At 35.0% G+C, this 54,311-nt stretch overlaps 4 protein-coding genes across 8 annotated transcripts; all 4 read left to right on the plus strand.

The window, feature by feature from the left end:
• The first annotated feature begins 1,517 nt into the window (after positions 1 to 1,517).
• On the plus strand, positions 1,518 to 6,998 carry LOC140861468 (TATA box-binding protein-associated factor RNA polymerase I subunit B-like). Of its 5 annotated transcripts, none has more exons than XM_073264490.1 (8): positions 1,518 to 1,876; positions 1,964 to 2,040; positions 2,290 to 2,365; positions 2,939 to 3,024; positions 3,645 to 4,199; positions 4,711 to 5,526; positions 5,645 to 5,778; positions 6,211 to 6,998. In XM_073264490.1, exons 5-8 carry the CDS (start codon positions 3,650 to 3,652, stop codon positions 6,646 to 6,648), a joined length of 1,938 nt encoding a protein of 645 aa, XP_073120591.1. In that variant the 5' UTR covers positions 1,518 to 1,876; positions 1,964 to 2,040; positions 2,290 to 2,365; positions 2,939 to 3,024; positions 3,645 to 3,649; the 3' UTR covers positions 6,649 to 6,998. The 5 variants fall into 5 exon arrangements, with proteins under 5 accessions (XP_073120591.1, XP_073120593.1, XP_073120592.1 ...); XM_073264492.1 differs by having other exon boundaries at positions 1,964 to 2,016; XM_073264491.1 differs by lacking the exon at positions 2,290 to 2,365.
• A 589-nt stretch (positions 6,999 to 7,587) lies between these two features.
• Positions 7,588 to 13,488, plus strand: LOC140863702 (conserved oligomeric Golgi complex subunit 2). Its single transcript, XM_073267305.1, has 12 exons — positions 7,588 to 8,129; positions 8,677 to 8,883; positions 9,069 to 9,405; positions 9,757 to 9,918; positions 10,010 to 10,109; positions 10,236 to 10,451; positions 10,552 to 10,660; positions 11,410 to 11,610; positions 11,745 to 11,849; positions 12,113 to 12,238; positions 12,786 to 12,920; positions 13,017 to 13,488. Exons 1-12 carry the CDS (start codon positions 7,665 to 7,667, stop codon positions 13,128 to 13,130), a joined length of 2,277 nt encoding a protein of 758 aa, XP_073123406.1. The 5' UTR covers positions 7,588 to 7,664; the 3' UTR covers positions 13,131 to 13,488.
• Positions 13,489 to 14,726: 1,238 nt separating this feature from the next.
• Positions 14,727 to 18,719, plus strand: LOC140865519 (adenylate kinase 4). Its single transcript, XM_073270186.1, has 6 exons — positions 14,727 to 14,925; positions 16,809 to 16,954; positions 17,022 to 17,141; positions 17,220 to 17,387; positions 17,507 to 17,596; positions 18,373 to 18,719. The coding sequence occupies exons 1-6, from the start codon at positions 14,826 to 14,828 to the stop codon at positions 18,469 to 18,471; spliced, it is 723 nt and encodes a 240-aa protein (XP_073126287.1). The 5' UTR covers positions 14,727 to 14,825; the 3' UTR covers positions 18,472 to 18,719.
• A 2,784-nt stretch (positions 18,720 to 21,503) lies between these two features.
• On the plus strand, positions 21,504 to 25,720 carry LOC140863498 (4-coumarate--CoA ligase-like 9). Its single transcript, XM_073266962.1, has 6 exons — positions 21,504 to 22,587; positions 23,921 to 24,110; positions 24,182 to 24,327; positions 24,411 to 24,478; positions 24,937 to 25,039; positions 25,363 to 25,720. Exons 1-6 carry the CDS (start codon positions 21,532 to 21,534, stop codon positions 25,486 to 25,488), a joined length of 1,689 nt encoding a protein of 562 aa, XP_073123063.1. The 5' UTR covers positions 21,504 to 21,531; the 3' UTR covers positions 25,489 to 25,720.
• The last annotated feature ends 28,591 nt before the right edge of the window (positions 25,721 to 54,311 follow it).

Genomic DNA, 54,311 nt, shown 5'->3' on the forward strand with positions numbered 1-54,311 from the left:
GCAGTGGATTGTGTTTCATGTGAAACAATTTATCCACCATATTTTATGTTATATTCATTTCATAATCGGAATATTTAAGATCAAATCCATCGACATTGAATTGAAGATACTCGACCTCGGGTGATATGATGCTCTTTTCCTTTCCTTTTCCTTTGTCACCCCTACGACTTGATCCCGCTCTGGACATTTGTAATTGTATAAATATGAAAATAAATCAACAATTGACAATAAACCAATAATCGAAACTTGATATTTTTGATAATTCAAAAAATTAAAAGAAATTGAGAATAGAGAGAATGAAGAGAGAATTGTGTAAACAAAATGAAAGGAGGTTGGAGGTATTTATAGATAAAAAAGTAGGTTCGGCCACAAAATCGTGGTCGTTGATCTCAACGGCCACGAAATCGTGGCCGTTGAGAGAAGATCATCTGGGCGCCCCGATGGGCGCCACGTGTCCAACCCGCCGGGTTGGACGGTTCCAACCCGGCGGGTCCACGGTTTTCCTAAGGGAAAATCGGGACCGGACCGCCTAGTGGCCGATCCGGTCCCGTTTCGGGTTGGACCCGTTGACCTGGCTAACCGGCCCGTTGACCACGGGCCGGTTCCGGGCCCAACCCGGCCCTTGGCCAGGTCTAACTATAACCTGGGTAATCCAAATTTTAATATGTAATTTTTGGTCAAAAATTATATGTCCGAACAGAAAAGGCCCAATCAGAAAATAAATAACCAGCCCACGATTAATACCCAAAATTGATTTCTTGGTATCGATCGCTCGCTCTCTCTTCGACTCTTCCTAGGGAACGGATCCCCCACTATGAGACAAAGCAGGGGATGCTGTGAGGGTAAAACAACTTCGTTTTACTCCCACAGGCCACTATCAACTTTTTGCTCTTTTTTTTTTTTAATTTTTTTTTCAATTTTTTTTCATATATATATATATATATATATATATATATATTCCAATTATTTTATTTTTCTATTGTTTGATTTTCTTTTGTTCATTTTTCTTCCTTGTCCTCCATTCATTTAAAAAAATATTTACCATAGGAGAGAGAAATGTTCTAATATATAAGGTTCGAATTTCTTGATTTTTCACTTATTTATTTTTTATATTTTTATTTAGTTTTTTTTAAAAAAATCATTTTTTAATAATTCATACATCTTCATTTTAATAGGTGGAAAAAATACAATTTGATAAATAAATTTATTATTTACTATTTTTTTAAAAAATATCGTTTATTACTAAAAAACTAAGCTTTCAAATTTATTTTGTCATTTTAAAATAATTAAAATATTAATTTATCTAACATTTAATATATATTATTTCATGTGCTTGGAAACAAAAAGCTTTCAAATTTATTTCGTCATTTTAAAATAATTAAAATATTAATTTATCTAACATTTAATATATATTATTTCATGTGCTTGGAAACAAAAAAAAAAAACACTCTAAAAACTAAGTAATAATATAAAAAATTAAAAAATGTACAAAATAAAGAAAATCGAGCCTTCTATATTTGAATATTCCCAAAGTAATGAATGACGGTTTTCCTTCTCACCAAAGCCACCAAGTATTCGGCCGCCTCCGGTAGCCGAAACTCGAAAATAAATATACGGTTCGAAAGCCCTTGACGAGAGCTATCTATTGATACCCATTTTGCAAGTTTTTAGCGCGACCCGACGAAACCCGCCGCCCCTTAGCCGCCGTTTTCCGCCACTGTACGTTGCCGGAAACGTGAAATTGATTGTGGGGTTTTGTTCCTCGTGTAGTAAGCATCGTTTTGATATCAAAACATCGTGCCGCCATCTGCACTTGAATTTTTAAGGCATTGGAGTTTGAACCAACAGCCTAGCTCGAGATTTAGGGACTGTTGGAGTATGAATTCAGTTTTAGTCCGATTTGTGCAATTTTTAGTTCGATTTCGATTCAAATAATTAATAATGAGTTGTATTCTTGATGTAGGTACAACGTTGGATTGATTCGAAGTATCGACTGAATTTTCAGGCTAATCTTGGGTATTTTTCGAAAATTCAGATTAGGTAGTTGGAACAATTGTGAATTGTCGAGTTGAATTATGTGCAAATAATTGATTTAGGAATTTAAAGTGTCCAAATAGCTGAAACTGGATTTTAGATAAATTTAAATGGTTATTATATTTTTATATGATTATAAGACTGTTTAAATAAATATTCTGGTGATTTGTCTGGGTTGACACTTTCATTTTAGAATAAATTTAAATGTTTATTATATTTTTATATGATTATAAGACTGTTTAAATAAATATTCAGGTGATTTGTCTGAGTTGACACTTTCATGCATTTCCTGACAATTTATATTATTGGTATTGGTATATGCTTGGTTAAGGTACGTTATATCAGTTATTTCCACGATATGAGAAATCTGATGATCCTATGTATGATTTATGTGCTCTTTGTTTATTTATGTTATATTATATGTTCACTCGTATATTATCAGTTCATATTATCACATGGTAATTAATGTGCAAAATAAAATAAACTATTTCTTTTGCACACGGTTGGATTTAGTTAGACAACAATACCACTGAACATATCATATGAAGCCTTTCTGTTATTGAGATCCAATATATTTTGGGTGAGATCCGTTATATATGATATAAGATGATATTGTCTCGTGAAGATTTTTGGGCACCTTTACCGGTCCGGCTTAGGTAGTTGCTCGCTTCGAGAGTGAAGCCATATATTTAGACACGGTTCACTGAGGCATGGACCAGCTCGTGTATATTATGTATGATTTTGATATCGGCATTTGCCTCCTGATATCTTGCACATATCCATGCATTGCATTCATGTATGGTATCATTGCATTTTTATGTCATATGTTGTGGTTTCTTGATGTCTCGTGCTGAGGTTCTTACCTCCGTGAGGGGGCTTTGTCTTTTCTGTGTGGATATGGCAGGTGGTACAGGCGGTCCGATTTTTGGTGTTCAAGGAGAAGCATCAGGCAGTACCAGAGCTCCTTGAGAACGAGCTCAGTTGTTTTAGGTACTTTGTCGTTTTTTCAGTTTCCTGATAGTCTATGTATATTCTGGAGTTATATTTTTACCGGGGAATGCCTCGAATAGTTGTATGTTGTATTTAGCGTGTTTTAGAGATTGTATTATTGTAGTATCGAGCCTTGCCAGCTCTATGATATTTTTGGTTTGTTTCTATTGTGATTGTGTTTGGCCTGCACTCGTGTATATATGTTATGTTTGTTGACGATGATATTGAGTTATTTTGAGTATTTGATATTCCAAGTATGTCCTGGTTACGGAAAGGTCATGCTGAAATATTTGTAGACCCAAACGAAAATTTTTAATTCACTTTTCCGTTGTTTATTGACTAATTATAATTGCATGTTAATTATTCTTGATTTGGATAACGGGCCCTCACAGTTTGTGTGTTGTTTCAAAGATCGTGAGACTCATAGTTTAATTAATTTATTTCCCGGATTTCACTTTGTTTCTTGTGTTTGTGTAATCAGCCCTGTATGTTCTTTCCATGGAAAAGACCATTTGTTTGCTGTAAAGCTTGTTTCTTTACACTATGTGACAAAATAAGTTGTTCTTCTTCTTGTTCAAAAAGCTGTCATACATACATCCAATTTCTTTATATTCGCATAGATGCAATGGCAGAAAGATTGCGACAGACGTGCCAAGTGTGTGGCAGCCATGTTGGCTTTATGATATCCGATGATGGATTTTTCTATTGTGGCTACTGTAACTCGCAAGCAGAAGATATAGTTGATACAGGAGTCGATGAAGAACAAATTATCAACCATTACTCGGCCACACACAGCCGAGCTCGTCCAGTCAAAGTCATTGCTGCTGAGCCTATCTCCCAGGTAAAATACACGCCGTCTCAGTTTTTGGATAATCCATATATCATGGAGGAAGATGTGGATGATGAATTTGGCCCAACAGAGCCTACCAACATTGGATCGTGTCAAAACAATTTTAGCTATGACGACTACTATTCCACCATTAGGGCGAGATACTTGACAGGTCTACAGGTGATGATCCAATTGCAATGCCAGACTTTGGTTGAGAAGTTTAAAGCAAGCCCATTAATTGTTGGTCTTGTTGGGCCAGTGTGGTTAAGGTTTTTGGCTTCCACTAGGATTATGGCTGATGAATGGGCTGACCAGGTCGTTCATGAATCCGAGGTTCAGACACAAGGTATAGCCCATCCTTTATTGTTTAGATGGTTAAAATGGCTGTACTTCAGTATGAACAAGCTTTGGTTAAATTATACTTTTAATTTTTCTTAAAAAAAAATTGGCCATTCCCTTAGTGGAGAATATTTAGACCATGGGTACTGGGATCACAACTAAGCAAGCATGTCGATGGTCACTCTTGGGAGGAAAGGTGGTTCAATTCGAGAGAAGTACAATGGTACATCTTGTATAGTTTGGGTATGTATTGAAAGGATAAACTTTGTTAACTGTCCCACATTGTGTCCTACAAGGAACATAAGTCAATTAAATTAAATTTTCTTATTAATTGTTAAATTAAATGGTATTTTAATGATATGCGGTGGTGATCAGATATTCATGAATATGTACATCTGAGCCAGCTGGTGATGTTGAGTACGACATGCTAAAAGAAACACTTTCCTCTATTGTTTTCGACATGAATTGTAATTTTTTTTTTAAATTTTCACTCTGTGCTCTTAATATTGAAAATGCAGGGGAAGCAGAAGAATTTCAGCCTAGTTATAAATATCGTGTTGAGCCTGTTAATATCCTCGGGAGGCGTGTGGTTATGATATGGTATAAATCTCTCCGAAGCACAATACCGATCTCTTATTCATTAGCCATCTCTTTCCTTGTTTGTCATGTGGCTAGAGAGGCAATTACGCCATCTGACATATTGACGTGGACCCTGGAAGGAAAGCTTCCTTATTTTTCTGCTTTCTGTGAAATTGAAAAGCATATTGGATCACATTCCAAGGCATGCCCCATCAGTGTCAGTCGTATGTTCAGGCCCGTCCAAGCTGTCTCATCACAGAAGTTGGAGTCAATGGCAGCTGATATTGCATTGAAAATTGGTCTTGAGTTGCCTCCAGTGAACTTTCATGCTCTTGCTTCCCGTTATTGCCGTCAGTTATCTCTGCCACCAGGAGAAATACTTTCTCTGGCTTGTCGCATATACGAATGGTCTACTCCTACGGAGTTGTATCTGTCGGTTAATGAGTTAAGGATTCCAACTCGCGTTTGTGTCATGTCTATTCTCATTGTGGCAGTAAGGATCCTTTCTGACATAAATGGATATGGAGTGTGGGAATCAAGTTTGTCCAACCCCACTACAACATCTCAAGATGAAAAAAATAAAGAAGTCGAATCTCAGTTCGATTGTGATATGACGGATAATGCTGCTGAGCCATCATCTTCGAACAATTCAGAATCCCATTTTACCAAATCTCTTATTCCAGATTCTGGATTGAACGGGATAGAGCTTCTACGAATTCTTGAAACAAAATACAGTGAACTAAACGATGAATATGGTAATTGTATTTAACAATATCTCACATATTCTTCTTGGATGAAAATTCTATGTTATGGTTTTTAGTTTCTTTGTGCATGAGAAATATAGCTTGTTGAACTACTTCTTTTCTTTGACAGCATATTGCCGTGACTTGTCGTCGTACCTCCAGTATTGCAAAGATGTAGTTTTTTCTGGATTACAACCATCATTTGAGGATCTGGAAGAAGAAAAGTTGTTGGAAGAGTTCTGGGATCTTTATCAAAATAACAAGGTACATCCGTACAAGAGTTATGCTTTTTTTGAATTTAAAAAATAATTCAACTTTTCAATCTTTGGCTTTATCTGGTGGCTCTGGAATATAATTTTCTATATCATAGACCAATCCTTGTCATTAAGAATGTTAAAAGTAACAAGCACAATTGTGGCTATTTTCATATCACCGTCTTTGCATCCACAAATTCACAGCATATTTCGATTTGAATAGTTGGTGAAATTTCAAAGTTATGATTTACTGTTCGCCTCCACTGTGCCAATTATCACCCCCTTGAATATTTTTTCCCCTTAGATTAATTTAAAAATATATTCGGGTGGTTGTACTGATTTGTTAAATCCAAATTGACCTATATAACCCCAGAATTTTTTAGTTGACATTTTATATTCTTAAAAAGGCATTTATCTTCAATTTCAGAACCTTTGTCTGCAGGGGCATGTAGAATTAGGCACCCAGGATGATCCATTGTGCAATGATAAAAGTTCTGGACATGCTAGTCGACCTACGACAGACTCCAATATAGATGCACGAATAAGACGACTGAAGTTGGACATGGAAGAACATAAATTTCGTTATGTTCCTCCGCAGGATTTGGTGAAGAGGAAAGGCTATGTACACTATACTAGGAAAAAGAAGGAAGTGTTTATTTATGCTGTTCATGCTGATTATTATATCTTACTTCGGTCATGCGCTAAGGTTGCCCAAGTCGAAACCAGGATCATGCATCAGGCAACCTTGAATTTGGAGCGGAGATTGGAATGGCTTGAAAATAGGATTATTTATTCGATAAATCTGAAACAGAATCTTGATGATTATTGTGACTTCTGTCGCGACGACCACAAACAAAACGATGATGATTCTAAGGAGTAGAAACATTTGATAAACTATTCCACTTTCTCTTGGCAATGAATGCCATCATCCTGGGTTGGTCTTGGTTCTGAACAACTGAGCAACTACCTCGTTTTTTTGTGTCCGAGCTCCAGCTGCAGCCTCCGTGTATGGACGAGTCCACGACTCACAGCATGCCTCAACAGGACTCGGACAGGTTCATGTGGTTATCAGGTGGTGCCAACCCATTTAACATGGCCAAATGATTATTAATACTGTAAATCAGGTGGTAGTTTCAACATTATTGTTGTTTGTAAAGTAAGCTGGGTAAATTGTAAAAACATATTTGTGCTTTATTAAATTAAAGTTGTTAATTATTAATGCGCTAAAAACTCTCGATATTTGGGAATTTGTTGGGTTAAAATTTCGTCTTATTATTGAATGGCTGGCCAAAACCATCTACCGATAATGTTTTTAAAATATGTGGTTTTTTGAGTGATTTAATTTATATATTAATGACATAGAAGATGGAGTTTTATTTGCAATTTCTTTTCGTCCAAAGGAGAATGACTCGATTGGATCATACAAGCAAGAAATTTTAAATTTACTTAGAATATCAGATTGATCTCTATAATTAAAGAGAACCTTCCATTTTCATTCAGCAGTTATTCACATTGATCTAATTTCATTAAATTTAATATAATAACTGTGGTTAATTACATGAATTTTAAATGATCCCATTTGGATTAATAGTTTTTATTTCGTTTTTATCTTTTTCTCGCCAACAAATTCTCCACATCATTATAATTTTCTCAGAAATAACTAGAAAACATAACTTAAATTAATATTATTTCTAAACATTATTTCTTATAAGGTTTTCTAAAAAAAAAAATAATAATAAATAAAAACACAATTCGTTTGAAAAAAGTCGCATTGCACAGTCAAAATATTTCATATCTCAAAAGTCGCATTTTAGAAAGTAGCTGCCGCGAGCGGTTCGTTCTGTCTACCTGAAGACTTGTGAAATCCGTCACAGAAGCAGAAACCACCGGTCTCCAATGGCGACAGATCTACTGCACTCCCCACTGCCAAAATCCGCGACGGATTTGTTCGGTGATCCGATTGAGGATTCGCATCCGTTATGGCTGAATCCATCCAAGTTCTCCGACCAAGAATTCGATCCGGAATCCTACATCTCGGATCTCCGCACATTTGTCCCCTTCGATACGCTTCGCTCGGAGCTGAGATCGCATTTGGGCGCCCTAAAGCATGAGCTCGTCGAGCTCATCAATCGAGACTACTCGGATTTTGTGAGCCTCAGCACTAAGCTCGTCGACGTGGACGCTGCAGTGGTGAGGATGAGGGCTCCGCTGCTCGAGATCAAGGAGAAGATTTTGTCTTTCCGGGGATCGGTCGAGGGCTCGTTGATGGCGCTGCAAAGCCGGCTCAAGCAGAGAGCACAAGCCAACGAGGCGAGGGAAGTGTTGGAGTTGTTGCTGGACACGTTTCATGTTGTTTCTAAGGTATTTTCTGAAGTATATTTTCGGGTTGGAATTTACATGCTAAATCAATGCTGTTGCACCGGATTTGCTGCAGTTTGTTACCGTGCATCTTTGCAAAGGGATGAACTGTTTTAGCCTGCTGCTTTTTTATGCCTGGGCTGAAGCCGTAGTTCACACCTTGACCCAGCCAATTGCGAGAAATGACCTTTGTTTTTCGTTATAATTTCAATATCGTTGATAATGCCTTGTGAAACACTCTTGTTGATGCTGGTAACAACAGTAGCATGTAGTGTTGAACACGTACATGTTTGTATCCTGCAGTTCAAGCTGTATTTTAGTTGCTCAGTCCATAGCATCTGTTTGAGATTGCCTTTTGGTAGACCAGACTTACGTGATTAATTTCTGTTTGGTTGTATCATAGATTGATTGTGGTAGAGAAAAGTGTTTAGAACTTACATGCGTCCTTTCCAAATTTCACCAACAGTTTATGCGCCATTGAAGCAGTTGAACAGTTTTGTCCCTAGTTTTTGTTATTTATGTTTGATCAATTCAAATTATACTTGTTCAGGTTGAAAAGTTGATAAAGGAGCTGCCGAGTGTTCCTGCTGATTGGTTCAGTGGAACTTTGAATTCTGCCGAGAAGGGTCAATTAAGCAATGGCATATCCTCTCAACAAATAGAAAATGGAATGAACCTCAGGGAGACACAAAGCATGCTTCTGGAGAGAATTGCAAGTGAAATGAATCGTCTGAAGTTTTATATTGGTCATGCACAGGTCTATCTTGCTCCTTCCTTCAATAGTTTCTTCCACACCTTATTCTCCTTCTTCTGAAAAGCAACGGATAATGATAGACATCAAGTTTCATGCTTCACCATTTTTAGCCTTGATTTCCATTAATAGCACCCAATCTGGGCTTGTAAATTACTTATCCTGATTCCTTCCATGTGATGGCGGTACAGAATATGCCCTTCATTGAGAATATGGAGAAGAGGATACATAATGCTAGCTTGTTACTGGATACCAGCTTGGGACACTGTTTTGTAGATGGACTTGAGAACAAGGATGCAAATGCAGTGTACAATTGTTTACGTGCATATGCTGCTATTGATAATACGAATAGCCCTGAAGAAATTTATCGCTCCACGGTTGTTGCTCCATTCATACAGATAGTTATCCCTCACAGATCATCTCAAGCAGCTGGCGTGTCAACTACAGATGAGCTTGAACAAAACTATGGAAGGATCAAGCAGTACATTAGAGATGATTGCAAATTTTTATTAGATATATCATTTACAGGTATGCTTCGTCCGCTAAAAAGAAACCATCTTCCAATGCTATTGTCCAGAAACTCTATGGCTGAAAAGAGCCATTTATGTTCAAGTTCTAGATTTCTTGGTTCAGGGTGTGCTAGCATCACGTCGTCATGTCCTCATAATGAGTAGCTTTGAGTCACTAGATTTTATTCTGGCTAAATGCTTTCCATCTAAATTTTTTTCTTATGTGTTTGCATAGGATTTTCCCTACTGTTTGTGTACATTGAACTCTACCATTTTTTCTTATGAGCTATTTATTTCTGTCGGCGCGACATTGAAATTTTCTTCTCCCTCAGGAGTCGGGCTGATCGTTTATTTGTTTGAACATATGCAGAAAATTCAGGTCTACATGTATTTAGCTTTCTGGCAAATTCCATTCTCAAAGAGGTTTTATCTGCCATCCAAACAGGAAAACCAGGGGCTTTCTCTCCAGGAAGGCCTACACAGTTTCTCCAAAATTACAAGTCAAGCCTAGATTTTTTGGCTTATCTAGAAGGTATTTGAGAAGCACTTTATAAATTATGTACTTTAATATGCTACATTATGTTGTTGTTGGTAATTCATCATGCTTTTTGTTGTTGTGCAAGGTTACTGTCCCACTAGGTCTGCAGTTGTTAAACTTCGGGCAGAGGCAGTCTACATAGAGTTTATGAAGCAATGGAACACCGGGGTTTATTTCTCATTGAGGTATGAAACAAATTTATATATTTCCTTTTTCCGATTGGTCTAGGGACTTCTGTTTCTACAGAAGGTGAGGAATAATGTCAAAAGGAAAATGCAACTCAATATGGAGTATCTGATTCATTTTCTCAGGTTTCAGGAAATAGCTGGTGCTTTGGATTCTGAACTTATGATTACTTCACTTGTGCCCTCTCAGAAATCTACCTCAAACCAGCAAAATTCTCAAAAATTGTTATTGAAGCAGAGTATTTCTCTTATGGAGTGCTTGAGGTCGTGCTGGGCGGATGATGTTCTTGTTCTTTCTTGTTCAGACAAATTTTTACGTTTATTTTTGCAACTTCTTTCAAGGTCTGTGCGCTTTTATTTAGTAGGACTAGAACTTTCATGTTTACAATTATATCTGAAATTAACTCGACATTTGGAAAATTCAACATTGTTATGGATGTAGATACTCGAGCTGGTTGTCCGCTGGACTAAATGCTCGCAGAGGCAGGAACACGAGCCCTAACACTGGATCTGAATGGGCTGTTTCTGCAGCCCCAGATGATCTCCTCTATGTATGTATCTCATTGTTACAATTCAATTCTTCCGTGCAAAAAATTAGTTTTTTCTTTGAACCTATTTCTCACTCAGACAACATAGGGTTTTAAAAACATATTTTATGACCTTTTAGACCTAGAAAGTCAAAATTATTAGATATTGGATAGTTATGAAGACCATTTTTAGTGGTGTTTGGCTGAATTTTTCTTATTGAAGAGTTCACTATCATTTAAGCCTCCGCGTACCACCATGGGAAGACCCAAGACTATGTTCTCATATATTCTTCCAATCAGTGAAAATCAATACTGCAAATTCCGTACATTTTACATTTGTAAAAATGTGATCATTTGTCCTTTATTCCTAGTTAAGAAGATTGTTGGATGCCAAGCCTTGTAAATATATCCCCGAATCCCCGTGGGATAGCATGATAAAGAAAAAATAGAGAACTTACTAAGCACTGAATCCTGCAAGTCCAGTGGCCACTTTATTTTGATATGTCACATGGCATGCATTTACATAAATATGAATTTGGTTCTAACCTTGCAGGGTGGTTAACAACTACTAATTAGGTAGCCTTGTAGAAAACTGACGTATTTATTTCTTCTTGGTGCCATTTTGTTATTTAATCATAAAATATTTTTCCCCTAGGTTCCCTTTTCTTGTTGACAGTTCATGATAGCACCTATACAACTGCTAGTGTTAAATTGATGAATGTCTTATAGTATGCAAAAGATTATTATTTCAATTTCTTTGATATTTTTTACAGATAATTCATGATTTAAAATACTTGGTGGAGGAAGTTTGTGGTGACTATCTAGGGCATGTTCTTGAACTTCTCAAGTCGTGTCCTGCTGAATTACTTGACCTTGTGAAGCAGAGTATTTTACATGGTGGAAATTCTCTCAGAGTTCTTCAGCCTCTCGTAATAAATTTGATTGTAGAAACTCTAGTTGAGAAGTCTGTGGAGGTGAGCCGGCTGCACAAATTTTATTTTCTTATTGATTTTGTTATGTTATCTGTGCTTATAGCGTATAGGTTATATGGCTATAAACTTAAGTAGGATAGGAATTACTCTGACAAGTTTTAGAACAAATTGCGTAGGACTTGCGACAATTGAAGGGAATAACTGCCACATATAGGATGACCAACAAGCCTCTACCTGTTAGACATTCACCTTACGTATCTGGTGTATTGCGCCCTCTAAAGGTACGGCTGTTTTTTAAAAACTCCAGAATCTTATATAATAGAAAATTTTGATTTCAGATTTTTTTAATTGCTAATATTAAAAAAAAGACATGGAACTTCTGTTAATAATATGGATGAATGAGGAATTGATCCCCAAGCATAACTGATGCTCTCTCAACCTTTATCTCTTGCACTCCTGTCTCCTGCTGGCCTGTTGCGTCAATTTTTTATGCTTCTGACGGAAAACCTTAAACCTTCTATTATGACTTTCCTATCTTTTGCAGGCTTTTCTGGATGGAGAGCGAGCTGCTACATATCTAACCAGCGATGTTCGTAAGGAACTTTTACACGGAGCTGCAAATGAGATCACTCGTCGATATTATGAATTGGCTGCTGAGCTCATCAATATGGTATGCTGATTATTTGGTGTTCTGCAGTCCTCATTTTTCCACGACTAGTTTTTGTCATCATTTTTTGAAATAAATACTATCTAGATACTCGTGCCAGTATCACAATTGTGGGTCTGAGGAACGGATGTGTTTCGTGATCCCAATGAACAAGATATTACTTCTTTTAAAAGTCAGCACGTGATATAACACTAATTGGATCTCCTATTTTGCAGACAAAATAAAGTATAAATTTAATGTCTATTTGAAGGTAGTTGAGTAGTATTGGGGAAAGAGATGAGAAGAACTATAATTGAAGATACTTCTTTGTTACACGTGCACACGTCAAGCATTTTCTTTATGTTGCTAAAAATGACTAGGTTTGTTAAAGTTATCCTGAATAACCCTGCCGAGGTTCAACACAACATCATTGGACACATTCTTGTTGGGTAGCTGGCTTACATATGATGGGGCTTTCACTGAGTAGAAACTTTCCTACCTTAGTTTAATTTTAGTGGAGGATTGGATATGCTTTCGTCTAAATAACATTGCCCGATTAAACTCGTGACAGGCCCGAAAAACAGAGTCCTCGCTGCAAAAAATACGTTTAGGTGCACAAAGACGAGCTGGGGCAAGTTCAGATGTCTCAGATCATAATGTATCTGATACAGACAAGATATGTATGCAGTTATTTCTTGATATTCAGGTGGCATCTCTCACCTCAAATGAACTTTCCAGCATCCCTGATTATTGAATTGGTTGTGCTTCTACTAACTCGTTGTGCACTTTCTTTGATGCTCAGGAGTATGGACGGAACCTCGCGTCACTTGGTATTGATGCCACTAATATTCCAACATATTGTTCCTTGTGGCAGTGTACAGCCCCTTCAGACAAGCAAAACACAATTAGCTTCTAGTTCCTAATTTGGCTACCACCATTTGCAATGAGACAAATGACTCGAATTCGTACATATGTTCCCAAATGCTATGGTGATCTTCTAAGGGAAGCAGAAGCGTTGAAGAAATCACATATAGATCTCCGGAAAGAATCCTTTCTTATACATAGTAGGGTGGTGTATTTTGGGATGTATTTGTTTTTCTTGTATCCTTTCTGATCTTTTTGTGTTATTTTACATGGCTTTACTCCTGTTAGCCACAGAGGAATTTCCAGCATAGGACACCTCAAAATCAACCCCAAAATTTTGCCCATTTGTATTGCTGAAGCCGTAGATTAAGAATATTTTGAAAATAGAAACATATTTCCTTTTTCATGTCTAATTATATTTATTATTACTATTACTATTAATTTCGTACACAGGATTCAATTTAATTGAAGATTTTATTTTGCATGTTATGTGGAAGATTAAAAGTGGGTCAAAAGTCATCAATATTTGGTCAAAGTTGATCATCATCATCATCATCATCATCTTCTTATTATTATTATTATTATTATTATTATTATGATCATCATCATCATCATCCTCCTCCTTATTATTATTATTATTATTATTATTATTATTATTATTATTATTATTATTATTATTATTATTAATTTTTTTATTTTTTTATTATTATTATTTTTTTATTTTTTAGGATACTCAAAGTTGAAGATCTTCTGATATTCCTAAAAATTTGTGATATTAAATGTTGATTTAATTATATTTCGACAGCGTTAAAATTGGGGGAAAAATACAAGTAAATAAAATCTTTATCATTACAAGGATGTATGAGCCGTAGATTTCAATTGTTCATAATTGAACATTATAAATATTTATAGACATGATTGAACTCACAAATTTACGGGGAAGAATGCTCTTGAAATATTTACAATACTGAAATATTTGCAAATTATATATAGCTAAACAAGGACTAAATTGATTTAATTATAGTAAAAGTAAAACTATATAGAAGAAAATATATATTCATAGTTTCTTCACAAAAAATCCATATCATAACTTTGCATTTCAAACTAACGACCGAAATTATTTTTGTTTTCTACGCAAGTTTTGAAATCAATGAATAATCTAGCACCATTAGGTGATTATTATTATTTTTTTTTGTCACCATGATATTTATTATTTCTAATGCCTATATTAATATTCCATACTAGCTGATTCGGTGCATAAACATAGATCGAATGCACTAGATATAAACTTTGAGTTTGAACATTTTTTTTCAGAGAAACATAAAACAAAATTTTTTCAAAATTGAAGTTTGTTGTCAATGATGACCATCATCTCAAATTTGAGATAAGATATCGAGTTCGAGACCAACTATAATAAACTCGTGTCGAATTAAAGAGAAGTTTGAAATTGAACACATGGTTTTAGTTTTAATATATAAGGTAATTATAAATAGGGAAAAAATGTATTATTATATATTATTATATTATAAATAAAATTAATTATTATATTTCCCAAAAATATTATTTATTATGAAAATCAAATAATCACCTTGATGATACAGTAGGGGCAAAATCGTCTGATTAAAGACAACATCAAAACCTCCGAAAGTCGGAGAACACAAGCAAAGAATACATTCAGTCATCCAGAAGTTCCTCTTGCGTATTTTCTCACCCACCATCATCCGCAACGAGGGAGGAGAGAAGAAAAATGGCCAATCTGGAAGATGTACCGTCGGTGGATCTCATGACGGAGCTTCTCCGCCGTATGAAGTGCTCCTCCAAGCCCGATAAACGCCTCATCCTCGTCGGTGCGTTCTTTTTTTGGTGAAGTTTGTTTCCCTCTTTCATTTAATGGGTTTTAGGTTTTCGAGCTGTTTTTCATTATTTCAGTTAAATCTGATTTATGTGATCGATGGACGCGCCAAAGTTCTAATTTTGTATTGACAATTTAACTTAGATTTAGTTTCAACACATGTATAATGCTCTGAAATGTGTTTATCTCGTGAAATTGTGTTGGTCAACAACAGTATATGCATGTGTGTTTGAGTGCATGATACGTTTTCTTGGCAAATGTGTTCGATTTAGTAGACGTGACAATTGTTTCAAGACCCAATGAAGCACATTAACCAGTTAACAAAAGCATTTAATTTATGAGGTTTGGTTGCTCGGAATAATTGATGAATGTGGATTACCTGAGTAGATCTGTGGGGAATCCCAGTACTTTTAGTTTAGTTTTTCTTCTTCTGGTTTTTTAGAGTAGCAGGTGACTTCTCGATGAAATATCCAGAAGCTCAGATCTGTGGGAGTTAATTTCTCTCCAGGATTTGCTCATAATTTGGAGTTTAATTTGGAGTTTCAGTTTATATGTGCATTCAGTACACTTGGTGCATTCAAGTATTCTGCTGCATCATTTTAAGGTTTTAGAATCTCTTGTTGTTGGCAATGAATACACCAATAAACCGATATATCATCAAACTACGAGAAGTTTTAGAACTCGTCAACCTAGTGGTGCGTGATCTCATGATTAGCTTGGCCAATGCTCGATCTCAAACTCAAATTTTAATGATGAGTACTCCAGAAATATGTTGAAAGGTTCCTGCATAAAATATCGAAACATTTTCCTTAGGATGTCTGCAATTTTACTCAAACATTACGTTATCAAACAATGATTCCGAAAGATATCTTGGTTTTATTTGGGAAATAGACCCAAGAATTATAATAATTGGAAATCGAATTTCTCCAAGGTTTTTTTATTGGACGTCACTCCTTTGAAAATCAAAATGATTAGTGTGGGCTAAGCACAAACCTTGATAAGTTTGCTTTTTTCAATAAGGACACAGGAGAAAACTCTCAAATTGGAGAAACTCAAGAGTGTTTGTTGATAATATGAATGATATTCTATAAAATAATTGTTTGCATATGATACATGCATGAAAACCCTTAGCTAAGAATACAAACCAGGTTGAAGATAAAATCCCTTGAAACGTGTCTAGAAAATAGTAGGAAAATTAATAAATGTAAACAAGCTTTTTTGGCCCATTCTAACGTAAATGTGCTGCTCTACTTAATTAAAATAAGTGGGCCTAGACATAACTAATTAAATGTAATCTTTTAACATTTTGGATTTCTTGAAATTGATTGAAAATTTGTTGTCATGGAACTTGAATGTGTCCAATTGTTGAGGATGAAAGACCTTTAATATCCCTCCGTTATTTTGTTCAGACGTCATGCCGTCATGGTATCACATCTTTCAACTTTCGAATTGTCATTGAGTAGTGAATACCCAAGCTCAGTAACTCTTTTTTTTTAATCATTCAAATATCATTTAAATTACTGTATTTCTTTAAATATTGATAATTTCAATTTTTTACTACTAAATTTGTAAAAGTTAAGAGGTATTATCATGATATGCCGTCAAGCGCAAGCTCGAGTGATGTGTGAGAAAGCTTGCAAGCTAAGTTGATTTTTGGGAAATTTTGTCCAGCTTGAGTCACTTGTCTTATTAATTGAGCTTAACAATTTATTTTTTGTAGTTGAGTTTGAGTATGATGTTACTCGACCTCGACTCGGCTTGGTTCATTTGCAACCCTACTTCAACCCCATCTTCCCCATCTTCAAGAACTGTAAGGCTTGATAAAGTTTTTTTTTATGAGTATTCTAATGCCTTGTACCTTTCACATGAACTTTGCAGGTCCACCAGGATCTGGAAAAGGTACTCAGTCACCAGTGATTAAGGATGAATTCTGCTTATGCCATCTGGCTACTGGTGATATGCTGAGAGCTGCTGTGGCTGCCAAGACTCCCCTTGGAGTTAAAGCCAAGGAAGCCATGGAGAAGGTACATTCCTTGCTTTATTACTCTTAACACCTTTAACAAAAGTTTATGTTTGTTTGTGATTTCTCAGGGGGAACTTGTTTCTGATGATTTGGTTGTGGGGATTATCGATGATGCATTGAAGAAGCCTTCCTGCCATAAAGGTTTTATTCTTGATGGATTTCCAAGGACAGTTGTCCAAGCACAAAAGGTCTGCTATTTTTCTTGGAATGATGTTTCTTGCTCAGTTTCCAACAGATGTGAATGAGTTATTGTTCCTTATATCCAGCTGGATGAGATGCTCGAGAAACATGGAACTAAGATTGACAAAGTTCTTAACTTTGCAATTGATGATGCTGTCTTGGAGGAGAGGATTACTGGCCGTTGGATCCATCCTTCTAGTGGTCGCTCCTACCACACGAAATTTGCACCTCCTAAAGTTCCTGGTGTCGATGATGTAACAACTGATCCTATGTCTATCAATGCTAACTTTCTTTAGGGTAGCCGTCAATAATTTTAGCAATAGCTATGAACTTCTCGATAAGGCCTAGAGGTGATTCTTGATTATTTGTGAAGGTAACTGGAGAGCCTTTAATTCAACGTAAGGACGATACTGCAGCTGTGCTAAAGTCGAGACTTGAGGCTTTCCATAAGCAGACTGAACCGGTATGATTTCATTTGATTTTCCTTTTTTCTGTTTCATTCTTTCAATGTCAATCCTTTGAAGCTTTTATCTCATGTTGTAGACATGCAGATGTGAAGTGTTTCAATGCTGAATGTTTTTATACCTTATTTTGGGTCCATGCTTTGGCATTTGTGTGTTATACGCTAAAAAATGTTTTTGAAAGAACGAAGTGATTGGATAGAGAAGCTTAAGCATCTGGTCAATTTCCTGCGGATTGGCAAAAAAAAAGTTAATAGCAGTACAAGTAGCACAGATGTATTGAAGGTTGTGGCCAGTATAATGGGGCACATCGCCTATAGATTGCAGTTGTATCTGTTAACATATGATTTTAAAAAGAACGAGCTTGGGAGCTCAGCTTTGGGCTAGAGAGGAAATTGGGTTATGATTTGATTCTAACTGGTGATTGCACATTTTATCCATTTCGAGGTCGTTTGGCATTTGCAAAGCCTCAGGCCTCAGGTTTGTAGGAGAAAACAATTTCAATTAGTACATAATTATAATTATTAAAAAAATTATATACAAGATGAACGTCTAGGCTGAACTGCTTCATCCGTTTAAAGAGCCTGCTAGTACGTGGCAGAGGCTTATTCTTATTCAACCACCTCAATGCATGGTTGTTGGGCACGATCTCCTTTTTATCAGTCAAGCTAGGATTTTTCTTCAAGTCAGATGATATCGATTGTTTTAAAATTTGAGGATCCTTAACTAGCTACTTTTGCCTCACATTCTGAACTGCTCTTGATATTCAAATGCATAGGTTATCGACTACTATAACAAGAAGGGCGTCGTTGCAAATCTCCCCGCTGAAAAAGCTCCACAAGAGGTCACTGCAGAGGTAAAGAAGGTACTCTCCTGATACTAAGGTAGCCATTTTTGTCCACTAAAACAATAAGACCTCCGGCTTTACATTCACTGTACTCTGATTTATTATTTGATGACCAATCGATCCGAGACCATTTATTTTTTGGCGAGTTGAGACGCGGATTGGTGTAGCTTTTGAAACTTCTTATAGAGAGTTACAGAATAATTTTCTCGAAACCATTGAGGACGTCTTAATGTATTTCATTGCTACTGCATCATCTTTAGTGCCCATGTGTTACTTCATTTATGGGCTTTATGTCTCCTCTCTGGCATGAACTCAAAAAAGGTGAAACATTGAATAATAAACCTTAGGAATTTGGTTTCTGGTGTGTTTCTTGCTCATCACATGTCTGTTATATATATTGTTGATATGAATGAGAAACGTGGAAAAGAAATTCACCTCTCACCAAATCGTGTCGAATGAGATTTAGGTAGTATTTGAAAGAGAATCTAAGAAGTTGAGAAGTGGAATCGAGAAGTGCTTCCTAAAAACTTTTCCAAACATCACTTTAATACTATATGGTTCGAGTTTAACAATAATTAAAATAAAAATATAGCTATTAATCCTTATTCTCACATCTTTAGTAGTTTCATTCCACGACCAAATCGGTAATTTAATATAATAATACTTTTTAATGAGATAAATGGACTATGATAATAATAATATTAGATAGGGTTTTGATGAAAAAACATTCAAGGTAAATGGACTGGAAATGAGTTTTTTTTCTTTTAAGAAATGAGTTTATGTTCGGTTTAAAAATTTTAATTTCGAATTTGTATAATAAAATTTAATTTAAAAAGAAGATAGTAAATTACCGACAAGTGATAATTGATGGACTGACGGGGTGGAAGGAGCTGTCCTTTAGGCTTTAGTCAACGTCAAAGATCGTATCAAAATTAATATTCGGGCCCTTATTGAATATTCAATCAAGCAAAAGTAATTCCTTACACAAATAATAATGCAAAGGAACTTGTATGTTACTATTGCAATTCAATATTCCACAAATAATTTTGAAGTTTTTTTTGAAGTTATTCACACATTCCACCTTTTTTATTGAATAAATTGTGTACATGAAGATGAGTTCTGTTAACAAAAAATATTAGGGTATAAATAGTATGGACTCTATTTTATGAATAAATATAGATAATAATATGAACACGATAAAAATGGTATATTTTTCAATATTCTCATACCTTTACCTAATAAAAAAATGACATTTATCGGGAGAGTGATTCAAAAATTCATCAGACTGTCATATTTGTACACTTAACTAATAAAAATAGTTCATAAATGGGTATACAGAGACAATTATTTATACCCAACTCACACCTAAATTTCAAATTTAGGTTAAGAATTTGGGTACATTTAACTAATAAACAGAGTCCATAAATGGGTATACAAAGCATTTATTTGTACCCAACTCACACCAGAAATATCAAATTTATTAATTTAGGACAAGGAATTGGGTTATGCCGAAAGGAAATATATCGTTCAGTAGTTAATTAATTTATTGGACTAATTGATAAAATTAAATTATGGTGATTTTAGTCAACAGTATTATGCCATTAGCGGCTTTTAAAAAACACGGCATACTTATCTTCTTCCCCATGTAAACTACTACTAGAGCATTGAAAGTTTCATTTATTTTTAAAAAATATACTGAATAAAATAATAAAATGGCACATCATTTTTTACTATATCATAACAGAAAAGTGCCGTAAAAACTAATTTCATCTCTAGCTAGCTATGTCTATTATTATAAAATTATAAATATAGCCTCTAATTTTAAATATGTTGGGTATATTTAATAAACTATTTCAAAAACTACCCATGCTAAAAGGTTTGTCTAATTAATGAACCAAATAGTTCTTAGTAGTAATCAATTAACTCTCATATTTTTTTTTGTTATTTTAACATTTCTCAAAGTAAAATTTACTCCATTTGGATTGATGGATTTGAAATATATGATTCTAATTATAGTTTATTGTTTTCTATTAAATCATGCAATAATAGATCAAATCTTAAATTTAAATTTTACTTATTTATATATTAGTAATACAAAGTGAAAAAAAAAAATTCAAATGATATTATTATTAAATGAACTTAAAAATACATCTTAATTAACATAAAATAATATATAAACATTGGTAAAAGTGAATTTGAAGTTTACGATCGAACTTTTCTACACAACAAAAATACATATAAATGTATTTGAATTTCATCAATTCAAACATAACTAAATAATAAAAAAATATTGCATTTTCTTATAATTTACACGGTAATTCCTTTTAATGAATCATTCTCGATGGCATATTGCACCGATTATATATTTATACATATTAGTTTTAAAATTTATATTAAAGTTTTCCTTGCATGTTTATACGGAATTGGTTGATGCTACCCCATCCGAGTAGTGCCCGGGTGGTGCATCAACGGTTCGAATATCTTTGCAGATCAATTGATTTGACATGCAAAATTAATCCGGTCCATTGATCTGCATCGACCTTTTCATTGATAAGATAAAATTCAATTGTGCGCACAATCAGTTCTTAAAATATTGTACAAAGTATAAAAAATAGTTGTTATGTGAGATCGTCTAACTGATATACGTATATAAATCGAGACGAATCTATATATATCATAAATTAAAAAATAATATATCTTCATGATTCAGCTGATTAGATATTTGTCGATTTGATTTTATAAAACTAAATTTAATTCTAAATCAACACTGCCCAATTCAGATATTTTGTTTATTATTTTCTATACGTATGTATATTGATATTGGGATTTATCTTCAATTATATCTTATTTTATTCTTTAATGTAAAAAAAAAAAAACTATTATTATTTTATTCATTGGAAAGAAGGAAAACCCGTATTTGGAGTTTGGAGTTTGGAGTATGATAATAAATTTTGCACTAAATTTTTATGGGAATTAAATGACTAATAAATCAACTATTTACCTTAAAACAAAACAAAAAAATAAAATAAAATAAATCAACTATTTAATGGCTTCATTAAGCTCACTTTTCACTCTCCCAAGCTCATTTTCATGGCGGAAACTCAGCCACTCTCCCACAACCACGACAATGGCTACTGCCCCCGAACCAACATTTACCGCAGCCTCCGCCCCGCCGTACCTCTGCCGCCGCTCTCGCAACCCCTCTCCATCGTCGATTACACCCTCTCCCTCCTCCATTCCCCCACCACTCCCACCTCCGGCGCCCTCTCCACCACCCACTTCCTCATAGACGCCGCCACCGGCCGCCGCCTCACCTACGCCGCCTTCCTCCGCCAAGTCAGTTCCCTCTCGTCCTTCCTGAAATCCCTTTACCCTTCTCTCTCCAAGAACGACGTTGCTTTCATCCTATCGCCGCCGTCCTTCCACGTTCCGGTCCTCTACTTCTCCCTCCTCTCCTTGGGAATCACCGTTTCGCCTTCCAGTCCGCTATCTTCTCCATCGGAGCTAGTTCACCAAATCGAACTCAGTAAACCCGCCATCTTCTTCGCCACCTCCGCCACCGCCCAGAAGCTTCCGCCGAATCTGCCCTTGATCCTCCTCGATTCCCAGAAATTTCTCTCCATGCTTGAGGCGAAATCTTCCGGCAGGGCAAACGACGTCGTCGTGAATCAATGGGACCACGCGGCGGTTCTCTACTCTTCCGGCACGACGGGTAAAGTGAAAGGCGTCGTTTTAACTCACCGTAACTTGATGGCAGTGATCGCCGGATTTTATTATGACAATTTATACTATAAAGAGAAATCCAAAGAGGAAGAAAATGGTGTTTATGTTCACCCAGTCTCGTTATTCACATTGCCGTTGTTTCACGTGTTTGGGTTTTTCATGCTTATAAGGGCGGCGTCGATGGGGGAGAGCCTCGTTCTGATGGAGAAATTCGATTTCTTGAAAATGTTAGAAGCTGTGGAAAAGTACAAGGTGACGTATATCCCGGTGGCGCCGCCGCTGGTGGTGGCTATGGTGAAGTCGGATTTGGTGGCGAAGTATGACTTAAGCTCCTTGCAGACAGTGGGCTCCGGCGGAGCTCCGCTGGGGAAGGAGGTTTCCGAGGAGTTCAAGGCTAAATTCCCTCACGTGGAGATTGTCCAGGTACAACAGTAACAGTATTGATATGGCACAAGCCCACACGCAATGATGCTAAAGTAATTGTCATTTTATGATATTAATTAGTTGTTAAAGTACATTTGCTTTTTCTATCCGTGGAATTTATCCAAACATTTCTTTATTTTTCATTGAAAGTTGATAGTTTAATGCCACAATGCGTCATCCTGTTTCAGTGATATAGTCAAGATTGGCTTTTTTTTTTCATTATTTTATGTGTCCAAGCAGCTATAATTGAACGCTTTCTGATTTCTTTAGTAAAAGATGTATTATAGGTGAATTTTAAATTTGTTGTAAAAAAACATATTTTAGGATAAGAGCTGGAGTTAGTTGCAAGTTGTGTTTAAAATAATACTTGATTTAAGGATGCTTTGTTTCTTGTCTTCAACTTGGACTTGTAAACGAATGCTGTTATGGTTCTTGAAATTTGGGATTTTGACTGATCCAAGGACGCCTCAATCTGATTAGCGAAAACAATATCATCGTGCTCACATTTGTTGCGTATGTGCTAAAACTTTTAGTCCTAAAAATTGGCTGAAGACTATGGTTGATGAATTGATTTATCCAATTTGAAATGCCCAAAAATCCCTCATCTAGGTGATTCTTGTCATAGTTGCTTGTAGACATGCCTCTATCCTTGAGGTCCAGCGAGGCTCATCCTTTTGCGCTTCGACACGAGCCAAGGCTCAAGCTTTTGCTAAAAAGTTGACTTGACCGTGAGACCCTTAACCCTCGTGCGTATAACAGGCTCAAGACATTTCACAAATGCGCTTTAAATTTTGACAGTAAGCCAAAGTGAAAAGCAGGATGATAGTAAATTATTTTTTTTAATAGACTAATTAGCATTTTTCTTATCAATGGCCAATAGATTGTAAAGTATATATTTGGTTTTTTGTGATTTAATCTTTTTACCATATTGCCCCATGCCTAACTTTAGCAAGGCATGCCTCGTCTTGCGCCTAGGCTCTACAGTACTCATGTGCCTTAGCACAGATTATGCTTCTGACAATTATAATTCTGATTTGAGATTGGAAATGGGTTATTGGTTATTGGTTATAGGCCTCATTTGTTGTTGAATAAATCTTATCAGTCGATATCGAAGGAGATCATATCTTAGAATATTTTAAAAAAAGCATCAACTTGTAGGTTACTGATTGATGTTCACGGTAGAAATATGTGTATTGAATTCTATTCAGTTGGTTGAATATGAATTATAGAAATGATTATTATCAATTGGAGCTGGATTTCTTTTATCATCGACTGAGGGAAATTATGGGATAGAACTGCAATTCTAGAGATAAGATGACACTGTTAATTTTAGGGCTATGGCATGACTGAGACTGCAGGAGCTGCAACACGAACCATAGGGCCTGAGGAGGCGAAACGTTATGGATCTGCAGGCCGTTTGGCTGAGAACTTGGAAGCCAAGATAGTCGATCCTGATTCTGGAGAGGCCTTACCTCCTGGAAAACAAGGAGAGTTATGGTTACGGGGTCCGGCAATCATGAAAGGTGATAAATTGATAAGACTTGATACTTGGTCTTTCATATCACCTAGTTTGACAGCAGGATCTTCTTGATAGGTTACGTGGGTAATCAAGAAGCTACCGCTGCCACCTTGGATTCCGAAGGCTGGCTAAAGACTGGAGACCTGTGCTATTTTGACTCCGATGGGTTTCTCTTTATTGTTGATAGGTTAAAAGAACTGATTAAATACAAGGCATATCAGGTGCTATTCGTGTTTTAAGAAATCTTTGACAGATTAAATTTGTCTGAATAATGTTATCTGACAAATAATGGGAGCTATTACAGGTTCCTCCAGCTGAGTTGGAACATTTGCTTCAATCGATTCCCGATGTCGCTGATGCAGCAGTGATTCCGTATGAATTTTGTATTTTGAGTTCAATTTCTTTAGTTTGTCTTGGTATTTTTAAAGTATATGGCAGTTATTGAGCAATTTATCAAAATCTGCCTCAAGTTTGCAACAAGGTATCGCTAATAAAAAAAGCGAAATATTTCAGAGTTGCCCGAGTCTGAAGTGAAATCGATTTTGAACGTAAAAAATAAACTTTACTTTCCCTCAACTCTTCCCATTAAACAAAAAGTATTTCTTCATTCTTCAATTCTCCAACAGAAGAGAATAAAAAATAAGTATGAAAATCTATTTTTTTTTTGTCAAATTTATTTGTGTTTCACTCGTACCATTTTAACATATGATGCTCTTGTGTTATTATAGCTGATCTTTTTAGTTATGTTACATCTCAAAGTTGTTGGTTGATCATCTCTACGGGCTACCATTCGTGTTTTGACCCTTTCTTTTATGTTTGAGATCGTGCAGCTATCCAGATGAAGAAGCTGGTCAGATTCCAATGGCATATATTGTGAGAAAACCTGACAGCACCATCTCTGCCGCTCAAATAATGGATTTCATTGCAACCCAGGTATGGAAAAAAATGTCTTTTAATGAGAAGTGTCTCTCGTGTATTCTCGTGTGCATGAAGAATGATTGTTTAAAACGGTTCTGTAGAGACGATCTTTGCTGTTAGCTTTGCCAAGAAAAACTGTTCTTTGACCACTTTCATTAGGTTTCATCCCATTTTCATGCTTCTAAATTATAATCCCGCAATGACTTAACATCTTTGGCTTATTTTGTTTATTTTTCTCCCTTTTACTTAAAACTGTGGGATCTGAAGGGTTTGGCAAACACTTCTGTTATTTTGCTTTCACTATATGAAACAATGGGTCGTTTCTTGCTGTCTTCCAGGTTTCTCCTTATAAGAAAATTCGCCGTGTTGCATTTATCAACTCGATCCCAAAATCTCCGGCAGGGAAGATCTTACGAAGGGAGTTGGTCAAGCATTCACTTTCGAACTCTTCATCTAAGCTATGACCGCGCGATTCTTCGGTAAAAACTTGTTGTATCTGTACATTGCAGTCTCATCTTGAACTTCCCACAAGCAATTGTAGAGAGCCTTGTGAGCAAAACATGAGCCTCACCAGGGTGTTTTTATTAACATATTTTGTACAAGTGAAATGAGGTGTTATTCTGAAGCACCAAACCACATTCTAAATTATATTTATAATTTTATATGACCTGAAAATAATAAATTTCTGTTCGAATATCTGCCCTCTCCTAAAATTTTATTTTATGCTTGTTTAGCTCTTTGTTTAAACATTTCTTCAATTGGTTTAATGTTTCAATCTCGAAAAAAAAAATAGAATCACTCTCTAGGTTTGACCATGTCCAATGTTTCTGTTCTTGAGTTCTTCAAACAGAAAGGTTTTAGTTATAATATTGTGAAGACGATCCTCCAAAATAACTAAAAAATAACTAAATAAATGCAATGATTAATGGACTCAATTCACATAAGGGTATCATAGAACCTGGCGAATCAAAACGAGTTGCGGGATGGGAGAGAACAAGTCGACCGGCAACTTGTCAAAATTACCATTTGACGGGATGGGTTGGGACTGGTGGTCATTTGAGCTAGTTGGAAATTTTCCAATAACTCCTATTTGATAGAAATTCATTAAAATTATATAGAAATTTATTAAAAAATTATCACTGAGACGCATAAATGAATTAAATAATGTTTGGAACCACTATGAATTTTTTTCACAAATTTGTTTAAAAAAATCCATAATCAATTTTTATATATTGCAAAACACTCCCCGAAATCTTGGTAAACTGCAAAAAGATCCTGTATTATTTTTAGATAAAATTTTTGAAAACCTAATGAAGAAAATCGATGGGTGAATAGTTTTTAAATTTTAAGATTCAAGTAAATGTGGCTGAAATTCCTACGAGGTGAAATAATTAACTAAAAGGCCCTTTTTAAGTTATAATAAAAATGTTTTGAACATTTGGAATAACAAAAACTAACAACATAAGAAGGAAACGTCATTTGTTTATTAAAATCGAAAAATCTATCATCAGAACTCAGAAGTATAATTCTACTATTTTAAATCATGTAACAACTCAAATCTCACATGTTAATATTACACTTCGAATATGGAATATTACTGTATTTATGTTATATATCAGGTTTATAAAAATGGAATTAATTATATATATCATACAAAAGTAATGCTTTTTAAAATTAAAATATTATGCACGCGAAATGCAAAGGCAAATAAATACCTAAAGACTTGCTAATTCTCTTGGGCCAAATCTAGCCCAAATAGTTGGACCTGTCCGTCCCGTCAAGAATCTATTGTAAACGCGGGAGATGCATTACGCCCATTCCTTCCATAGTGACACCTTGCCAATAGCAAGAAGACACGTGTCGAAAGCTATTTGTATATATATTTGGGATTATTCTATGCTACACTTGGAGTACTTCTCCCCCATGATGTGGTCAAATATCAACCATTGAATCATCAAGATATATGTCAATTTCCATAAAAATATATGGGTCTCACGTGATCTAATGGTATTGAAATAGGGGAGAAACACTCCCGGTGTAGCATAGACTAACCCATATATTTGGGAAGATTGCCGTGCATTTGAGGCCGTTACCATTTTGAATATGCGGTCTTCTTCGGCTTGATTTTAATGTAGTGTTTGAGAGAGCTTTTAAAAGCACTTTTCATTTTTTATTTTATAAAATTTTAAAATTTTGTTAAGAAAAAGTTGAGAAATGCTTGCTAGAAGCTATTTCAAACACTACCTGAATTTATCTGGTGTGTGATCTCACAATTTGATCTCTTAGCTTTGAACAATGATTTTCACGGATAAGGAAGTCGAGCTGGTGAACAATGGAATTCTCGAGAGTATACTAATAAGGTTCGATGCATCGGGTGGAATCCTGTACCAGGAGCCGATAGAGACCTCAGGGAGGGAGCAACATGACTCAACCCCCAGAGCATACCCCACAATATTTCAGCAGGGAAAACATCATCAACTATTGATGACGATACAAGTGATTGGGAATATGCTTCGTGAAGATTTAAATGCACAGATGTTTTTGAGGTATTGACATCTGATTTTTATCGTGGATCTGAAAGTATATTATTACGTATATTATGATTGAATATTGTAATGTTTTTTAAAAAAATTGAAGTACTCTATATTAACATTAGCTCGATGAGCTTCTCGAGCTCGGCTCTAAACTTCAGGAGTTTAGATATAAACATGAAATGTTCTAAATGCTCGTATTTTTACCTTTTTATGATTTTAAATGGCACGTTGATATCCAGCATCCTCTCAAACTTCCTTCAAATGTCTACTGAAATGCATCTGGCGTGTTGCTTGTGACTTGTGTGATGCCGAAAGCAACCTGGATATGGAAAAGACCCGAGGATTATATTCAAATCGAAGATACATCATTGTTGCCGACTGATGTAAATTATGTTAGAATGATCCGGTGGCATCCATCAATGGATATGTTGTATTTATTGGGCTATGACAACAATATCAAGGTAAGATAATGTAGCGAATATGGTTTTACCATATTATGAACATCAATCAATGAGACATCTAACCACTGCAGGTTTGGGTTTTGGACAATACTTATTGGGATTGCGTTCAAGCATTAGGTGAACGTGACAGGTAGACATCTCAATGCTTATATACATCCATTTCAGAATTAAATTAACACAAATTGTGAGTTTATTACCCATGTTTGCATGACACAATTCCATCTTTTGTACAATTTTAGTGGGCACATTGTGACATATGATGTCAAATATAGCAGGCCGCACAATATAACTTTATATGAAAAAAATATGAAAAATGCAAAACTCCCTCAATGACCGGCAAATAAATAGCCTTTAGATATATAATTTGTGCATGTAATGTTTTCGTTCTGCCTGCGCACTAATAATTATGTCTCTTCGTGATTTAGTAGTGTGGGGAAGGCATCTTCATCCCCTTCCTCACCTCGCCCCATTGCCATCATTAATATATCAATTGGTCATATTTTTATTAACAACATTTTATAACTGATTTTTTCCTTTTAGTGAACTCAACGATACATTTAAGGTCTTAGCTTTCAATGCAAGGGAAGACAAAATTGTTGTCTACATGTAATCATGATCTCTTGTATTTTCTTAACTTATATGTACAAGAGATATATGTTTCGATGGCAATATATAAGATTAACATAATCAAATTGATTTCACAGCGACGATCTCAACATTATGATATGGGGTGTTGACAGTGATATTACATATAATTTCACTTTCATAGATATCACCTCATTGTGTTCTTTGATTATCTTTATAAATCAATCAAGATATATTCTATCCAAATCTCTCCCCATTCCTTATAGCTCTCTAGTAATTTGTTTTATGTCAATAGATGGTGATTTTGTCTTTAATCTGTTGAGAATCAATTTAATAATTTTACCAAAATTTTTCTGTCTTCTTTGACCACCAACTTCTTGTTAGTTCTCCTTATTAAGGATTCTTATCTCAGAATTATCTTCGAATTCAACTTGGATTTTTTTTTAATTCGACTTCAACTTGGATTGGGGACCTTGATCACACAATCGATAACTAGTACAACAATATGTGCCAGTAGAAGTATGATGATTAAATTAGATTAGTTTATTCTGATGCCACTTAAAGTGAAATAAGGCACAAATATGAGAAAAAATAACCAACATTTCCAAACAAATTAATTAGTAGAGATTACTAAGTTTGGTATTTTGGTTCTTAAAATTAAAATAAAAAACAACTTGATTACGTATTTCTATACTTTATCAGGACACATCTATGCACCGTATCTGGTTATCACGACAAACAAATTCTTTTCCTACATCGGTCAAGGTAAGAATTTTTTTTATTTTTTATTCCACATTCATTTAAAGCATTTTTCTATAATTTTATGATTTGCCACTCACTTTGAGTGGTGAATGTTGCAGAAAGGAAAAAATTTGTGTTGGGGCGGTAGATGGCGCTATAATGTTTTTTTGTTGAGATTGAGGATCACTCGGTATAAGTTATTTAATGGCATACTCATTTGATTAATTCTATGCATTTCCTTTAGAATAACCACTACTTTATTTAAATTGAGGGCCAAGAAAATAATCACGTGTTCGATTAAAATCAACCTTAGAATCATAAACCATTTGAACATTGTAAAGTACATATATATAACTAGCATGCATCTCGACTTTAATTTCCTCTTTAATTAACTATTTTTTGTTTATATTTAATTATTTTTCTACCATTTTCGCTCAAAAGAACTATAAAAATTAGGTACATCGACCTCTTGTGCAGTGTTGCAGTTTTATGGAACCATGACGTCCATTAATGCTCTTATTTATTCATTCTTATACATTGAAATGCAGTAGGTTCTAGGGATATGTTGCAGCGAGCATTAATTCAAGGATCTAGGGTTTGCTTAACATATGGTTTCCTAGAGTCAACAGATAGATTCAAGGACATTTACCAAACACAACCGATATATAAATGAATGTTGAATAGCCTCCAAAGTTGTTCCTATCTCTGTGATTACATTAGTTTGAATTAAATTTCTTTTTTCGCAATGCCTATGTAGTTGCATTGATAAATGTGATTACATTAGTTGGACTTGTAATGTGACTACATGTGTTGCATGTATTCCTCTTTAATGCGTTCATGGATATTTTCTGAATATTATTACAGGTTGATGAACCCAAATATAGATTGCTACTGAAGCGAGAGGATGCTCATGATGGCAATGTGAATTCGGTACAATGGTCATCATTATATTTTATATGGATGTAATATGCCTTGATCTTCTGTATTTTAACCTCACATTTGTCCAATATTATGCAATAAAACAGGAAAATTGTTTCTGGCCTCTGCGAGTGATGATGGGACAGTCAAGGTATGATATCTTACGGTTCTTGATCACTTTGAAAATCATAGATCTACGGTTAGAAAATACAAATTTATATTGTGAGTTCTGTTGCCCTTATGTAGATATATAGCACGTTGGATAAAATTATTTTAGTCTTGCCGATACATCTATTGATTCTACAAACGAGCATATTTTCCTCGTTTCGTATATATGTGTGTAAATCGATTTTGATTTTGGAATTTGTCAACATAATAGACTTCACGTGTTCGAGTCTTGGGAATTAAACCCATATCCACGTCCCCATACCTGATGTAGAGATTAAAGAGGGGCGGGGATGGGGGGCGGATCCCTAAACTCGTGGGGATTAAATCACCGTCTCCGTCCCCGTTTGAGATATCCTATTTTCAATTCATCACATTTTTTTTTACATAAACTTCATTTTAGAGTAACATTCATAGAATAAGCTTGTTCACAACGGTGGTTATGTAATCGAACTATGCTCGCATTTCTTATCACGCTTCCTTCGTATTTGTTTAAGGTTATGTTTAATTTTTATTTTATTGTAATAAAATTTTTTTGTTAAGATATTTTTATTTAATTTTATATTTTGTTCTAATTTTTTTAAATATTTTCATATTATAATTTAATTCGACTGTTGATTTTGCCTTCGTACGTAGTTAACATGCAATTATCGTAATTAATTTCCTACAAATTATATTATTTGTTAATTTTGAGAACATCCCCGCCAGGGGCGGATTTATTGTAGGGCCAAGGGGGGCCACGACCCCCTCAAAAAATTTTGAAAATTTTTATTGTTATATAGTTTATTTTAATGTTTTGTATATATATTATTCGGCCGCATAAAATGTTAGTTGTTGGAATTTGGTCTAGTGGTTTGCCTTCCAAACTTATTCATGTGGCTCGGGTTCTATTCTTTTGCTATAATTTAATTTGACTGTTGATCTTGCCTTCGTACGCAGTTAACATGCAATTATCATAATTAATTTTCTACAAATTATATTATTTGTTAATTTTGAGAACATCCCCGCCAGGGACGGATTTATTGTATGGCCAAGGGGGGCCACGACCCACTCGAAAAATTTTGAAAATTTTTATTGTTATATAGTTTATTTTAATGTTTTGTATATATATTATTTGGCCGCATAAAATGTTAGTTGTTGGAATTTGGTCTAGTGGTTTGCCTTTCAAACTTATTCATGTGGCTCGGGTTCTATTCTTTTGCTATGCCATCTTTCACTTTTTATTTTTCTTTTTATTTTTTTATTATAGATTCCTCATTTCAGCACCTTTAATTTATAGACCTATCACCAATTTTTAATTTAAAAAGTCAACATTTTTTTATTTTTAGTACATGTCATTATTTTTAAACCAAGTTTGATAAATTTTCGATTTTTCTTAACATCAAAATTTGGTTCTTTTGTCATTTGGTTGTGCTATTTCCTTAATATATTTTGTTATGTTTTTTTTCTATGATTTGTTTTATTTCGTTATTTCATCTTAATTTTGAATCTTATTAAATTACTTGTAGCTGATCATGAGATAGTTTTTTTCTAATTGGAAAACCGACTCATCGATTTGGATAAAAAACAAAGTCATGTCCACTTGTTCTTGCAAAATAAAAAATAAAAAAAGCTTAATTCATTGAATGAATGATTACATATTATTTTTTATTGTAATTATTTTGCTAATATATAGAATGAAATTAACATCTTTGTGAATTGAGATTGTGACTCTCGCTTAATATATTTTTATTGGCTATAGATAAAAAAAACCAATTATAAAATATAAAAAGACAACAATATCTAATATGTAAAACGATAAATTTTGATATATAATCAATAATATCTTGTGAAAAACATTTGTCTTTCTTTTTTTGGGAAAAAATGATATTAATTTGAGGTATTATATATATTTAAAAAATTGTAATTATGTTATTGAAATTTATATAAACATAGAATAGTTATTCCCCCCTGAACATTGAGTCCTGGAACCGTCCTTGGTCCCCGCCCAACTTTCTTCACTTTATATATATTAGGACTTGTGTGAATACGTCTGATTCCTTGATCTCATTTTCTAAAGGTAAGTTGGCATGATTTTTTTTTGTGATACGTATGTTTAATTTTATTATATTGTTAATAAATTTATTTTAATGATGTGTTATATAATTGTATGTTGTTCTAATATTTTTTTTAAAAAATATTGTCAAATTATAAATTGAATTCGTTGATTTATCTCAACTTCACACGTGGTTAAAAAGTATTTAACGTAATTACTTCTATAGAAATTGTGTTATTGGTTGATTAATTTGCTCTGGATTCTGACTCCATTTTTACAAAAGGAAAAACTAGCTGGTTTCCATGTCCGGACCATGGGCAAAAAAGAATAATTTTTAAAGACGGGACACTTTGTCCCCGATTATACCACATTTATAAGTTTTTTAGATTGCTGTATTTTTATTTATTTATTTTATATTATTTAAAAAAACCGATATCTTTTGACAATAATAATAGTACTAGTAAAACTACTACTACTACTACAACAAGTAATAGTAGTTTATCTGTATTCTAAGAATGTTTGAATGCAAAAATGCATTTTGTGGATGTTGATATTATATACTTTTGTTGAAGAGAGAAATGGAAAGTTGTATATAAATTTGAAAAGCTTGCCGCGCACTTTAGGCAATTACTATTTTGGGTAGTTTTCTTCAGCTTCATTCCAAATCTCTCTGTTTGATTTGAATTCTTCTACTTCTTCTTAATCAATTTCTCACTTCTATACTTTGCACAATGAATTTCAAGGATAAGTGTGACGCCCGGGGCTGAAGAGGCAGGGAGTGATCGCCGTTGCCAAGAGGTTGCACGGACAATGAGCGGCTCCTGGTAGGCTTCTAGGCGGAGGGAGACATGAATGAACCGATCCCGTGCCGGAATGAGAGGGGATTCTGAGACTGTGTAGGTATGAGACTACATAGTTGAGGAGGGTTTAAAAGATTTCATATGTACTGCTCATATCAAGAAGGTGCATCTTCTTTTCGGAAGCTCATCACATAAGAACTCCAAAGTTAAGCGTGCTTGACTTGGGGCAATTATAGGATGGGTGACCCCCTGGAAAGTTTCTCAGGGTGCGTGTGAGTGAGGACATAAGCACGCTGAAAAGACCCGTCTTGATATAGTGGGTCGTTATAATAAGTCTATACGGCTGGTGAACGCTTAAACTCTCCGAGGGCATACTGATAAGGTTCAGTGCATCGCGTGGAATCCTGCGAATGGAGTCGGCGGTGTACCTGCCATGATTGCTTCATGTGGCTCGGACAAAACTATTTGAATTTGGGAAGATAATCATGAGACCAGAAGATTAAACTGCAAGGTAAATTTCATTTTGCGTGTGTGTATTCATTATAGGTTTTTTATGATGGCATCTAATCTTAAGATTCCGTGATTGTGAATGGCTTTAGTGTAGGGAAAATATATGTTCATCAGATTGTTTGATGACAAATTTCTGATTTTTGTGTGTTGACACTGCGAAGATTATGAAAATTGTTGGCATTAATTATATATATATATATATATATATATATATATATATATTTTGGTGTTAATATACCGCTTGTATATCAGCAAGAGTTAATGGCAACATCAACTGTGCAACAATGCTTTTGGTATGTTACTAGCAACTTATTAGCATCATCAACTATGATGATGATACAAGTGATTGAGAGTATGCTTCGGGAAAATTTAAATGAACATATGTGTTTGAGGTATTGGCACCTGATTTTTATCGTGGATATGAAAGTATATTATTACGTATATGATGATTGAATATTGTAATGTTTTAAAAAAATTGATGTACTATGTTTTAGCATTAGCTCGATGAGCTGCTCGAGCTCGGCTCTAAACTTCAGGAGTTTAGATATAAGCATGAAATATTCTAAATGCTCGTGTTTTTACGTTTTCATTATTATTTTAAATGGCACATTGATATCCAACATCCTCTCAAACTTCCTTTAAATGTATACTGGAATGCATCTGGCGTATTGCTTGTGACTTGTGTGATGCCGAAAGCAACTTAGACATGGAAATACCCGAGGATTATATTCAAATCGAAGATCCATCATTGTTGTTGACTGATGCAAAAGATGTTAGAATGATCCGGTGGCATCCACCAATAGATATGTTGTATTTACTGGGCTATGACAACACTATCAAGGTAAGAGAATATAGTGAATATGGTTTTACCATATTATAAACATCAATCAATGAGACATCTAACCGCTGCAGGTTTGGGTTTTGGAAAATACTAATTGGGATTGCGTTCAAACACTAGTTGAACGTGACAGGTAGATATCTCAATGTTTATATACATCTATTTCAGAATTAAATTCACACGAATTGTGAGTTTGTTGTCCATGTTTGCATGACACAATTAATTCCTTCTTTTGTACAATTTTAGTGGGCACACTGAGACATATGATGTCAAATATAGCACCAAACGTGCAATATCAGTTGATATGAATAAATATGAAAGATGCAGAACTCCCTCAATGATCGGCAAATACATAGTCTTTAGATATATACTTTGTGTCTGTAATGTTTCCGTACTACCTTTGCTTTAAGCAATATGTCTCTTTGTGATTGTCTTATTTGGGGAATGCATCCCCTTCCCCGTCCCCGTCCCCATCCCCGCCACGCCCCAATGTTATCACTAATATAACAGTTGGTCATATTTTTAGTAACAAAATTTTATAACTGACTTTGTCCTTTTAGTGAATTCAACCATAGATTTTAGGCCATATCTTTCAATGCAAGGAAAGACAAAATTGTTGCCTACATGTAAGCATAATCTCTGGTATTTTTTTAGCTTATATGTACAAGAGGCACATGTTTCGATGACAACATATAAGACTAACATAGTCATATTGATTTCGCAGCGAAGATTTCGACATTATGATATGGGGTGCTGATTACATACGGCGCCAATGATGATGGTTTATCAAACCGGGGCCCGGGTTGTCAGGGTAGTGAAGTGGGCCTGATGTGATGACCGAGCTAGTAGGTGTAAAATGTGGTTTGTCCTTCCTGGATCGAGGTGATCTGCTCACAAGGGAAAAGAATGAAAGCACGTTAGTGGGGCGCCGGAAGGTTTTCCGGCGGGGACACTCCGATGCTTAAGTCAGACTTAGAAATAGAGTGGGCTTTTAGGAAAAATGAGTATAGTGCTTTGGGATTTTAGATGAACATACCTCTACAAATGTCTGTGGCCAGGTATTTATAGGCCTTGGAGTGAGAGAGTCACTCCACATTTCTATGGTAGTGGCCACGATCTGGATCGTGGGTGCAGGAGTGACCCACGTTTACCTGTGACGCACGATGGAGCCGGAAGACTCGGGATTATGGCAGTCGTGGGGATCATGCCCTTGAGACATGAGCTTTGTCTAAGTCATGCAGATCTGGTCTCCCGGGATTCGATCTGAAGCTCCTAGCCTGCTTTAATACAGCCCTGACTCCCCTGGCCTTTTGTGGCCCTGCCACCCCTGGCTTACCAGGGTATCATATATATATATATATATATATATATATATATATATGTTTCACTTTCATAGATATCACCTCAATGTGTTATCTGATCATCTTGATAAATCAATCAAGATATATTCTATCCAAGTCTCTCCCCAATCCTCAGAGCTCTCTAAACATTTGTTTGATGTCAATAGTTGGTGATTTTGTTTTCAATCTGTTGAGAATCAATTTAAGAATTTAACTTAACTTGTTCTGTATATGAATCTTCTTTGACCACTAACTTCTTGTCAGTTCTCCTTATTTTGGAAACTTATATAAGAACTGGCTTCGAATTAAATTTGGCCAAATTCATTTTTTTAAATTCGACTTCAACTTGGATTGGGGACCTTAATCACGTAATCTATAACTAGTACGAAAATATGTGCCCGTAGAAGTATGATGATTAAATTTGTTTAGTTTATTTTGATGCCACTTTACATTAACCAAGGCACAAATATGAGAAACAAAACCAACATTTCCAAACACTTCAGTAGAGATTACTCGGTTTGATATTCTGGTTCTTAAAATTAAAATAAAAAACAACTTGATTATGTATGTTCTATATTTTTATTAGGACACATCTATGCACCCTATCTAGTTATCACGACAACAAATTCTTTCCCTGCATCGGCCAAGTTAAGAATACTTTTTTATTTTTTATTCCACGTTATTTTCAAGCATTTTTGTATAATTTTATGATCTGCCAACTCATTTTGAGTGGTGAATGTTGCAAAAAGGGAATAATTTGTGATGGGCCAGTAGATGGCGTTATAAATTGATTCTATGCATTTTCTTTAGCATAACCACTACTTTATTTAAATCAAGGGCCAAGAAAATAATCACGGGTTGGGTTAAAATCAACCTTAGTATCATAAACCATCTGAACATTGGAAAGTATATACATAGTAAATATATAGCATCTCTACTTTAATTGTAACACCCGGCATTTTAAATACGTAAATCCGCATGCATAATTAGGATATTTAATTATTTAAATTTGTGATTTATGAGTTAAATAATTATGTGAATTATTTGTGCATGATTTAATTTATTTTTTTAAGCATTTAACCCATAATTAGTGATTTTTATGATTTTTAGTATTTTAATTATTTTATCGCGTAGACGGGACCGTGGACGGACGAGATGACAACTTTCTAGCCAATTAATTTCATGAGCCTTTTTAGAACCCTAAAATATTATTTTGAGTTTTATTACCTCAAAATTTTTAGTATTTAATTTTATATAATTTTAGGAGTCCATTTTATTCAAAATAAGCCAAAATATTGACTTTTTAGTATCTTTAAAATTTCCTTAATTTAATATTTACGGGATTTTATTTTAGTATCAGATTTTTAAGTATTAGTTGGAGCTTTTAAGTTATATATTTTAGTATTAAAATCATTATTAATATTTTAATATCCTAAAACCTATTTTAATTAAGTTATAACCCTAAATTCTACCCAAAACCTATCCCTACCCCCACGTTAATTCCATCAGCCGTCACCCCACCCCATTGTTCATCTTCTTCCTCGATCAGCAAGCCCTAGGAGGTTCCATAGCTTGATTTTCTTAAAGCTTCGAAGGTGTGTTCGTCCCGTCGTTCCGAAATCGTCCCACGCACGTTTTTCTCTTCAATTTCGGTGAAAGGCATGATTTTCTTCCATTTTTTTTGTACCTATCAGATATCATATTGTGTGGATTGTGTTTGCATCAAAACTTTCAAGTTTTTTTTCAGAAAATGGTTCGGGTGTTCGGTTTATGCCCAAGGTTTCTTGTTGTCATGATTCATGTTCACGTTTTGATGCCATGGGTGCGTTCTATCTGCTGGCTAGGGTCCTTAGGGTGTCCTAGGTGTGTCTGGACTCGAGTGGCTCGAATGGCTTGAGCCAAACGAGCCCAGGGAAGCAACTGCTGCAGCACGGCCGAGGGGAGTCGCAGTCTAGGGTTTCGGGAAAAAGGGCTTCGGGTTCGGTGGTCCAGGCTGCATGGGTTAGGTTTAGGGGCCAGGTCCGAACCGCCCAGACGTGGGCTACGTCTGGGCGGCAGGGCTCCGGCCAGGGGTGGCCGGAGCAGGGCAGCAGCAGCCCTAGAAGGGCTGCTGCACGCGGCGGCCGAAAAGGGAAGGGGAGGGGGAGCTTCGGGTTTAGGGTTAGGGTGTGGTCCGGGTCGGGTCAGTAGGGTAGTGGGTCGGGTTTAGTTGGTTCGGGTCTGGGTTCGGTGGGCCGGGCTCGAGTCTTTTTATTTTTAAAGTATTTTATGAATTAATTGGTTTTTGGGCCAATTAATTAGAAATAAAATTATTTGGACTCCCAAATAATTTTATTTGGGCTTTTAAAATTTTAGTTAAGTTAGTCCATTGATTTTTTGGGCTTTTGAGCCCATAAAAGTTATTGGGCCAGTCTTTGGGTTCTTGGGCCCATTGGGCCAGTTTAAGTTGTTTTTGGGCCTAGAATGTTTTATGGGCTTTAAATTATTTTAATTGGGCTTAGGATAATTTTATTGGGCTTAAGTATGTTATTGGGCCAGATTTAAGTAAATGGGCTTGAGTGTTAGGGCCAGCAGTCCAGTACAATCAATGAGAAATTTGCATGTGTCCTGAATATATATTTAATTATTTTTATGCATTGAAGTTATTTTAATATTTATATGTTAGTATGAAATTAAATTAAATATATATGAAGGACACACATTTTATTTAAGTGCATGCATTCATGAAATAATTTTATGGCATGATTTAATGTTTAAGGTTGAGCAAAATAAAATATTTTATGTTGGAAGTTGAAGTAGTGTGACAATTTAAGGGGGATTCGTTCCCATATGTGAACTATTGAAGGGCAGTTTACTGCCAGTTTAAGAGGTGATTCGTCACCGCCACGTACGTTGGTTTTCACGCTGATCAGTATTTAATGTATGATTTAAGGTTACACTACGGATACAACCATGCGATGTTAGAAAATTACTTTGCTCAATAATGTTATGTATTATGTATGCCTATGATATTTAAGTTAATTTTTAAGTTATGTTATGTTATGATATTTTTAAGCATGCTCATTCATGTATATGTTATGTATTAATATTTAGTTGTTTTAAATTATTTTAAACCCTTGTTATGTTAGCATGTTGGGCCTATAGGCTCACTACACTGGTATGGTGCAGGTGAGTTCGTAGAGGAGGATGTAGCTCCTACCGGCGGCGAGGACATATGAGCGGACATGCAGTGACCCCGTGACCGTGATAGATATCTGAGTCACATTGCATGTTTTAATTATGTCAGCATGTTACACTTTTTAATTATTTTTCAGTGGTTGTGGTTTTGAATATTTACAGTGCATGCAAATTTTACATCATTTTTCTTATGCAGTATTTTTAATTAAATGTTTGACTCAGATATTTATTTTATTTAAAGAATGCAATTTTTATTTAAGTTATTTATTTTAAATCTTTTATTCTGTGCATGTATGTATGGGCATATATGTGCATATTTTATTTAGTAAGTTTTAAAAAAAAAAAATTTCCGCATATATATTTATTTATTTAATAATTATAGAGTTAGGGTCTTTTCAGTTGGTATCAAAGCCCGGTCCTTGGAGGGGTCATTACTGCTATGCGAGCTCAGAAATCCACGCTACCGGTCTGTAAGTTTTAAGTGTTTATAGCATGATTTAATTTTTAGAATTTAAGTTAGCATTAATTTTAAACAACTTAGTTATGCATGGCGATTTACTTAAAGAAATATGTGGTGGTGCAGAATGCCTCCTAGACCGATGAACAGACGTGGGGGATCTCCACCTACACCTCCACCTCCACCTCCACCTCCGCAAAACCCTCTAGCAGCATTGGAGCAGGCCAATGCGAATATGATGGCAGGGATTACTGCTCTGTTAGAGCAGCAGGCTACTCGTCCTAGGTTGTCCCATGAGGAGGACGTTGCTGAGAGGTTCCAGAAGAAGGGACCCAAGGAGTTTGTTGGTACCACCGACCCTTTGGTGGCTGAGGGATGGATTCGATCTCTGGAGTCCATCTTTGCTTATATGGGGATCACAGACACCGACAGGGTGAACTGTGCTACGTACATGCTGAGGGGTGACGCAGCGCTTTGGTGGGAGGGTGCTGCCAGGGGAGTTCACCTTCCTACACTGACATGGACAGAGTTTAGGCGTATCTTCTACGCCAAGTACTTCACTGAGGATGTGCGCAGTCGCATGATCCGTGAGTTTATGAGTCTCCATCAGGGGGACAAGACAGTGGTTGAGTATGTGAGACAGTTCGAGAGGGGCTGTCACTTTGTGCCTCTGATTTCAGATAGTCCACCAGAGAAGTTGAGGCAGTTTGTGGAGGGTTTGAGGGCGGATATCAAGCATGATGTTCGCATGGCAGACGTCTTTACTTATGAGTCTGCAGTCAGTAGAGCCTTGCATTCCGAGGAGGGTCGGAGAGAGATCCAGAGAGAGCAGCAGGGGAAGAGGCAGTTTCAGGCTGGGTATCAGCGACCATCTTCGCAGCCTCCTGCGAAGAAGCAGTTTACAGGGCCGGCTAAGGGCCCGAATCCATAGCAGAGGCCACAGCAGCAGAGGCCGCAGTAGCAGAGGGGCGGGGCCCCTAATGCCATAGGTTATCCTACTTGCCTGAAGTGTCAGAAGATGCATTCGAGACCTTGTCTTTTGGGAGCAGGAGTTTGCTACCACTGTAGGGAGCCAGAGCATCAGATAGCTAACTGCCCGAGGAAGAAGAACACTGCTGGTAGAGTGTTTGTGATGCAGGCCGAGGAGGTAGATCCAGACACCTCCTTGATCACCGATATATCTTACCCCTAGCATTTTAATAATTTTCCTTTGGTTAAAATTTCGTCTTTATTTTGGAATTGTTGTTAATTGGGTATTTAACTGCATGTTAGAATAGGAAGCATGTCTTACTTGTGATTAGAATTAAGAATTAGTAGTGACTCGTTGGGAAAAATTTGGTAGTGGTATGAAATTGTTGGGAATTTTCTGCGTGCAGAGAGAATTCTAGTTGGAGGCAACTCCACGTTTGCGTTGCTAGATTCAGGGGCTACGCATTCATTTATCTCCCTGGAGTTTATCAGGCGGGTAGGCATCACACCTGAGAGTATTGACAGTGGGTATGATGTTACTATGCCGTCAGGGCAGATTATTTCTACCTCGAAGGTCATTCGAGGACTGGAGTTGGAGCTGCAGGGACACTCCATTCGAGCAGATGTGGTGGTTTTGCCATTGAGTGGATTCGATTTGATTTTGGGTATGGACTGGTTGATAGTCAATGGAGCTTCGATTGATTTTCGTCGGAGATCAGTGTCAGTGAGACCTACAGTAGGCGACCCGTTCACTTTTCATGCATCTTAGAGCAGCGATATTCCTCAGGTGATATCTCATATTCAGGCAAGGAAGTTGTTGAGACGGGGTTGCCAGGGGTTTCTAGCGAGCATCATCACGACTTCAGAGCCATCTAGCAGATCATTATCAGAGATAGAGGTGGTTCGTGATTTTCCGGATGTCTTTTCGGAGGATGTTGCAGGAATTCCACCAGTGAGAGATGTGGAGTTCAACATCGACTTAGTACCAGACACCGTGCCTATTTCTAAGGCACCGTACAGACTTGCTCCTACCGAGATGAAAGAGTTGAAGGAGCAGATTCAGGAGTTGTTAGAGAAAGGCTTTGTTCGTCCTAGCTTTTCTTCGTGGGGAGCTCTGGTGTTATTTGTGAAGAAGAAGGATGGCAGTATGAGACTGTGCATCGATTACCGAGAGCTCAACAGGGTCACAGTGAAGAACAAGTATCCACTGCCGAGGATAGAGGATTTATTTGACCAGTTGCAGGGAGCTTCAGTGTTCTCCAAGATCGATCTGCGATCTGGTTATCATCAGTTGCGTGTTAGAGATGCAGATGTATCCAAGACTGCTTTCAGGACACGATATGGGCATTACGAGTTCTTAGTGATGCCATTTGGGATGACCAATGCTCCAGCGGTTTTCATGGATCTCATGAACCGAGTCTTTCAGCCGTATCTAGATCAGTTCATCATAGTTTTCATTGATGATATCTTGATCTATTCTAGGAGCATCGAGGAGCATAGACATCATCTTCAGACAGCCTTGCAGACTTTGAGGGAGCATCGTTTGTATGCAAAGTTTAGCAAGTGCGAGTTTTGGCTTGAGCAGGTGGCATTTCTTGGCCACATTATTTCGAGAGATGGGATTGCAGTTGATCAGTCGAAGGTTGAGGCAGTGCAGAATTGGGGTATTCCGAAGAATGCTTCGGAGATTCGCAGTTTCTTGGGTTTAGCAGGATATTATAGGAAGTTCATCAAGGGTTTTTCCTCTATTGCAGTACCCTTGACTTCCTTGACCAAGAAGAATGCGAAGTTTATCTGGAGTTCAGACTGTCAGAGGAGATTCGATCAGCTGAAGGAAGCACTCACTACTGCACCAGTGTTAGCAGTGACAGTACCACACGAGGAGTTAGTGGTGTACACCGATGCATCTAAACTGGGTTTAGGCGCAGTACTTATGCAGTGTGGTAAGGTTATTGCGTATGCGTCGAGGCAGCTGAAGATTCATGAGCAGAATTATCCGACGCATGACTTGGAGTTGGCAGCAGTGGTTTTCGCTTTGAAAATCTAGAGGCACTATCTATATGGAGAGAAGTGCAAGATTTTCACAGACTACAAGAGTCTCAAGTACTTCTTCACACAGAAGGAGTTGAACATGAGACAGCACAGATGGTTGGAGTTGGTGAAGGACTATGACTGTGACATTAGCTACCATCCGGGTAAAGCTAATGTAGTGGCCGATGCTTTGAGTCGGAAGTCGTCAGTGGTATCATGTTTGACCGTACAGTTACCACTACAGAGCGAGATTCAGAGATTTGACTTGGAGTGTTATCCGAGTGGTCATGCACCGAGCTTGTCAGTGTTGATGGTGCAGCCAGTTCTGCGAGATCGGATTAGGGATGGACAGTCTACTGATGAGGAGTTGCAGCGATGGAGACAGAGAGATGAGGATAGGGGTAACCTCTTGTATACAGTGGTGGATGGTATCGTTCAGTACCGTGGTAGGATGTGGGTACCGAACGTCGATCAGTTGAGAGCTGAGATCTTAGCAGAGGCTCACACATCTCCGTACTTCATTCACCCCGGAAGTACGAAGATGTACAAAGATTTGCAGCTATTGTATTGGTGGCCCGGAATGAAGAGTGACATCGGGAGAGTGGTGTCAGAGTGCTTGACTTGTCAGCAAGTCAAGGCAGAGCATCAGCGTCCAGCAGGACTTCTTAGACTTCTTCCAATTCCGGAATGGAAATGGGAGAATATTACGATGGACTTTGTGGTTGGCTTACCGAGAGTGCCAGAGGTTGCACAACGATTTGGGTGATTGTAGATAGACTCACCAAGTCAGCTCATTTCTTGCCGGTGAGGACTACTTATTCTTTGACACAGCATGCAGAGCTTTACATCAGAGAGATTGTTAGACTGCATGACATACCAGTGTCTATTGTGTCAGACAGAGATCCGAGATTCACATCTGCATTTTGGAAGAGTCTGCACACAGCTTTGGGGACTAGGCTTTTGTTCAGCACAGCATTCCATCCCCAGACAGATGGTCAGTCTGAGAGCTTGTGTCATTGATTTTCGGGGCTCTGGGAGACTAGACTGCCATTAGTGGAGTTTACCTATAACAACAGTTTTCAGTCGTCTATAGGTATGGCTCCTTATGCAGCATTGTATGGGAGGAGATGCAGATCTCCTGTGCATTGGGATGAGGTTGGTGAGCGGATTTTACTGGGTCCTGAGATTGTGCAGCAGACAGCTGACATAGTGACTCAGATTCGAGATCGGATGAGGACTGCTCAGAGTCGGCAGAAGAGTTATGCAGATGCCAGACGACGAGATTTGGAGTTCACTGTAGGTGATCACGTATTCCTGAAGGTGTAACCTATGAAGGGAGTAGTGCGTTTTGGCCGGAGAGGCAAGCTTAATCCGAGGTATATAGGGCCATTCGAGATCTTGGAGAGAGTTGGCACGTTGGCCTACCGTTTAGCTCTACCACCGGGGCTAGCGGCAGTGCACAACGTTTTCCATGTATCCATGCTTCGGAGATATGTCTCCAACCCGTCGCATGTGTTGGATTTCGAGCCCTTGCAGTTGCCACCAGATCTAGTGTATGAGGAGAGGCCAGTGCGGATCTTGGCAAGGGAGGAGCGGAGGCTTAGGACGCGGGTCATACCGATGGTCAGAGTCCAGTGGCTGAATCACTCAGAGGAGCAAGCTACTTGGGAGACCGAGGCAGACATGAGGACTCGCTACCCGGAGTTGTTCGGGTAAGTACTTTAAATTTCGAGGACAAAATTCAATTTAAGGGGGGGAGAATTGTAACACCCGATATTTTAAATACGTAAATCCGCATGCATAATTAGGATATTTAATTATTTAAATTTGTGATTTATGGGTTAAATAATTATGTGAATTATTTGTGCATGATTTAATTTATTTTTTTAAGCATTTAACCCATAATTAGTGATTTTTATGATTTTTAGTATTTTAATTATTTTATCGCGTAGACGGGACCGTGGACGGACGAGATGACAACTTTCTAGCCAATTAATTTCATGAGCCTTTTTAGAACCCTAAAATATTATTTTGAGTTTTATTACCTCAAAATTTTTAGTATTTAATTTTATATAATTTTAGGAGTCCATTTTATTCAAAATAAGCCAAAATATTGACTTTTTAGTATCTTTAAAATTCCCTTAATTTAATATTTCGGGATTTTATTTTAGTATCAGATTTTTAAGTATTAGTTGGAGCTTTTAAGTTATATATTTTAGTATTAAAATCATTATTAATATTTTAATATCCTAAAACCTATTTTAATTAAGTTATAACCCTAAATTCTACCCAAAACCTATCCCTACCCCCACGTTAATTCCATCAGCCGTCACCCCACCCCATTGTTCATCTTCTTCCTCGATCAGCAAGCCCTAGGAGGTTCCATAGCTCGATTTTCTTAAAGCTTCGAAGGTGTGTTCGTCCCGTCGTTCCGGAATCGTCCCACGCACGTTTTTCTCTTCAATTTCGGTGAAAGGCATGATTTTCTTCCATTTTTTTGTACCTATCAGATATCATATTGTGTGGATTGTGTTTGCATCAAAACTTTCAAGTTTTTTTTTCAGAAAATGGTTCGGGTGTTCGGTTTATGCCCAAGGTTTCTTGTTGTCATGATTCATGTTCACGTTTTGATGCCATGGGTGCGTTCTATCTGCTGGCTAGGGTCCTTAGGGTGTCCTAGGTGTGTCTGGACTCGAGTGGCTCGAATGGCTCGAGCCAAACGAGCCCAGGGAAGCAACTGCTGCAGCACGGCCGAGGGGAGTCGCAGTCTAGGGTTTCGGGAAAAAGGGCTTCGGGTTCGGTGGTCCAAGCTGCATGGGTTAGGTTTAGGGGCCAGGTCCGAACCGCCCAGACGTGGGCTACGTCTGGGCGGCGGGGCTCCGGCCAGGGGTGGCCGGAGCAGGGCGGAGGGCTGCTGCACGCGGCGGCCGAGAAGGGAAGGGGAGGGGGAGCTTCGGGTTTAGGGTTAGGGTGTGGTCCGGGTCGGGTCTGTGGGGTAGTGGGTCGGGTTTAGTTGGTTCGGGTCTGGGTTCGGTGGGCCGGGCTCGAGTCTTTTTATTTTTAAAGTATTTTATGAATTAATTGGTTTTTGGGCCAATTAATTAAAAATAAAATTATTTGGACTCCCAAATAATTTTATTTGGGCTTTTAAAATTTTAGTTAAGTTAGTCCATTGATTTTTTGGGCTTTTGAGCCCATAAAAGTTATTGGGCCAGTCTTTGGGTTCTTGGGCCCATTGGGCCAGTTTAAGTTGTTTTTGGGCCTAGAATGTTTTATGGGCTTTAAATTATTTTAATTGGGCTTAGGATAATTTTATTGGGCTTAAGTATGTTATTGTGCCAGATTTAAGTAAATGGGCTTGAGTGTTAGGGCCAGCAGTCCAGTGCAATCCATGAGAAATTTGCATGTGTCCTGAATATATATTTAATTATTTTTATGCATTGAAGTTATTTTAATATTTATATGTTAGTATGAAATTAAATTAAATATATATGAAGGACACACACATTTTATTTAAGTGCATGCATTCATGAAATAATTTTATGGCATGATTTAATGTTTAAGGTTGAGCAAAATAAAATATTTTATGTTGGAAGTTGAAGTAGTGTGACAATTTAAGGGGGATTCGTTCCCATATGTGAACTATTGAAGGGCAGTTTACTGCCAGTTTAAGAGGTGATTCGTCACCGCCACGTACGTTGGTTTCCACGCTGATCAGTATTTAATGTATGATTTAAGGTTACACTACGGATACAACCATGCGATGTTAGAAAATTACTTTGTTCAATAATGTTATGTATTATGTATGCCTATGATATTTAAGTTAATTTTTAAGTTATGTTATGTTATGATATTTTTAAGCATGCTCATTCATGTATATGTTATGTATTAATATTTAGTTGTTTTAAATTATTTTAAACCCTTGTTGTGTTAGCATGTTGGGCCTATAGGCTCACTACACTGGTATGGTGCAGGTGAGTTCGTAGAGGAGGATGTAGCTCCTACCGGCGGCGAGGACATATGAGCGGACATGCAGTGACCCGTGACCGTGATAGATGTCTGAGTCACATTGCATGTTTTAATTATGTCAGCATGTTACACTTTTTAATTATTTTTCAGTGGTTGTGGTTTTGAATATTTACAGTGCATGCAAATTTTACATCATTTTTCTTATGCAGTATTTTTAATTAAATGTTTGACTCAGATATTTATTTTATTTAAAGAATGCAATTTTTATTTAAGTTTTTTATTTATTTATTTTAAATCTTTTATTCTGTGCATGTATGTATGGGCATATATGTGCATATTTTATTTAGTAAGTTTTAAAAAAAAAAAAAATTTCCGCATATATATTTATTTATTTAATAATTATAGAGTTAGGGTCTTTTCATTAATATCCTCTTTAATTAACTAATTCTTTTTCCGTTTATATTTAATTATTTTTCTACCATCTCCGTTCAAAAGAACAATAAAAATTAAGTTCATCGACCTCTTTTGTAGTGCCATCATTTGTGGAACCATGACATCCATTAATCGTCTTATTTTATTCATTCTTATACATTGAAATGCAGTAGGCTCTAGGAATATGTTGTAGTGAGCATTAATTCAAGGATCTAGGGTTTGCTTAACATATGGTTTCCTAGGGTCAACTGATAAATTCAAGGACATTTACCAAACACAGCCGATATATAAATGAATGTTGAATAGTCTCCAAAGTTGTTCTTATTCCTTGCATAATGCGATTACATTAGTTTGAATTTTTTTTTGTTGCAATGTCTATATAGTTGCATTGATAAATGTGATTCCATTAGTTGGACTTGTAATGTAGCTATATTTGTTGCATGTATTCCTCTTCCATGCGTTCATGGATATTTTATGAATATTATTACAAGTTGATGAACCCAACTATAGATTGCTACTGAAGCAAGAGGATGCTCATGATGGCAATGTGAATTCGGTACAATGGTCATCATTATATTTTATCTGGATGTGATATGCCCTTGATCTTCTCTATTTTAACCTCACATTTGTCCAATATTATGCAACAAAACAGGAAAAATTGTTTCTGGCCTCTGCGAGTGATGATGGGATAGTCAAGGTATGACATCTTACGGTTCTTAATCACTTTGAAAATCGTAGATCTACGGTTAGAAAATCCAACTTTCTACTGTGAGTTCTGTTGCCCTTATGTAGATGCATAGCCCGTGAATACGATTATTTTAGTCTTGTATATACTTCTATTGATTCAACAAACGAGCAAATTTTCATCGTTCGTATGTGATTAAACAAATTTTGATTTTGGAATTTGACAACATAATAAACTTCATGTGGTATTCGATTTCGGGGATTAAACTCATATCCCCGTCCTCATACCTACTATAGAGATTAAAATAAGGGCGGGGACGGGGCGCAGATCCCTGAACCCTTGGGGATTAAATCCCCGTCTCCGTCCCCATTTGAAATATCCAATTTTCAATTCATTGTGTTTATTACATTAACTTCATTTTAGAGTAATATTCATAGAACAAGTTTGTTTACAATGTTGGTTATGTAATCAAACTCTGCTCACATTTCTTCTCATGCTTCCTTTGTATTTGTTAAAGGTAAGCATTTATGCCTATGTTTAATTTTTATTTTATTGTAATAACAATGTTTTGTTATTATGTTTTTACTTGTATATTTTGTTCTAATTTTTTTTAAAAAAATATTGTCAGATTATAATTTAATTTGACTGTTGATCTTGCCTTCGTTTCCTTCGTACGCAGTCAACATATAATTATCGTAATTACTTTCCTAAAAATTATATTATTTATTAATTTTGGGAACGTCCCTGGCCAAACTTTCTTCACTTAGTATATATTCGGACATGTGTTAATTCATACGATGTCTTGTTCTCATTTTCTAAAGGTAAGTTGACGCAAATTTTCTTTTTGTGATGCGTATATTTAATTTTATATATTGTTAATAAATTTATTTTTAATGATGTTTTTATATAATTGTATGTTGTTCTAATAATTTTTTAGAAAAATATTGTCAGATTATAAATTGAATTCGTCTATTTATCTCAACTTCACACGTGGTTAAAAAGTATTATCGTAATTACTTCTATAGAAATAGTATTATTGGTTGATTAATTTGCTATGGATTCCAAATCCATTTTTTAAAAGGAAAAACTAGCTGGTTTCCATGTCCGGACCATGGCCAAAAAAATAAAATTTTTAAATTCGGGACACTTTGTCCCCGATTAGTACTAAAAATGTTGATATTATGTATTCTTGTTGAATACAAAAATGGATGTTTTGGATGTTGATATTTTATTTTTGTTGAAGACAAAAATGGATAGTTGTATATAATTTTGGAAAGTTTGCCACACACTTCAGGCAGTTATTATTTTGAGTAGCCTTCTTCAGCTTCATTATGAATCTCTCTGATTGATTTGGATTATTTTACTTCTTCTTAATCAATTCTCATTTCTAAGCTTTTCACAATGAATTTTAAGGATAAGTCTATACGACTGGTGAACACTAAAATTCTCCGAGGGCATACTGATAATGTTCAGTGAATCGCGTGGGATCCTGCGACTGGAGTCGGCAGCGTACCTGCCATGATCGCTTCATGTGGATTGGACAAAACTATTTGAATATGGGAAGATAATCATGAGACCACAAGATTCAACTGCAAGGTAAATTTCATTTCGCGTGTGTGTATTCGTTATAAATTTTTGATGATGACATCTAATCTTAAGATTCCGTGATTGAGAATGACTTCAGTGTAGGGAAAATATATCTTCATCATAGTGTTTAATGACGAACTTCTGATTTTTTTGTGGTGACATTGCGAAGAATACGAAAATTGTGTGATTTAATTATATATATTTTATGGTGTTAATATGCTTATATATTCAACAAGAGTTAATGACAATATCAACTGTGCAACAATGCTTTTGTTATGTTACAAGCAACTTATTAGCATCATCAACTATTGATACGATACAACTGATTGGGAGTATGATTCGATTAAATGAACATATATGTTTGAGTTATTGGCACCTGATTTTTATCGTGGATCTGAAATTATATTATTACGTATATAATGATTTTTATCGTGGATCTGAAATTATATTATTACGTATATAATGATTGAATATTGTAATGTTTTAAAAAATTGATGTACTTTATTTTAGCATTAGTTCGATGAGCTGCTCGAGCTCGGCTCTAAACTTCAGGAGTTTAGATATCAGCATGAAATGTTCTAAGTGCTCGTATTATTGACGTTTTTATTATGATTTTAAATGGATTATCGATATCCATCATCGTCTCATACTTCTTTCAAATGTCTACTGAAATGCATCTGGTGTGTTGTTTGTGACTTGTGTGATGCCGAAAAAAACCTGGATATGTAAAATACCTGAGGATTCTATTCAAATCGAAAATCTGTCATTGTTGCTGACTGATGCAAAAGATGTTAAAATGATTCGGTGACATCCACCAATGGATATGATGTTTTTACAGGGCAATGACAACACAATCAAGGTAAGACAATGTGGCGAATATGGTTTTACGATATTATGATCATCAATCAATGAGACATCTAACCATTTTAGGTTTGGGTTTTGGACAATACTAATTGGGATTGTGTTCAAACATTAGATGAACGTGACAAGTAGACATCTCAATGTTTATATAAATCCATTTCAGAATTAAATTCACATGAATTGTGAGTTTATTGACCATGTTTGCACGACACAATTCCTTCTTTTGTATAATTTTAGTGGGCACATTGTGACATGATCGAGCAAATACTACCACGAAAAATCAACTCAAATATCTATCAAAAGCTCGAATAAATCTCAAGTGCACGAGTCAAGTAATAATATAGTGTACAGAGTACGAGTATTGTCCCACAGAGATTGATTTATGAAAAAATTACCTCAAGTATGATTCTTTAGTTAATTAAAACGACAGAGAAAATAGATCAATAATCTAGAATAAAAAGATTAAACAAAAGATAAATAAATAAATTAAGTTCAAAAAATAAATAAACGATTGTTAGGATCTCGGTTCACCTACCCATTTTCTTCTCTAATGATTGAATTTTAATTCTAAAGTCATGCTTTTGACGGAATTTCCTAATCTATCAATATACTATCTCGAGCTATATTAATCTAATTAACGAATTGTAATAACCAAGTCTCCTTGTGTTATTTAACAACTGCAATTGCATTAACGATTTGTGGAATCCTTTAGCTTTCAACCTGGTGGACTATGACTATCAACATGTATCCAACCTCATATCTCTATGCAAGTTGTAGATCCATGGATTATATTACCCTATCATGTCATAAAATCTCTTCTCGGTATCAATTATAACACATAAAATAAACAAGAAGTTGATCAATCTCCAAAATCTATTATATCTATAAAAGTGTCATTTTAGTTGTGAATTTACATTTTTATCCTCATTACAATTCATTTAATGATTAATTTTTTGTTATTTTCAAGACTTTTTGAGGTTTTTTATGTTATTCTATAGATTTATTCAATGCATATTTAATTTGTCACTATTTATTTATTTTAGATAAAATTAATTGTTAATATTTAATTCATGTCCTAAAATTAAAGTTTAGTTGTTAATTTACATTTTTATCATCATTTTAATTCATTTAATAATTAATTTTTTGTCATTTCCAAAACTTTTTGAGGTTTTTGAGGTCATTCTATAAATTTATTCAATGCGTATTTAATTTGCATGTCACTATTTATTTATTCTAATTCATGTCCTAAAAACTATGTCCTAAAATTAAAGTTTTATTAATTGAAAGCTATAATAATTTTTTTTTCTTTACATCAAAGAAATTTATTTATTTTGTGAAATTATTTTCAAAATTTATCTTCAACGCTATGCTTTTAGTCTTCATTTTTCTAACATAATATTTTGATTATTAAACTTTTAAACAAATAACAAATTAAATCAAATCATTAATTTTAATCATCTGATTCAAAAGAAGTAGAATCATATCATAATCATAAATCGATATTGTATTCTACTTATATAGGAAACGTATCTTATACCTTATTCAATCAATTCGTTTATTTTTTTGAAATTTGGTAATTTAACTAAAATTTCTTGTATTCCTGTTTTTAGGAAGAATAACTATAAAATTAACAATGATGCCTAACTAAGTAATATCTTAGAAAACTTTAAGGACCAAAAATATTTCAGTGATAAACTAAAATTGTAATCAACAAAATTTATACTTTTTATCGAATCGAAGGTAAAAGTAGCACTTTATTTATGGATTTAATAATTAGTTTTGTCATTTTTAAGGTTTTTGAAGTTTTTTATTCATTATATAGTTTTGTTCAATGAGTATTTAATTTGTATATATCTATGTATTATTGTAGATAAAATTAATATGATTAATTTTTTGTTATTTTATCCTGATTACAATTCATTTAATGATTAATTTTTTGTTATTTCCAAGACTTTTTGAGGTTTTTTATGCCATTCTATATATTTATTCAATGCATATTTAATTTGTCACTATTTATTTATTCTAGGTAAAATTGATTGTTAATATTTAATTCATGTCCTAAAATTAAAGTTTAGTTGTTAATTTACATTTTTATCATCATTTTAATCTATCTATTATTTATATATAAGTGTCACTTTAGTTGTGAATTTACATTTTTATCCTCATTACAATTCATTTAATGATTAATTTTTTGTTATTTCCAAAACTTTTTGAGGTTTTTTTATGTCATTCTATAGATTTATTCAATGCATATTTAATTTGTCACTATTTATTTATTCTAGGTAAAATTAATTGTTAATATTTAATTCATGTCCTAAAATTAAAGTTTAGTTGTTAATTTACATTTTTATCATCATTTTAATTCATTTAATAGTTATTTTTTTGTCATTTCGAAATCTTTTTGAGGTTTTTGAGGTCATTCTATAAATTTATTCAATGCGTATTTAATTTGCATGTCACTATTTATTTATTCTAATTCATGTCCTAAAAACTATGTCCTAAAATTAAAGTTTTATTAATTGAAAACTATATTAAATTTTTTTTTCTCTACATCAAAGAAATTTATTTATTTTGTGAAATTATTTTCAACATTTATCTTCAACGCTATGCTTTTAGTCTTCATTCTTCTAACATAATATTTTGATTATTAAACTTTTAAACAAATAATAAATTAAATCAAATCATTAATTTTAATCATCTAATTCAAAACAAGTAGAATCATATCATAATCATAAATCGATATTGTATTCTACTTATATAGGAAAAGTATCTCATACTTTATTCAATCAATTCGTTTATTTTTTTGGAATTTGGTAATTTAACTAAAATTTCTTGTATTCCTGTTTTTAGGAAGAATAACTATAAAATTAACAATGATGTCTAACTAAGTAATATCTTAGAAAACTTTAAGGACCAAAAATATTTCAGTGATAAACTAAAAGTGTAATCAACAACATTTATACTTTTTATCGAATCGAAGGTAAAAGTAGCACTTTATTTATGAATTTAATAATTAGTTTTGTCATTTTTAAGGTTTATGAAGTTTTTTATTCATTGTATAGTTTTGTTCAATGAGTATTTAATTTGTATATATCTATGTATTTATTGTAGATAAAATTAATCTCTAATATTTAATTCATGTTCGAAAAGAAAATTTTATCAATAGAAAGCAATATTTTTAATTTGTCTATAAATCTAAAAAATTTATTAATTTTTTTACCTTACTTTCAAGTTTTATCTTCATTGCTATGTTTTTAGTCTTTTAAATTTTTAACATAATTTAGTATTAAACTTTTAGAAAACAAAAATTTCAATCGAGTTATTAACTTTTATCGACTTGTTAAAAATAAATAAAATCATATCATAAATCGAGATTTTATTTCACTTGTATTAAAAATGTATTACCCTCTTTTATTCAATCAATTAGTTTATTTTTTGCATTTGGTAAGCTAACAAAAATATTTGGAATTCCATTTTTTAAAGAAAGGGGACTACAAAAATAATGGTGATAACTAACTATGTAATCCTTTAAAAAATTTTGGGATTAAAAATATTTTAGTGTTGAACTAAAAGTGTAATCAACACTGATATTTTTTTGTCCAAATTAAAAAATATATAATTATAACCAACTTTCTTGTTGATGTTTGAACTACATTATAATATAATATTTATTTATATAAAAGTGGTTATTTAGTTATGAATTTACAGTTTTGTATTTATTTTATTTCATTTAATGACTAACTTTTTGTCATTTTCAAGGTTATTTTATGCCATTTTGTAGCTTTTTAAATGAGTATTTAATTTATGTCTATTTATTTATTTATGTGAATTAATTATTTATATTTCATTCATGTTCTAAAGTTAAAGTTTTATTAATTGGAAGCTATTTTAATCTAAAAAATATATATTAATTTTAAAACTTACTTTCAACCTTTATCATCATCGCTATGTTTTAGTCTTCTAAACTTTTTAACATAATATTTCGGTCATTATAGTTTCGCGAAAAAAATGAATAGAATCATTAATTTAGTCATCTGGTTCAAGACAAGTAAATCATATCATAAATAATTGAGACTATATTTCACATATAAATGAAAGATATTCTCATATTTTATCCAATCAATTTGTTTTAATTCGTTTATTTTTTTTTTGAATTTAGTAATCTAACTAAAATTTTGGTATTCTAGATTGT

This window comes from Henckelia pumila, chromosome 4 (assembly GCF_033568475.1).
Source record: "Henckelia pumila isolate YLH828 chromosome 4, ASM3356847v2, whole genome shotgun sequence".
Lineage (NCBI taxonomy): Eukaryota > Viridiplantae > Streptophyta > Magnoliopsida > Lamiales > Gesneriaceae > Henckelia > Henckelia pumila.

What these genes read in the sequence shown, in the direction of transcription:
- LOC140861468 (XM_073264490.1), top strand. Translation starts at nt 3,650, where the DNA reads ATGGCAGAAAGATTGCGACAGACGTGCCAAGTGTGTGGCAGCCATGTT. An exon ending in ATCCGAGGTTCAGACACAAG is followed by an intron (nt 4,200 to 4,710) that starts GTATAGCCCATC and finishes TTGAAAATGCAG; the next exon opens with GGGAAGCAGAAGAATTTCAG. An exon ending in ATCTTTATCAAAATAACAAG is followed by an intron (nt 5,779 to 6,210) that starts GTACATCCGTAC and finishes CTTTGTCTGCAG; the next exon opens with GGGCATGTAGAATTAGGCAC.
- LOC140863702 (XM_073267305.1), top strand. Translation starts at nt 7,665, where the DNA reads ATGGCGACAGATCTACTGCACTCCCCACTGCCAAAATCCGCGACGGAT. An exon ending in TTTATATTGGTCATGCACAG is followed by an intron (nt 8,884 to 9,068) that starts GTCTATCTTGCT and finishes ATGGCGGTACAG; the next exon opens with AATATGCCCTTCATTGAGAA. An exon ending in TAGTTGAGAAGTCTGTGGAG is followed by an intron (nt 11,611 to 11,744) that starts GTGAGCCGGCTG and finishes CAAATTGCGTAG; the next exon opens with GACTTGCGACAATTGAAGGG.
- LOC140865519 (XM_073270186.1), top strand. Translation starts at nt 14,826, where the DNA reads ATGGCCAATCTGGAAGATGTACCGTCGGTGGATCTCATGACGGAGCTT. An exon ending in AAGTTCCTGGTGTCGATGAT is followed by an intron (nt 17,388 to 17,506) that starts GTAACAACTGAT and finishes TTATTTGTGAAG; the next exon opens with GTAACTGGAGAGCCTTTAAT. An exon ending in TCCATAAGCAGACTGAACCG is followed by an intron (nt 17,597 to 18,372) that starts GTATGATTTCAT and finishes TCAAATGCATAG; the next exon opens with GTTATCGACTACTATAACAA.
- LOC140863498 (XM_073266962.1), top strand. Translation starts at nt 21,532, where the DNA reads ATGGCGGAAACTCAGCCACTCTCCCACAACCACGACAATGGCTACTGC. An exon ending in TTAAATACAAGGCATATCAG is followed by an intron (nt 24,328 to 24,410) that starts GTGCTATTCGTG and finishes GAGCTATTACAG; the next exon opens with GTTCCTCCAGCTGAGTTGGA. An exon ending in GCTGATGCAGCAGTGATTCC is followed by an intron (nt 24,479 to 24,936) that starts GTATGAATTTTG and finishes GAGATCGTGCAG; the next exon opens with CTATCCAGATGAAGAAGCTG.